This window comes from Balaenoptera ricei, chromosome 18 (genome assembly GCF_028023285.1).
Source record: "Balaenoptera ricei isolate mBalRic1 chromosome 18, mBalRic1.hap2, whole genome shotgun sequence".
Taxonomy (NCBI): Eukaryota; Metazoa; Chordata; class Mammalia; order Artiodactyla; family Balaenopteridae; genus Balaenoptera; species Balaenoptera ricei.
Genome location: NC_082656.1, coordinates 21,655,849 through 21,716,796, shown reverse-complemented (window position 1 = coordinate 21,716,796; position 60,948 = coordinate 21,655,849). Strand labels below are relative to the sequence as shown.

The following is a 60,948-nucleotide window of genomic DNA, read 5'->3' as shown; positions in this document are numbered from 1 at the left end:
TTTCTAGACCCATTTTACAGATGAGGAAACTGAGGCAGAGGGCTACTTGCCCAAGGTCACACAGCCAACAGTGGGCAGAGCTAGGCTTTGAGATAGTCTGTGTCCTGAGTCAACCCAAGCATGGGAAAGTCACAAAAGAACATCTGCATTCAAGTGATCAGTAGAAGCAAGTGGGACAGGTGTTGACATGTATTGTCTACTGAAACAATTTGCTTCTAATGCTGGCAGGGTGCATGATTAAGTCTTTTCTGTGCCCAGCCACAGGGTCTGTCAGCCGCTCTCTGCCCCTGAACAACTTTTTTTTTTTTTTTTTTCCTCCAAATCAAGGAGCTGTGATAGGTCCCAAATTACAAACCAGCTCTCACAAGATATGAACTAGGGCTTTGGGGGTTTCCTTGGGGCTTCGGACACCTTCACATCCCCGAAACATTCAGCACGTGCCGAAGCAGCACAATTTGGTGACTGCCCCAGCTTGGAAGATGAGAGTTCCTCCTCCAACTCATATTGTCTTGTTGGAAAGATCTTGATGCCCTGTATGAAGCATTCCAAGTCAGAGATGGTCAGTATATTCAGGATCTTACTCATTTTTCCCAGAAGGATCTGGATCTTCCGAGCCGTTGAACTGAATTCCATCTCCAGGACTGCTTTCTTCTTCATTTTGCTCAGCACCGCCGGGGTAATGTACTGTGGGAATTCACAGGCGGCTCGTGAGGATTAATGCTACCTGGGCACCAAGCTCCCCCCGCGTCAGGATTAGGACCCTGTGGCCATGACCGAGTCTTCCCTGGAAACGTCACTCTCCAGGGCAAATCTGTGAACCCAGCCCTACCACCAGCAGCCTTTCTGCTGCTTCCCCAAGACACTCACTTGGCCTGTGCCCGTGGCCACATCCCAACCTGACCCCAAACCAAAGGGTGGCCAGCTTCTGGGCCCTGGTGTGACCTGCCTTCCAAAGGCTGTGGCCTCCTGGGGGCGTCCAGCTTCTCCCCTTGGATTCCCTAGCACAGCAGGAGAGTGAGGCCCTCACGGTGTCTGCCTATGAGCCCCACATCCATCTGGGGCTCCCTTGGAGCGTGTCTGGGTCTTGCTTGGATGAGAATGTTAGTTTCCTCAGCTCCGAATCTTATGTTAAATGATAAGTGTTCGGAAGTTAAATGATTGCTTTGTATATGGTCAAGCATCGGGTCAGGGAAGGGGGCCTCGTTTCCCTAGGGGTTGGAGTGTTGAAGAACATGGCCTGGAGGCCTGGGCATGGACCAGTTCAAGCCAGCAGTGGCCTGCGTGCACGTAGTTCCCCACCTGGCAGAAGATGTGGGGAGTTGAGACCTTACCTTGTACTTGGTGCCTAGGTTTAAGCAAATGTGCTTCTTTTTGTGGTTGAAGCGGAAGATGATCTTATCCTGGCTCCTTATTTGTACCTTGATGTACTGGTTGATTTTCAAGGAGATGGGCTGGACGGGGGGCGCATGGATGTGCAGGTTCAGATCCCACCAGTTCCAGGCCTTCTGGTACTTGTCTCTGGCGAAGTAGTATCCCAGGTTTTGGCTCAGGTTCAACCTACACCAAGAAGGCATCAGGCAGCCACAGCACTGGGCCCTGGGGGCTAGGGCACAGCCTCTCCCAGGGATGGAAGCCCACCCCTCCTTCCTCCCCTCCCACCCCTGCTCTTTCCCCCCAACATGGGGCCTTGGCAGGTGGGAGAAATGCCAACAAGGAGGTGAACCCATCTAGGCGCAGCCCTTCGGCCCTGGCCTGTCCACGTTCAGTCTCCTCTGGTGCCACTGGCCCCTCACGCCCAATTGCTCCTTTCAGTTCCCGGGTCACGCATGCTTCTGAACTCCTTATGGCTTTGCCGTGCTGTTCCCTCTGCCTGGAGACGTCTCCCCACCCTGCTTGGCGTGGTTGACTCCTGCTTATGCTTTAAGTCCCAGCTTAAATGTCACCTCCTCAGAGAAGCCCTTCCTGAAGCCCCCCGAGTCCCTATATGACTATCTCCATCTCTTTGTTAATTTCCTTCCTATAATTTACTAATGCACGTTGATTCTCATTATTTGGTGTAGTTGGGTTCTATAAAGTTGCCTCAAACACAGAGTTAGCGAATACTGAACCATTGCTCCCTGGGGAAATAGGTGTGTGTATATATCACACATAGATAACCGTACACACTAGAAACAACCCATCCTGGTAGATTCCAACCGGCGGCCCCAGAACTGAAGCTCCTGTCACCACGTGCCCTGCTCCTCCTGGCTCCATCCTCTGGTTCCTTCGTCAAGAGCTGAATTAAGAAGGCATAGCAGCTGGGAATGTGTACATCAGGCAACTGAAATCCTTCAGTGCTCTGTGCGTGTTTGTGACTCTATGTGAAATGTGTGCATTTGCATCTTTCCCCTGGGAGCAATGGTTCGGGGTTTGCTAGTTCATGTGCTGCAGACCTTATAGAACAGAACTATCTTGAACAATGAGAATCGACTGGGCTTGCTTATCATCTGTCCGTCCCACTAAAATGGAAATGTAACTTGTGGTCGGGAGGGAAGGGTCCACCTCTGTCTGGCTCCTGGGTGGACCCTGCCCCGCACTGTGCCCGGCGCCCGTGTAAACAGCTGTGGGTGAGTGAGGGGTGGCGGGTTCCTCCCTCTTCCAGCCCAGGCCCTGCTCTCCTTCGAGCCGTCCTTTCCTGGCATTTCAAGCCCACCGTACCCCTCTGCCCTGGCTTCTGCTTTTTGAGTCCCGCCAGGGCTGTCTTGAGAATTGGTGCTGATGGGCAGCAACTTCTCTCGGGAACCAAACGCAGAAGGGAAGAGAATCTGGGACCTGGGTTAGTCAGGAGAAGGTAGGGTTTGGGGGAGCCCGGATTACTCAGACCACCTGCCAGGCCTCGTCTGGGGTGTTCAGGGGCCTTGTCGGACGCTGGGAGGGAGAGGCCGGCTCAGGCCTACTAACGGCTGCCTTGTTCACTTCCAATAAGGAGAACTTCTTCTGGTCACTCCCCAACACTGGGTCCTCCTGTTGCTTCCCACTGCCCATTGAGCCAAGTGCAAACTATTAAGTCCCTTCACCATGGGGCCCCCCAGCCTGTCCAACCACATCCCTCTTTACCTAGACAAGCGGCTGTGATGCACGTAATGAATTAAAAACCTGGGCTCTGGAGCCAGACTTTCTAGGTTCATAGCCTGGCTCTGCCACTTGCAAGCTGTGTGACCTTGGGCCAGTTACTTAACCTCTCTGTGCCTCAGTAAAATGCAGATAATAACAGTGCTTTACTCATAGGGTATTTGTGAGGATTAAGTGCCTGTACAAAGCAATAAGTCGGTGAACATTAGGATCTCCTTATTATCACTGATGGAGAGGAGGGCAAAGAGGAATCTTCTCTCACTCTGCAGGGGAAAGGATCCCTGCTAGCTTCTAACCCTTTAAATGGCTCCCATCAGAATTTTTGCATGAGGCTCTCCCCATTTTCTAGGGTTAGGATCTGTCTCAGCCTGGAGGTATCCAGTTCTGGGCTAAGGCTCCCTCAAGAAATTGGGGTCTAGAACACCCAGAAATGGTGTGAAATTGAAGGCTTCTTCTCAGAGGGTGTAAAGACCCAAACTGCGGAGCTGGCGGGACCCACCACCAGGGACCCCGAGTTTAGGCAGGTCTGGGGCCCTTGCTGTGTGGGACCCTGAGCTCTGGAGGGAGGCCTGGTCTGCGGTCCTCAAGCGTGGGCCTGGAGGGTGGAGGTGATGCTTAGTTTCCGCACAGCCGGCAAACTTCAGCCGTGCCTTCTGCCTCCGCTGAGGAGATGGAATCAAAAAACGACCCAAGAAATAGTCGGTCCTCCAATCAGCTTGGTGCTCCATCCTTCCCAGGGCCTGTGATGCGAAGGAGGAGGGAGGCGGGGCTGGACCAGGGGAGCCGCGGGCTTCCCGGCAGTGACGAGGGTCGGCGGGGCCCTGGTGCAGCAGCCCAATGTTCCCAAATGGCTTGGAGGGCCTTTGCCACAGGATGTCTCTCCCAGTGACGAGGGGCCTGCAGTTCTGACCGTGAGGTCGGTCAGGGGCCGAGTCCTTCTGCGGTGGGAGCAGTTTTCTCGGGTGCCGCCACCCCCGAGGACGGAAGCAGCTTGGGGCTGGGGAGCCCGCCGTGCCCCGTGGTGTGAACTTTCAGGTGTGATGGGTGTGAGGCTTTACACAGGGACAGTCCCTCTCCCATCCAGGTCTCTGATGCCTGAAATGCCATCCGTGGCGCCGCTTTGGTTGAAGTCAAATGAGATGAGAGCTTGACCCAGAGAGAGAAGATGCAGCTGCCCTTGGGAGAGGCAGTAAGAAAGCCTTGGCAATGAACTGCTTACAGCTGAGCGCGGAGGGGCCGCCTGGGGCCTCCCGGCCTGTGTGCAGAGCGCCCGGGCCCTGCCGGGGAAGCCGGGGTGGGATTGCTTCTCTTCTCCCGCTCAGTCTGCCCGGCCAGCAGCAGGAAGGAAGGGCAAGAGAAAGCAGCAGTGACACGTCTGTGGAGGCCCTCCTGCCGTGGGGGCCCCCTGACGGGTGGCAGGTGAGAGCGGAGGCCCTCGGGGGCCCGGGCCCTGGCCTGTGGCCCTGGGGGCAGGATGCTTCCCCGGGCCCCTTGCTAAGACTTTCGGGGCCCACGCTGAGCAGAACCGATTCTCTTTCAACATCCCACAGCCTCTTGGTTGTAAGCTGCCCGGTTTCCCCGTGAAGGAGGAGCCCAGGGTTAGAAAGGGAGGTGTGTCTCCCACTCTGGAGAATCAGGAGCTGTGAAGGGGTCAACACAGTCTCCGAAAAACTTCCAAGGCAAGAGGTCTGCAGGTCCCGAGGAAAGAGACGGGAGATGAGAAGTTAGGGGCTCCCGGGCCAGGAGGGGACCACGAGGCGAGTGCCTGGGCCTGGAAGCTGGGCAGCCCAGAGGAAGAGAGGTTGAACCACTGGTCACTGCTCTCCCCCAGGACAGGACCTCTGGGCCCATTTGCTCATGGAGTTGAGGCTTTCCTGGAGTCCCAGGAACGGTCTGTGGTGTCACACGACAGCCGCCCCTGGAGGGGACGGGATGTGCTCCCTCGGAGTCCCCTGTCTTTATCTTACAGCCCCGAGTGGGTGCCACAGCCCTGGGAGACGGGTGGGCACGCCGGCCTGGGCTCCAGCACCAGCCAACCCCTACAATCCCCTGGGAAGCTTTTAAAGAATGCAGATCTCCAGGCCCCGCCCCAGACCTACAGAATCAGAATCTCGAGGCGGGGGACAGCCATTCCCCAGCTCTGAGCACCATCCTTCCCCTTGGGTTTTGATGCGCTGGGATAAGATGTTGCTTGTCTCGCAAACTTTATTTGATAATTTAAAAGAATGCTTTACTTCAGGCTGAGGCAAAATTCCATAAAACTGCTCGCCTGTGATTTTACATATGGCTTGGGGCGAATGACTCATCATTTTCTCTGCACCTAAGTTTCCTCCACAAGAATATGAAAGTAGATTTTCCCGTAGGTCTCTTGTGGCCATAAAATTTAAGTGTCATTAGGGAGAAGAGGCCCTACTGTATGTAGCAGATGCTATTGGAGATAATTGACTGAGTTTCTGGTCCCCGCTTCCAGATGCTTCTTGTATCCAGTACTTTCTTCCCCCTTTTAGACATCAATTTCCTTCTTTAAAAAAATTTTTTTTTATTGACGTAGAGTTGATTTACAATATTGTGTTAGTTTCAGTTGTATAGCAAAGTGATTCTGTTTTATATATATATTTTCAGATTCTTTTCCATTATAGGTTATTACAAGATACTGAATATATTTCCTTGAGCTATACAGTAAATCCTTGTTGTTTATCTATTTTATATATAGTAGTGTGTATCTGTTAATACAGTACTCCTAATTTGTCCCTCCCCCCACCCTTTCCCCTTTGGTAACCATAAGTTTGTTTTTTTTGTCTGTTTCTGTCTTGTAAATAAATTCATTTGTATTATTTTTTAGATTCCATATATAAGTGATATCATATAATATTTGTCTTTCTCTGACTTACTTCACTTGGTATGATAATCTCTAGGTCCATCCATGTTGCTGCAGATGGAATTATTTCATTCTTTTCTATGTCTGAGTAATATTCTATTGTATAAATATGCCACATCTTCTTTATCCATTCATCTGTTGATGGGCACTTGGTTTGCTTCCATGTCTTGGCTATTGTAAACAGTGTTGCTATGAACATTGGGGTACATATTTCTTTTCGGATTAGAGTTTTCGTCTTTTCCGGATATATGCCCAGGAGCGGGATTGCTGAGTCATACGGTAGCTCTATTTTTAGTTTTTTAAGGAACCTCCGTACTGTTCTCCATAGTGGCTGCACCAGTGTACATTCCCACCAACAGTGCAGGCGGGTTCCCTTTTCTCCACACCCTCTCCAGCATTTACTGTTTGTAGGTTTTTTAATGATGGCCATTCTGATTGGTGTGAGGTGATACCTCATTGTAGTTTTGATTTGCATTTCTCTAATAATTAGTGATGTCGAGCATTTTTCATGTGCCTCTTGGCCATCTGCATGTCTTCTTTAGAGAAATGTCTATTTAAGTCTTCTTCTTTTGATTGGGTTGTTTATTTTTTTGATATTGAGTTGTATGAGCTGTTTGTATATTTTAGATATTAAGCCCTTGTCGGTTGCATCATTTGCAAGTATTTTCTCCCAGTCTGTAGGCTGTCATTTCATTTTGTTTATGGTTTCCTTTGCTGTGCAAAGGCTTATAAGTTTGATTAGGTCCCATTTGTTTATTTTGGCTTTTATTTCTTTTGCCTTGGGAGACTGATCTAAGAAAATATTGCTATGATTTATGTCAGAGAATGTTTTGCCTATGTTCTCTTCTAGGAGTTTTGTGGTGTCATGTCTTATATATAGGTCTTTAGGCCATTTTGAGTTTATTTTTGTGTATGGTGTGAAGGTGTGTTCTAACTTCATTGATTTACATGAGGCTGTCCAGCTTTCCCAGCACCACTTGCTGAAGAGACTGTCTTTTCTCCATTGTATATTCTTGCCTCCTTTGTTGAAGGTTAATTGACCATAGGTGTGTGGGTTTATTTCTGGGCTCTCTATTCTGTTCCATTGATCCATATGTCTGTTTTTGTGCCAGTACCACACTGTTTTGATTACTGTAGCTTTGTAGTATTTCAGACATCAATTTCTATACAAAGTGCCCTCCAGGAAGGGCAGATACCCTTGAGAACAAAGTAGTCAACTAGGAAATGGTGTTGAAAAACCTCATAGCAGAGAAAATATTCTTAAAAACCAAGGTCTGGAGAATGAAAACCTTTTTTTGGAATTAAAATAAAATTTGGCTTTGACTATCAAGAAGTATAAAGTTGGTTCAAGACAATATGCATTTCCCACCCCATGACCATTTAGAACAGAAGGCAAGGGAGAAATCCTGAAAAGTCAGAGTTCTTACACCAAGGAGGTGGAGAAAAATTCTGAAGTGACTGAATTACCTCGAATTGGTAAGATGAGGTTTCCCACCATTACCAGAAATGGGAACATAACATCTAAGTTAGTTACAATGAAATATTTAGAAGTTATGTTTTTAAAATACTATACACACCCCTCCAATGCACTCACCATACCCTCCTCTTCGAGGCACCTGGAACAGAGGGTCACTGGGTCTTTCTAAGGTAATTGTCATGAAGTTTGATTCTTAAATGATATAGAGAGCTGAAACCAAAAGGGTCCCACCTTACTCCAGCTTTGAGTCTGTGATTGCTATTTCCTGGCAGGGAAGCAATGGTGCAAAAAGGAGAGGTCAGGGTCTTACTGGCCCATCATGATACCCATCTCCCCAGGTGTGAGTCGGATGAATGAATTCATAAGTGAATGAGAGAGAGAAAGAGAGGCTTACCCAGAGAGAGGACAGCTGTGCAGACTGGGAATCAAAACCTTAATTACACCGCTTCTCCTCGGGGAGGGGTGTTTGAGACTCATGACCCAAGCTTACCAGATGTTTCCATTTTCATCATAGAAGGTGGCATGGCCAGAGTTGTTGATAAGGGCCCGGACACACACATTTTCACTGTCTTCCAGAATGATGTATGTGAACTTTCCCTCTTTTATACTGAGGATGAGCATAGCCAGGTGTCCTGATGGATAACTGGGAGATGGTTAAGGCACAAGTAGTCCCTTGGGATCCCCTGGAGAGGGCAGAGCCCTGCGGAGGACGCAGGCCCCAGTAAAACCCATGCCCCGGCCCTGAATCACAGACTTTTCAGGCATCATATGTGTCCCTGTGCTCCAGTGGATACTATATCTGGCCTGATCCATCGGGAAAGAGAATTTGGAAGACAGTATCACTGGGGTAGAGAATGATTTTTCCGTCACCTTGATGTACCTAGGAAGAAGAGACGAGCCTGTGAAAAGTTCGCAGGGGCTGATTGTCCCTAATCAGAGCATGGTGTTGTCACTAGAAGGCTTGAGATCAGTCTACGTACGCTCTGATTCCCGCATGCCACCCACCCATCACTCCCCCACCCATAACCACCACCAACTTGCTGGGGATTCCAGGTGGGAATCTTCTCAGGGCCTCGGTTTACCTGTCTGTGTGACGAGCAGGCTGAAATGGATCTCTCTGTGCATGTGTGTGCACAGATTTTATTTTATTTTTTAAAATTTATTTATTCATTATTTATTTTTGGCTGCATTGGGTCTTCGTTGCTGCACGCAGGCTTTCTCTAGTTGCGGCGAGCGGGGTCTACTCTTCATTGTGGTGCGTGGGCTTCTCATTGTGGTGGCTTCTCTTACTGCGGAGTGTGGGCTCTAGGCGCGTGGGCTTCAGTAGCTGCGGCACGTGGGCTCAGTAGTTGTGTCACACGGGCTCTAGAGCGCAGGCTCAGTAGTTGTGGTGCACGGGCTTATTTGCTCCGCAGCATGTGGGATCTTCCTGGACCAGGGCTCGAACCCGTGTCCCCTGCATTGGCAGGCGGATTCTTAACCACTGTGTCGCCAGGGGAGTCCCGATATAATGTTTTTAAAAAACCTCTACAGTCTCTTAGTCATGTCTTTGTCTTCATTCTTTATAGTATTCATACCTTTTCTTTTTTGTTTTTCTGGATCAACCTTGCCTGGAGATTTGCCTGTTTTACTAGTCTTTTTAAAGAGCCAGGTTTTTGGTTTGCTTATTCTATTTCTTTGCTTTCTAGTGTATCAATTTCTGTTCCTATCATTATTTTCTACACATGTCTTCTTTCCGTGGGTTTTCTATATGAGTCTGTTTTTCTTCTAATTCCTTGAATTGACCATTGAGCTCATCGATTTCCATCTTTCTTCTCCTTCACAATCCTCTTCCTCCTCTTCTTTAATATAAGCATTTAAAGCTCTAACATTTCTCTCAAAATACTGTTTTAGTTCTTTCTTCCAAGTGTAGATACTTACCTTTCATTTCGTTCTGACTCCTTTCAAATTTTCGATATGATTTCTTCTTTGACACACAGGTTATTTACAAGAGTGTTTTAAAATTTGCAAATGTACAAGTTGCTTTGGGCTATGTTATTAGTATTACCAATTAAAATCCACAGGGTTAAGAGAACAGAGTCTATATGGTATCAGCTCTTTAGTGTTTTCTGTGGCTTGTTTTGTGGCCGAGCGTGTCGTCACTTATTGTAGCTATTTCACTTGTGCTTGAGAAGGATGCCTGTCCTCCAACTCCCTCGTGTCCCCATCGGGCATTAAAACCCAAGCCCTTGGGTTATCAGGACAGGATAACAGGTCTTGTCCTGCTTCCCACCCCTCCCCTCCACCAGGACACACCCACCTCACCCACACTCTTCTCGCTCTCACTCTTCTCGTTTTCCAGTTTCTATTTCTTTCTTTTTTTTTTTTTTTAATTAAAGTTGTATTCCTACTATCAAGTCTGCTTCTTTAATAACAGATTTATTGGGTGTGGAGAGATAGTGGTGTTTTGTTTTTTTTTTAATTTATTTTTTTTGGCTGTGTTGGGTCTTCGTTTCTGTGCGAGGGCTTTCTCTAGTTGTATTAAGCGGGGGCCACTCTTCATCGCGGTGCGCAGGCCTCTCACTATCGCGGCCTCTCTTGTTGCGGAGCACAGGCTCCAGACGCGCAGGCTCAGTAGTTGTGGCTCACGGGCCTAGTCGCTCTGCGGCATGTGGGATCTTCCCAGACCAGGGCTCGAACCCGTGTCCCCTGCATTGGCAGGCAGATTCTCAACCACTGCGCTACCAGGGAAGCCCTCCAGTTTCTATTTCTGGTATTACCTCCCGCACTTTCTTATACACTCTGCGTTTAAAAGGATGCTTTTTACGTTTTGTCTAAATTTCCCAGGTGTTTGTAGCAGGACGCCTTTTGAAGTCATCTTGTGTCCCGTGTTACTCTAACTAGATGTCAGGTCAGTGGTTTTGGAGCTCTTGTTTTTAACAGGTGAAGAATCCTTTGTTCAAGAGAGCTCGCAGCAGGATGCCCAAATCTGAGACAATGAAAGAAAGAGGGGCAGCTGGTTGAGGAGGAGCCGCTATGGGCCCTGCAGGGTGTGGCCTTTAAATGCCCAGGAATCTCGCTGTGAGGTAGCTGCTGTGTCCCTACCCCGCACTGCGCTCAGCACTTTACTTCCATGACACAGTGACCCAGTGGAGGAGACACTGTCATTAATCCCTGTTTAAGAGAGGCTACCTGACCTACACAAGGCTCTCCAGTGAGAGGGGAGCCAGATTCCCACGGTCTGCCTCCCATCCCCCACCCCCCCCCCCCCCCCCATGGAAACACACTGCCTCTAGCCGTTAAGCTCCCAGCCACCTGGCACATTTACTCTGCAAATCACTGCTCTCTCTTTTTTTTCAAACCTAAAAAAAAGTGCTTTATAAGGACATCCGTGGTTGGTTTCTTCCTTATCGATAGCTCGTAAGAAGCTTCTAGATATTGTTCAGGGGAGAGGATTTTGTATTTTAGGTCTTATTTTCAAAAGCCACCTGAAAGCCAGAATTTCTCAAGATGCTTCCTTCTTGTCAAATTCACTTGTCATGGAATGACATTTTCCTAATGATAAGGACCCCATGGGCAAAGGAAAATCTCTGACACAGAGGTAGAGTTGTCACATTTTCTCTCACTGGGAAATATATCACAAATAGCACATCTAAAAGCCCAAATCTCATCACTGTTGGCTTGGGGACAAAGTATGAGGTTAAGAGCTAAAAGTTAAGAGAGAAGAGACTACATCTCTGGCCTTCCTTCAGTTCTACTAGAGAGAAAACAGTGCCTTATAGGCAGGACCCTAGGCTATGAGACAGCTGCCTTCTGTCTGTGAGTTCTCCCTACTGCTGTCTCTCTGTCTACCCCTGAGCTCTCCCTGGCTCCTGTCTGTCTGTGATCTCTCCCTGACTGCTGCGGAGATGCTGGCTGGGCTGGCTTTTGCCTGAACACCAGCACACACTTATAAACAGTGCTACCTGACTCAGCAAACTACTTGGAATTTATCGCCCATTTGTAAAAACAAAAAACAACCAAACGTCCCACTCCTCGTGGGCCTTTTGGGCAGCCTACGTGAATGGTGGGTTAGGCAGGATCCTTTGCTTAGAGATCTTGGGGAGAACCTTCCCCCTGGCTGCAGGAAGGACATTTAAAATTGGTTAGGAGACAGATGCTCCAGGAACAAAAGCTCCAGGGCAGGACAGGGTGGGGGATGGGGCTCTAGGCGCGTGGGCTTCAGTAGTTGTGGCACGCAGGCGCACAGGCTTAGTTGCTCCGCGGCATGTGGGATCTTCCCAGACCAGGGCTCGAACCTGTGTCCCCTGCATTGGCAGGTGGATTCTTAACCCCTGCGCCACCAGGGAAGTCCGTATGTGATTGCTTTTCGATATAGATTTTAAATTTGTTAGGGGAGGGACCTATATATTATAATATATATTTCCTCTACTCCCAACCCCACCCAGTTGCTTAACGTAGGCCCTACAAGGAGAAGAGTCTCAACGACCCCTAGTACAAGTCCTAGTCAGTCTGTGATGACCCACACACTCAGGTGTGCCTCTATACATGGGACATATTTTTCTTGTTTGTACTCATGTTGTACATATTGGTCCTGACAGCTCCCTGATGGTGTGTGTATATGTCTTACCTGCGCCAAAAAAAAAAAAAAAAAAAAAAAAGCCCTGTGCAAAGTGCAAACACCAACTGTCACACTTACCTTAATATTGCTCTTTATCCAGTCTGTGTGTATTTCTAGCGTCTTCTTACGGCGAACAAGACGATGAGATTGTTCGACTACTTCTTTCTCAGACTCCTCATCTTGTGGTGGTAGATTACATAAGTGGAATGTGGAAGTGGTCTCTGTAGCCCTTTGGTTAAATAAGTCTTTGGTAGAAAAGAGAAAGAAAACTTAGATCTATTTCTCTCAGGGCACCAAAGAGAGCCTGAGGATTTGGGATATTGGCCATATTCCGTCAAGCTCTCTCATTTTTTTTCATTTATTCATTCAACAGACATTTATTAGGGGCCTATGATGTGCCAGCTCAGTGCCAGATGCCAGACACCACGGTGAAGACCACCTGGTCCAGACGGGGATGTGAGGGGTGACACACCATCCACATGCCAGTAACAAGTGTGGCTGCTGATTCTGTTAATGGGAAAAAATAGGCTAAAGTGGGGAGTCATTAAAAAAAAGGAAACATGCCTTAAACATGCTTGTTTTAACTTAAAGCAGAAATGTGTACTAACACCATTTTTAAGTGCAGGGCTCTGTGGTCATTTTTGCTTAAACCCCATTCATAATTTATTATCTATAACTTTCAGTTTTGGCAATTTCTACATAGTCTGAGTGCAGAATTGTAGACTTAAAAAAAATTTCTGTATATGCCCCAATCTTCTGTGTATGTTTGGTCCACATCTTGTTCAAAGCAGTTTTTTTAAAAGCTATTTTCTTATTGAGTCATCTTAAAAGCATTGCACTTAGTTTTCACAGCAACAGAAAGTTTCTTTTTATCTTCATTTTGGTCCGTTTTTATAACAATTGAATTTGGGGAGTAAACCCGTAAGGACCCCCGGGGAACAGTCCCCGCTCCCAGGGATCCTTGGCAGGTGTCCGACCACCAGGGGGCGCAGCGGTAGGAGGCGCTTCCGGCGCGGTCGGTATCAGCCAGGATGCTCTTCCCCGGAAGAGGGCCCGGTTCCCTCGGCAACTAGGTTTGGGGGAGGTCAGTTAAGAGAGGTTGGTTGTCCCACCACTGGGGCCAACACAGCGTTGGAGGAGGTCTCGGAGAGAACGTGACCGCTTCTTGACCAGCGAGCTGGCCGGGGCAATGGAAGGCTCCCCACCCCCTCCCCGTCCTTGGAATGTACATTCTGCCCGTGGTTCCCACAGTGCGAGCCCTTTTCAAGGACGCAGCTTTGCGAGCAGGGTGCTGTTGAGCCCATCTGGAGGGATACGTGCCTGAAGCCAGGTAAGGCCTCCATCTAAACTTTAAGATTCTCGTGGGCGGGGGTGGAAATCTGCAAGTCTTGGCGCCGCCCAAGACAAGCGTCGAATGTTAAGTTCTCTTGCTTATTAAACCTGCCACCTACCAATCTGGAGCGGGCTGCCTCTTTCTTCGGTCTCTCCTTGCCCTCTGCTTACGGGGGCTAATTTCGAATTTCACCCGGGGAACCCCGAGGTTGCGAACCAGCACAGAGGGTGCCGCGAGAGCTCACAGGGACCATATCCAGGCCTGGCGGTGGAGGACACTCCTGGTGGAAGTTTTCTCTAGTATGCCAGGCAGAATTCCTAGCGTAAGCATGACATGGTTGAAGGCTAGTCTGGGAACGGCTTAATGATGACAGGCGACTCAGGAGAGGCAGGCAGGGCTAGAGCATTCCTTTATTCACTCACTCAGTAAATATCTATTGTGTACTCGTGTGCCCGAAACTGTCCTAGGTATTGGGGATGCCACATTCCCTGCTGCCTGTTCTAGTAGGGGAGATGGTGTTAAACAAGTGAACAGACAAAAACTTCACATGCCAGTGGCTAGGAGTGCCCTGAAGAAACATTAAGCAGGTGAGAAGGATGGAAAATGACGTGAATGTGTGTGCGTGTGCACTGGTTTGTAAAGGGTAGGCAAGGAAACTGTTTCTGAGAAGGTGACATTTAAGCAGAGACCTGAATAAAGTGGGGGAGCAAATCACAAGGGTATTGGAATGAAGAGTGGTCTAGGCAGAGGACAGCACGTCCAAAGGCCCTGTGGCAGGGATGCCTGGCCCTGATGAATAACCAAAAAGCCAGTGTGTCTGGAGAGGAAAAAGTGAGGGCCTTCTAAGCCACATGGGGAATGTGGGATTTTCCTGGAGGCAATGGAGGGCCAGTGAAGAGTTTTAAAAAGATTTTGTTGGAAATAATATGAAGAAAGGACTGAGAAAGGAGAGGATGGGAGTCAGGGACAGTAGGGAGATGAAGGTGTCTGAGGTGGTGTCAGTGAGGATGGAGAGGTGGGGGTGGGGAAGGAGAACCACGCTTGTGTGCACCTGAGGAACTAAAGGGGCCGCTCATTAGAGCTCACAGGGGGAGCTTTTCCTCAGGAAAGTGAGAGAGAGGTGGGCAGGGGCAGAGTCAATAAAAGACCTTTGTGAGAAGTTTGGAAGCGGGCCTCAGTCTCCCTCTGAGGAGTCCTCCTCCAGTGCTTGCTTCCAGAGTGGAAATGGTTTGTCCAGGGGAAAGAGCTGATGTGAGCCCAGCTGCTGTTCCTGAGTATCAATTAGAAATTAGTATAAAGCATTTCTGAACTGGTAGTGATAAAAGAGGACATGGATATGCTCATGTTTTTCTCCTGTCGGAATGCTAAAATCATGGATTTTCTGGTTTGTGCTCAATATCCAGCTCTGTCTTTATTAGCGGGAAGGCTTTAGGCTGCCTTTCTGAGCCTCAGTTTTCTTAAAGTGGGATCATGCTGCCTGCAGAGACCCATCAGGTTACTCTGCAATGACGCTGCACGGAGCCCGCTGCCCCATAGGAGGGCAACAGACCTGTGTCCTCCACACGGGGAGCTTTGGGTTCTGATGGCTCATGACACGAGCTGTGTAGTGATCGCCCACTTCTTTTCACCAGGCGAGATGTCTCTGAATAGGAGAGGCCACATCATCTGAGGGTCTCCGTGCAAAATGAAAATGCAGGGATCCTTGTTCTAAAATTGTTAAGGATTTCAAGGCAGTGACAGCAGAGCATTAAAAGCAAGCACAGGGCCCTAAGTGTGAGGGCCTGTGTGCCTGCAGGTCATGTGCCTGCGACGCCAGCCTTGGCTTGGAAATCGGAGAGTTCAGAGACGTGGGGCTGTGTGCCTGGGGTGTCAGATAGTGGATCCTGGAAGTAAATGAGTTCGTATCTCAGAGGAGGCTGGGAGATTTCTTTGGGACTGGTTACAACCTGAACACGGAGGGGATGCCTCTTACCAATTAGAAATGTGTTGCTTTTCTGCCTAAAAAGCTCAAACCTTGTAGGCCTCAGGTGTTCAGAGGAGCAGGGAGTGGGCAGGGGTGGTGGTGAGGCACAAATGGGGAATCCGGTCATGTCAAATTTCACTCTCCCGTTAGAAGTCCTACCCGGGGCATGTGACGTAGAGTATCCTGAAAGGCCTTCATTTCCCAAAAGGAGCAAAAACTCACACATACCTGTATCCATTTAAAAAATACTTATTGAGTGCCTACTGTGTGCCTTGCCAAGGAATGAAAGACACAGGTGTCTTTGGCCCAAAGGGAACAGAAATAACATAATAACAGGCATTTGTTGTGTTTCTGGCTGTTGAACATCTGAAACGCCCTCCTTGTTTGGGGGGTACCCCATAGTGTGAGTCTTGGTGGGAGGTAGGCCTGCCCTCTCTAGAAACTGAAGGTGGTAATTCCTTCTTCTTCCTGCCTTCTAACTCCAATGGGGACATGAGACTCAGGCTTAGAAGACCCTTTACTTCCCCAGACATGCTTGCCTTTTGTTGCTCATTGAACATGTCATGGGGATGAGCCCTGGGTCTGACCTGAGGGGTCTCGGGCCTGAGTGTGGTTCACGCCCACACAATGGCTGGGTGATCTCAGGGAAGTCACTTATTCTCTTGGCCTAAGTTTCTTTACCCAACTTCACGTGGTTTTGAAGATTAATTTGAATCCGATAGCTGGCCCACAGCAGTTATTCCATAGGAGTTAGGTCAGGGGCCTACACTGGTATGGGGACAGGAGCTTTTCCTTGAGCGGGAATCTGGGGCTGTGTCCTGGCTCAGCAAGAAAAAGCACCATGATTGATTAGGTGTGTCTGCCATGGGTATTGCCGCCATTTCTACGTTAGTTGGATCTGGTCGTCTGAAAGATGTTCCATATGGTGGTTTTGAGTTTCTGAATTAAGTAGCCTGATAGCTTAGGCTCTTGGCTCAAACTTTTTTTGATTAGACCCAAAAAACTGGCAACCTCCATGATTGGCACATCTTAACGGCTGGACCTCAAATGCCTTCAGTATCTGGTAAAGGGGCTCTTTCTTAAACTTTGTGTCAATGACTTCTTGGACCCCTCCCCCCCCGCCCCCGCGCCGAGGCAAATCTAGGTTAGATCCCTTCTTGTGTGGTCTCATAGTATCCCCTTCCCACCATATCATTAACCATTTTATGTGCAGATTCCCTGATTTCTTGGCTGTCTTCACCTCCTGTCCTCCCTCTCACCCCCAGCACAATCAAAGGATGAACCCCTCGAGGTTTATCCTTTGTCTGGCTTGCTCTGTATTTTATCCCCAGCAGCTGAGACCGTACTAGCCCAGTAGATGCTCAGGTGAGGAAACAAGCATTTCTCCCTCCCTTACGGACACGGCAGAAGGTGGGAGACAGCGAGACGCACCCAGGAGAGCCGGGCAATGGGGCGGAAAGTGGGAGAGGGTTCTTACTTTCACGTTTCTTCATAATCCAGAGGATTGTTTCCTTATATTTTCCAAAATTTTTCTTCAGCCTAAAAGGAATGTGACTCATCTTTAGAAGCTGAGACTAAGTTCATGTTTCCATGTCATGCTACACAGTAGACAGTGCTAGGGTCTGCTCAGCCTTTTCATAGGTGGAGGGTTGGCCGGATGGCTCTGCTTTTGGACCCAGCTTTCTTCCAGTCTGTACTCAGGGATAAAGGGCCAGCACATGGTGCTGTGCGTCCCTCCTGGCCTCTAACTGGCCTTCAACTTGGGCACCTGGGCTGACCCCCAGACCTTTCAAAATGAATTCAATGGGGGTCCTTCTGGGAGCGAGGCCAGGGCTGGCTCTGTGAGTTAAGCTCGTGCAGCTTGCTTTTTCTGTGGCTTGTGCATATTTCAGCGAAGGCTATTTGGCAATAGCTTAGAGAAACAGCATTGTCTGCGAACCGGACAGAGCCACCTGAAACGCCTTTGCATTTAGTAGGAAAATTTCAAACAAACTCACTCAAAAATGACTTATCATGAAAGCCACATTAAGGCACAGCTCTTCAAAATGATCAAGCCCTCAACCCCCCTCTCATGTCAGTATACAAAGGGAGTCATCCTGGCATTAAAGTGGCTTGGACTGTTTTACTTCCAAATAAGGGTGGTCTCCTGAGGCAGCGGCCTTTCCTGGTTCTCAGATCAGAGCCCTTTTGGAAGGGAATCTGCTGGAAGGAGTGAGCTTCCCAGGCTTAACTGGATCAGAGAAGAAGGCCTTTGACAAGACAGATTTTAAGTTCTCAGTTCAGAGTCCTTGAAGAGAACATAATAATTTAACCCCATGCAACCTTAGGAAGCAAATACCCTTTGCTGGAAAGGGCTGGACTGTCTTGCTTGTTAGAAAATAGAGATTTGCTCTGGTACTTGAGGAGCAATTGCGGAACTGGAGAATGAGCTCTTCATAGCCCATTTGTACCAAGTGTTATTTATTTGCAAGCACTTTGAATGGACTTGAAGCAGTTACCTTGCCTACCATCACCTGTGAAAGAGTAAGGACCGAGGAGGGGGTGGGGTGAAGCCTGTCCCGGCTGAGAGCAGAATGCCACGTGTATACAAGAGTTAAATTCCAGTGAGGGGATCCAGCCAGAGGTATCCACAGCCCTTTGGGGAAGTTTCCTCCCTTGGCTCTTTGCCCACCTTTGCAAGCTAGTGGAATCCTTACTAGCTAGCTCCTCAATGGTAGAGACTGGGTTACACACTACTGTACAGACTGGCACACAGGAGGTGCTCATGAAATATTCATTGAGTGCAATTAGGTTAGAATGAGCCTCGGTTATAGGCTTAAATGGGAAAGAAGGGGAGGAAATGTAACACATGAGAGAGGGTAACTTACAGGGATGTTATTTGGGATTTGTTTTTTGCTGCTGTATAAGGATCTGAAAGCTTGGATGTTCTTTGTGTTTTGCATTGTGTATTTTGCCTTCCCTTTTCCTAGAGAAGCCTTAGGGGTCTCTGGCCCTAGGACTCTACTGAGCCCAGAGCAGAAGTTGCTGGCAGTCAATCTCTCCCTGATTTTTGTGAGAGTCTGCATTCACCAAGGAGGTTATGCAGGGCACCCCATCCCCACAGCCTCTTCCTTGGTGCCACTGCTGGAGAGTCTGCCATAGACCCACTGGATGTTTGACCAGGTACCTTGTTCACCAAGGTTTCTGACAGCTGGATAAGTGCAAGTCCAGGCTTCCATGTACCCCAGTCTGGATGTACAAATGGGGTTCTGGAACATTTTGAGACCTGGAGTCATGCCAACTAGAAAGACTTGGTGCCAGCAGCAGTCTGCAATAAACTTATCATTCCCCATTCCCAATAGGGGCTCTTGCCATGAATCCCAGGGCAGGGAAGCTCAGGGCTTTTCCCCCTCAGGGAGCAGGATCTTGATCCTCCATTGTCCCCTCACTTCAAAGGCCCAGGGGTCTGAGCCTTGCTTCCCAGACTTTCATCCAAGTTCACGGTCCCTTCAAGACTTTTCCTGCCCTGGATTTCCAACCTCTGTCACTGCCCACCTTTGATCCTATCCTGCACATCCCCTGCTCATCGATTTCTTTGCTCTTGAGTTTTGGCAGGCAGCTGGATCATCCTGACCCCGTGACCCCTAATCTTACCCTTGTCCTTGTGCCTGGCTTGTCCCTGCTGTTTGACTCAGGGGACCTGTCCGACCCTGGCCTTACTCTGTTCTCTGATGACCCAATTTACACTTTCCCTGCTGCTACCACTGGCCTACCTGCACCCACTGACCAATAGCTCCATCTCTCCAGTCACTTACAGAATTCCCAGTTTCCTTCTGGTCTCACTCTCCAGATGACCAGTCAGGGGAATGTTCATATCCTCCTCCAGTTCATTGCGAGCTGCCATTTCTTTGAGCATGGTCCTGAACACTGACTGATAGGAACTGGTCACAACCTGCAAAAGGACCACAGAATGAAATAGCCAGAAAATGGGAATGAACAGTTAGTTAATTATCACTTTTCTGACTCCCTAAGCTGCCAGAGGAGACTGCAACATGTTATGCGAAAAAGACAAGCAGTGGCAACAGTAGGGTGGCTAGGAAGATTTGTTCTAAAGACTATTTCCATTACAATCACACCCTTTTCTCATTCTCCAATTCCCTCAAGAATTTTTTTTAAATAGTAGCATACCAAGAAATCATTTGAGAGCATAAAATTACCCTCTTCTTCCAAATGTAGAGGTGGCGCTAGAATGTAAAAGGGCTTCCATGCCTTAAGAGCATAACAGCCTTTTTGAGTTCCAGGAATGGCCAAGCTCTCAATGGTTGGTTATTTATTCATTGTGAAGGATAACAGTCTTCAGGAAAGCAGGGTAGCGCCTAGCACGTTCTTGCAGAGGATGATTCTGCCTTTAAAGATTCTTCCAAAGTAATGACATTGCAAGCTCCTTTTTTATTTTGTGAATTTGATCATTCTATCCCAAGTCCATGATGCTGACCAGGACTGACCCATAGGTGGGTCCTCACAAGAGTTTCTTTTCTTGGATCCCTTTTGGTAGAAGGTGAAGTTTGACTTGCTGTGCAGGAGAACCACGGGTCTGTCATGTTGCCCTGCTCACCTACAGGTCGAGGTTGTTATGGTGGTTGTTCTGCATCTGATAACGTACAGTCTGCCATTCACTTACAAGCCTCCTATCGTAAGTGGAAGACCCACAGATCCGAAGTTGCATGTGACCTGGGGCAGATACAAGAATGGAGCTCGTGATTGGCTGGTTTTTCTAGGTTGGGGAAAAGCTGGGGTGTCTCAGGTCTGCCTTGTCTGATTCCCAGCCTCTGCATGCTCCTTTCCGCACTGCTGGCGTTCAGTTAATTAAACACGGAGGCCATCAGACTGAGGAGGCTCTAAGGCCGTGGTGCCCTAGGTAAGCAAACCAAAACCCAAGGCCATAAATGCCTCAAGGTTAGGAAATCAAAACCCGAGGACAACCAATCACAAGCAGCCAACTAGGCTTTAAGCTACAGCCAATCAGTAATTTCCTTGCTTTGCTTCTGCATTTTCCCTGTAAGTCTCTCCCCAGCTCCTGTTGGTGGAGGGCTCTTAACCACTTCCGGTTTGGTGCTGCCCGATTTGAATCCACACCGGCTCAGATAAACTCTTCAAATTTTTAATAGGCTTCAGTTTATCTTTTCATAGGGAATGAGTCAGTGCTTCAGGGCAGGCTGATTTTAAGGCTCTGGTGCGGCTACCCCTTGCCTCTAAGGTCTTCCTTGTTGACCATCCCTCCCTTGAGGTGGAGTGATGGCCTGCTTGCCCAGGCCAGTGGTCTCTCACCAGCCCCTTTGGATTCCGTGATATGTTCACCAGAAGATATGGTTCCCGCTGTGGTCCACCAGCCAGCACACCCGCTGGCGGGGCCTGGTCGAAGGTCTCGTCCCAGCCAGGCTGTGCTACCCCGCTCCAGCACATGTGCCCTCCTAGGAGGTTCATCCCGTTTGCTTCCCCAGCCTCTGGACCGCTATCCTCATGGTCCTGGTAGGGGTACTGGGCCCCCAAGTGATGAGTTCTCCCATGCCCTGTGACTGCTCCTGGTCTCTGGTTTTTGCAACCAAGAGAGTTTGCACAGCAGGTGTGTGATGCACGAGTGTATCCTACAAATAATTCAGACATGTATAGGGAACTCAAAACAGCCAAGAGGTTGAATTGTCAGAGTAACCAAAGTCTAGGGTGATAGCCCCATCCCAATCCAAGGACCTCAGCTGCCTCTCCCAGTGGCTTGTGGTGTTCCCCCTCCCAGCTGCAGGTAGCACATGGCATCGACTCCATTCCTTCTGTCCTGCTCTCTGGCCCCACTCGTCCACACCTGCCGCCTATGGCATTGCTTCGAGAAGCAGTGCTTCCCGAGCTGGACAGCTGCCTGTCCGCAGATTGCCACTAGCTGGGCCGCGGGTGCTGCCTCATTATCCTCCTAAACATCCGATCCTTGGAAGCAGAGTGGTATAGACAGCCAGGGGGAAAGTATCCCCCAACTCTTTGCCTTTACTTTGTCACCTGGGCAAAGCCCCGAGATGGCAAAGCCCCTGAGATGCCAAGGAATGGTGCTTGTGACCAGGGCTCACTGCACGGGCTGTCTGTCACACGGAACCCTCCCAGCGTCTGGTCTCATCCAGAACCTTGCACAGCTCCGTGGGAGATGCTCCCTCTGCCTGTGGCTGCAGCTTCGCCAGACACAGCAGAACCTCAATTGACAGGCGCACCGAAGGTTTCCGAATAATTTAAGTTTCTAATTAAAACAATTCCTTTCAATTTCAACTCTTGCTGAAAAATCTTTCTAAAATGCCTGAGCTTACTTTCCTGTCTTAGTAAATCCAGTGCGGTGAATCAAAGTTCAAGTAATCTTTTTCCCTCCCTTTGACATGGTATTTCAATATTTGAAAAGCAGTTCTTATTAATGTAATGTGTATAGGAGCATGTCTGGAAAGTAAGGAATTTAGGGCTAAATAGGAACTGAGACCAGAGAATTTTTTCCAATTAAAATAAAAGCAAAAACTGTATAAATGCCTAGGGGTTTTTTTCCCCCCTTTTCTTTTGTAAGTTTAGAAAAATGTATCTGCTTCATCTTGAGTTCCAGAGACACAAGATTTCACTCTTGTGATTGTAGTTAATACCTACAGTCCTGAGAAAGTTTGTTAGTTGTAGGAGAAACGTTGTATAACCTGGATCAACATGCGTTGGAAGTCTTAGAGGTAAGTTGACACAGGACATTAGAGCCACAAGCCTGTACAGGCAGGCAAAAAAAATTGTGCAGTAAAGACAATGCAACATTCTGTAGATGTAAGGCTCATTCAAACAGTTGGGACTTCCCACGGTGCCTCTGGTTATTGGATACAGCTGGGAAAGGACGGCCACTAAACCTCCAGGGCTGGTCTGTGCCGCTCTGAAGAGTGTGGGAGCAGGACTCAGATCTGGGGGAGAGGCTCCGCCACCCTTTGTGGTGGTGTTTGCACTGCAGACGCTGTTGTCCAAAGTTTCTGTCCTGCTGGGCTGCCCCATGCCTGGTCCTTTAGTTGGAGACAGCAGGCTTTTCCTGGGGTTTTTGTTTGTGCTTGTTGGGGTTTCTGGTCGCTGTCTTTTCCAGCACCCAGTCAGGGGTAAATGAAGCAAAAAGAAAACTCAGGAAACTCACCGCCATGTTGTTCCTTGGGTCCCAAGGTCCCTAGCCAGTCTGCCTTCTTCTCTCCGTCTTTTAGAAGCTTCTTGTGTTTGTTTTATATATAATGTATAGGGTTTTAAGCTGTACTTAGTGGGAAAATTACATTTAGTCTACCTTTCCAGAATCCAACTTCATTTTTGTTTTTTGTTTTTTTGTTTTTTGGCTGTGTTGGGTCTTCACTGCTGCGTGTGGGCTTTCTCTAGTTGCGGTGCGTGGGCTTCTCATTGTGGTGGCTTCTCTTGTTGCGGAGCACGGGCTCTAGGCATGCGGGCTCAGTAGTTGTGGCTTGTGGGCTCAGTAGTTGTGGCTCACGGGCTTAGTTGCTCCATGGCACGTGGGAGCTTCCCGGACCAGGGCTCGAATCTGTGTGCCCTGCATGGGCAGGCAGATTCTTAACCACTGCGCCACCAGGGAAGTCCCACCTTCATTTTTACATAGGGTTTCTGCAAAGGATGATTTGCCTTGATATCTAGGTATCTAGGTAGCTTACATGATTTGTTTTTAGCTTTGCTGCCTTCAAAATCAATCTTGAGGTTTTTTTACTCATATTACTGAAAGCAGGGCCTTGTGGTGCCATACTTGGCTTTCTTCTGACCCTCTTTGGTTTAATGTGTGTCATTTACGCTTAGGCCTGTTTTAAGAAAAGCTCACTTCGGCTGTGCTATCAGTGTAGTGAAGCGGTGAATCCCAGGGCTCAAGAGGCAGTGTCCGGCTGGCCCTGGGCCACTCTGCTCTGACATTCAGAGCCAGGTGTTCTCCAGTTTTTATCCAACTTACATTGGCTTCAAAGTCGTTGGCTTCCAGTGTGCCAATGGGATCACTTAACATACGATCCCAAAAGCTCTCTTTAGAGACAAACTCCTCGGCTTTCAATTTTGGAAGGCACAGCAAAAGGAGAGGCATTTGGAAATGGAACCAAAACAAGAAACAAACAAAAACAAAAAGAGAAATAGATTTATGGCATTTACACTTGCACTTTTACATAACAATGCATATGTCATCAATAAGACTTTAAATAAATTCATCAAATCACTTAAAATTTGACTTGGGGATATTAATAAAATCGGAATAAAAGGGTCAGTTTCAGTGGCGGACTTAAGAAAGTGAGTGTGTGTTTCTGGTGGCCAGTGAAGGTTCATCTGACAAAGTGGCATTTGAGTGAGTCCTGCATGAAGCAAGGGAGCGAGCAGGCAGATGGCTGGGGAAGAGAATCCCTGCCAGGGGGCAAAGGAGGTGCAAAGGCCCTGAGGCGAGAGAGAGTGGGAGCATGTTGACATATCTGACAAACTGGAAGAGGCACGGTATGCCTGGAGAGGAGGGAGATGGGGAGGGGTAGGGCCACCTTACCGAGGACCTTGTAGGCCGTGGAGAGGAATTTAGATTTTATTCCGAGAGAGATCTATTCTGAGTGTGATTTTTCTCTTGGAAATCCTGAGAAATGTCCCTAGCGCCCGTCAGTTTTGTCAAAAATTGCCCATTTCTAGAATTGCACATGGTTCGTAATTGCTAATCAAGGCCTAAGAGATGAATCGCCAAGCCAGTGAGCTAAAAAAAAAAAAAAATCTCTCGGAGATAACAGATGCCTTTGTTCTCAAGGTGAGCCACAGCCTGGTGACCCTGGGCCAGGAGAGGGCTGGATACCTCCAGTGTCGACGGGGTGCAGACCGAATGGAGGAGTTGATAATTACAAGTTGGGCCTGGAGTCCCTGCTCCCGGGAAGGTGTGGCTCCTGAGGCAGAGCTGGGGGGAAGGGCTCCCACACAGTAATTGGGCCCCCGGGGAAATTACAGTGGCCTTTGTCTCAGCTTCAGGATGACACCGGCCCCTCCACGCTGGGCCATCCCGAGAGCCCTGAAAATCCACCGGGTTGGCACTGGGCCGACCGATTCTGTCTGATGTGTGTCCCTGTTGGGCCTCGGAGGGCAGAGAAGGGGCTTTCTTTGTGATCTCCATACACGCACGTTATTTTTGCACTTCTTCCCAACTTTGGTTCAATAATGAAAATGCTGACTCCTTTGGGCCCCTGGAGGGATGGAGAACCCCACTCAGCTGCATCTGCCTGTACTGACACCAGGCCCAGGGGCCTCTCTGCCTGCAGACCTACTACCCCAGCCTTGGCTTGTTCCTGGTGGAAACCTGCCTCCTTTCGGTGGCCCCTGTGTGGTGGGAGTCCCCCCACAGTTCTTTCCCGCCAGTTCCACCCGCTAGGCCCTCACCACCCCGCTGGGGTGCTCACAACTGGCAAAGGCACCGGGCCCTTTCCGCTCATTCCGAAACACTGTGTGTCCCCAGACTGTCTGCCAGGGATGCGGCCTAGAGAAGTTTTAAAACTTCTTGTTGGGATAACCCAACAAGAATCCTTGGGACTTCAGGCAAGAACCTCAGGAAGCTCCGTTTGGTTGTCACTGGAGAGAAATGGAGGAACTGGTAGAACAGGGATCTGGGGAGACCGGCTGGCAGAGCCTCCCTGTAAGGGGCTCTGAGGATGTGCCGGCCCAACATGGGGGAGTCTGGCTCTGGTCCTGATAGCTTAGCAAATCCCCATGATTTGTGAGTGCTGTATTTTAGTAAGCTTTATTGAATAATAGATAGTTAATTCGAGGGAAAAAAAGAAGTAGGTGTTTGTCAGAGGAAGAAGGGGAGTTGGCAGGACTGAATGAATACAGAGCAGCAGTGTTCAGAGGCATTCGGTTCCACATAATCATTAAGCTTATTAACATCAACAGGCACTGTCTGCGTGTGAAGAGGAGCCCAGTAAATCCGCAGTTACACAGCCATAACTGGGGCGGAAGGAGAAGGATGAGCTTTATTCCTAATTAACTTTCCCTTTGGGGATTCCTGTCAACCTCTACCTTTGTTCTAGTGAGATCATTATCGTCCCCTGAAGTTGCTTTATGGGGGGACTGGGGGAGGGGGCAGGTGTCAGGCCAGGTTCCTAAGTGGCGGCCCTGTTACCCAGGACCCGGGCCCCTCCCAGCTTGTCACTCAGTCCCCTCGCACCCTGGTCCCCTCATCTGTGTCATGGGGACCGTAAGGCTTATCTTCAGGGTGGCTCAGGGGACCGGCACTAATGCAGTGAACACTGGGCACACAGCATTCCCTGAAGTGGAGTGTGCCTGTCCCGGGCTGATGAAGAACAAATCTAAATTCTCCCCCATCCAATCAGTGGCTCTCCTGCAACGTTTGTTCTTGCCAGAAGCGTACTTCCTGAATTGGGGTAGATGTTTGAGTCCTGTGTATTTGCCCTGCAGGGCAGATGCCCACGTTATAGATGAGGAAAGGGAGGGGACAAGCAGTGGGCGACTGGCCCCGGGCGGGCTCTGAGAAAAGAGCACACAGGTGAAACTGGGTCCTGTTTTCACCTCCTCCGCCCTGCACGTAGTGAATCCCTTGTTGTCCTTGAATCAAGGATAAATGATGGGCTGGGCTGGCAGCTGCTATGGGCACAAATCTGTAATCTGTTCTAAAGCCACTCAGTGTGCTTCAGGATCAGCGGCCCAAGCTGCTGCCAGGAGCTTGTGAGAAATGCAGAATCTCAGAGCCACCGAATCAGAATCTGCATTTTAACAAGATGCCCGGGTGATCGCTCTGCACATTAAAGTCCGACCAGCACCGCTCTACCCCTACCCACCCCCCCACCCCGGAAATGAAATAAGATGAAGAAGATTTCATAGTCTAGCGTTGGAAGGAGTTTGATAAGCCGCCTGTGTAGGTAACCCTGATCCTCCCCTCTTCCCCCACCCCCATGCTGACAGGCAGCAAGCAGGTCACCATCCCTACGTTGTTTCTAATAGGATGGGTCTGGTTAATCGCAGGGCTTTTGTGGAGTGATGTGTGCAAGTTGGGATTCTGCCTCCAAAAGGCTTCTCCCCTGTCCTTCCCCCTCATAGAATTCAACTATCCCCTCCTTAATCAGGCTTTAAGGGTACCATCTGAGGGGCTCTAATTCGTTCCCTATCAAGTTACCATCGAATGAGTCTGTCTGGAGGGGCCCACGCACCCCAGTCCAGCCCTCCTGCCCAGACTCCAGGGAACCTAGCAACTGACCGACGGGCCCCTCTTTAAATGTGGGCGTCCCTGTACAGAGCTTGAGTAGAGGGAGGGACTTCTGGGCCGTTCCCAGGTCATTCTGTCTCGCTCCCGAGACCCTCTCTCTGTTTCTTGTTCTAGCTCCCTTCTTCAGTTAAGGACAGAGAAACATATCCAGCTTCAGGGACTGTGTGCCCAGCATGTCCCTCAGTCCTCTCCAGGGCTCGGCACCGGCTGGACCAGCAAGGCGCCCACCCGCCCGGGGCGCCATCCCCGGCCCCGGCTGCCCTGCGGGGAGCAGGGATCTTTGGATAGGTTATGTGGGACTCTCACCATTTCCTGCCTTTTGCGGTTCTTCAGTGGGAACAAAGGCTGAAAACAAATAGGAAAAATGATGAATAGGATGTGGTGTGGTGAACTGTTAACCCCTAAATGTCTGGGGGGACCAGGGTGGAGACTGCGTATTGTAGGGTAAGAGGCTCCCATGATGGTCAGAGTTGGAGGCCTGGAAGCTTATGCTCAGCACACATCGATTACCCTCCGTTTGTTCATAGTTCATCTTTCCCACTAGAGTTTTAAGTTCTGAGAGGGTAGGATGGCTTTGTCCATATAAAGATGGACAAACCACTGCCCAGTACACAGTAGGTATACAATAAATATCAGTAGATGCACAGTAAATGTCACGGAATGAACTGAGTATGGATAATCCATTGTCTTCCCTCCTAACTCCAGCGGTAAATATTATTTCCTCCCCTTTCAAAACTCAATTTTAATTCAAAATTAAAAGCATTTTACCCTTTGGCCAAGTTTCTTCCCTGAGTCTTGACCCCTGACACCAAGTTCTAGAAACAATGCCTTGGCCACTGGCCTTAATGAAGGCTACCGTAATCTAAAATGGTCAAAAGAGGACTCTGTTTGGCTCAGGGCGTGCTAATTCTGTGCTTCTTACCGTCTCATAGATGGATTCGTAGCTTCCGCGAGTCATTTAAAATCATCGTAAAACTATAAAATTAAAATGATACCTTGTGAATCAGACTTGAAGGTGGTTAGTATCGTTGTTGATTCTTCCTCTGTTTGAGATTTTGATTTTAAAGGTACTGTTAAAAGACAGAAGAGGGTAGCCATTAACAATTTTAACCTTATACTTTCCAGTGGGTTCATGTTGGACGTTTAGGGTCTGAGGTTCTTTCTTGGCACCCAAGGCTGATCCACAGAGGAGAAAACGGGTTGGAGGGCACTGCTGGCGTCTATTAGATGCTCCCTCTGCCAGCCTCCTCCTCTTAGCTTTGCTGACTTACTCTGGGCTGCAGTGAACAGTGGTTGGGAAATGTGGGCCCTCTGTGGCCTTCTTCTCTGGTCCCAGGACAGAGAGGATGGCTGGGGTTGAGCGGAGACCTTAGGGATATTCCTCCTTCGGTAGGAGGAAGAGCTGCAGGAACCATAGAGCCAAGTGGCTTCAAGGCCGTGTAGACTCATAATGGCGTATGCCTGTCGCTGTAGGAAGTGGGCATCTCTGGTGTTCTGTTGTCAAGAGCTCACGGAGAGGTGCATAACGGGGGCTGGTGGGGAAGCACGGGGGCTGGCGAGTACAGATGCACTGGGTTATGCCACGAGAGGCTACTGTGGTTTTTGAGAACTTTTGTAAAGTTCTTGGTTACCCATGTTGTATATTTTCTAGAATTTTGTGATCCCTGCTCCTTTTTTTAAAAAATTAATTAATTAATTAATTATTTTGAGGCTGTGTTGGGTCTTCGTTTCTGTGCGAGGGCTTTCTCTAGTTGTGGCAAGCGGGGGCCACTCTTCATCGCGGTGCGCGGGCCTCTCACTGTCGCGGCCTCTCTTGTTGCAGAGCACAGGCTCCAGACGCGCAGGCTCAGTAGTTGTGGCTCACGGGCCCAGTTGCTCCGAGGCATGTGGGATCTTCCCAGACCAGGGCTCAAACCCGTGTCCCCTGCATTGGCAGGTAGATTCTCAACCACTGCGCCACCAGGGAAGCCCTACCCTCCAATCTTAATCTACACACACACACACACACACACACTCCATTCCTAACGGCCAGGAAGCAGAGGCGAGCTGCCCCCTCCCCTCCCCTCTCATGGGGGCGGCAGGATTTGAGCTCGGTCTGCGATGAGAAGCCCCCCCGCCTGGGCAGGATCAGTGCTGCCAGCCCATCAGCTGAGCCCGAGCCCTCCACAGCCAGGGAGCTCTCCAACTTCTAAGGACACGCATCCTACCATAAGTGGCTCCGACTGTCGGGAATCATGTCTATTTCTCAACTAATTTTCCTCAAGCTGGCCCTGTTCTAGCCCTTCCGTGCAGATGGAGAGGTCAGGTCTTGGTTTTGTGTGTCAGATCATCAGATACTTGAAGGCACTTATCCTGTCTCAGAGTCACGTGTCTTCCAGACTTAACGCCCTCATTTGCTTCAGCAGTTCTTTGTACGATGTGGTCTCCAGGTTGGCCTAACACCACCCTCTCCTCGAGCCCCGGCCAGTCTGCCTCTAACCCTCATGGAGTGTGAGATCCCCCAAAGTGAACAGCAGCCCCAGGGTTGCTTCTGCCGTGCAGGCTAGAGCAGAACCCGTCTCCCTCTACATAACCTTTTTTTTTTTTGGTGTGTTAGTTTCTGCTTTATAACAAAGTGAATCAGCTACACATATACACACGTTCCCATATCTCCTCCCTCCTGCATCTCCCTCCCTCCCACCCTCCCCATCCCACCCCCCAAGGCGGTCACAAAGCACTGAGCTGTTCTCCCTGTGCTATGCGGCTGCTTCCTACTAGCTATCTATTTTACGTTTAGTAGTGTATATGTGTCCATGCCACTCTCTCACCCTGTCACATCTCACCCCTCCCCCTCCCCATATCCTCAAGTCCATTCTCTAGTAGGTCTGTGTCTTTATTCCCATCTTGCCACTAGGTTCTTCATGACCTTTTTTTTTTTTCCTTAGATTCCATATATATGTGTTAGCATACTGTATTTGTTTTTCTCTTTCTGACTTACTTCACTCTGTATGACAGACTAACTCCATCCACCTCATTACAAATAACTCAATTTCATTTCTTTTTATGGCTGAGTAATATTCCATTGTATATATGTGCCACATCTTTATCCATTCATCCGATGATGGACACTTAGGTTGCTTCCATGTCCTGGCTATTGTAAATAGAGCTGCAATGAACATTTTGGTACATGACTCTTTTTTTTTTTTTTTTAAAACATCTTTATTGAAGTATAATTGCCTTACAATGGTGTGTTAGCTTCTGCTTTATAACAAAGTTAATCAGTTATACATATACAATATGTTCCCATATCTCTTCCCTCTTGCATCTCCCTCCCTCCCACCCTCCCCATCCCACCCCTCTAGGTGGTCACAAAGCACCGAGCTGATCTCCCTGTGCTATGCGGCTGCTTCCCACTAGCTATCTATTTTACATTTGGTAGTGTATATATGTCCATGACGCTCTCTCACCCTGTCACATCTCACCCCACCCCCTCCCCATATCCTCAAGTCCATTCTCTAGTAGGTCTGTGTCTTTATTCCCGTCTTGCCACTAGGTTCTTCATGGCCTTTTTTTTTTTTTTTTCCCTTAGATTCCGTATATATGTGTTAGCATACTGTATTTGTTTTTCTCTTTCTGACTTACTTCACTCTGTATGACAGACTCTAACTCCATCCACCTCACTACAAATACCTCCATTTCATTTCTTTTTATGGCTGAGTAATATTCCATTGTATATATGTGCCACATCTTCTTTATCCATTCATCTGTCGATGGACATTTAGGTTACTTCCATGTCCTGGCTATTGTAAATAGAGCTGCAGTGAACATTTTGGTACATGACTCTTTTTGACCTATGGTTTTCTCAGGGTATATGCCCAGTAGTGGGATTGCTGGGTCGTATGGTAGTTCTATTTGTAGTTTTTTAAGGAACCTCCATACTGTTCTCCATAGTGGCTGTATCAATTTACATTCCCACCAACAGTGCAACAGGGTTCCCTTTTCTCCACACCCTCTCCAGCATTTATTGTTTGTAGATTTTTTGATGATGGCCATTCTGACTGGTGTGAGATGATACCTCATTGTAGTTTTGATTTGCATTTCTCTAATGATTAATGATGTTGAGCATTCTTTCATGTGTCTGTTGGCCATCTGTATATCTTCTTTGGAGAAATGTCTATTTAGGTCTTCTGCCCATTTTTGGATTGGGTTGTTTGTTTTTTTGTTATTGAGCTGCATGAGCTGCTTGTAAATCTTGGAGATTAATCCTTTGTCAGTTGCTTCATTTGCAAATATTTTCTCCCATTCTGAGGGTTGTCTTTTGGTCTTGTTTATGGTTTCCTTTGCTGTGCAAAAGCTTTTAAGTTTCATTAGCTCCCATTTGTTTATTTGTGTTTTTATTTCCATTTCTCTAGGAGGTGGGTCAAAAAGGATCTTGCTGTGATTTATGTCATAGAGTGTTCTGCCTATGTTTTCCTCTAAGAGTTTGATAGTGTCTGGTCTTACACTTAGGTCTTTAATCCATTTTGAGTTTATTTTTGTGTATGGTGTCAGGGAGTGTTCTAATTTCATACTTTTACATGTACCTGTCCAATTTTCCCAGCACCACTTATTGAAGAGGCTGTCTTTTCTCCACTGTACATGCTTGCCTCCTTTATCAAAGATAAGGTGACCATATGTGCGTGGGTTTATCTCTGGGCTTTCTATCCTGTTCCATTGATCTATATTTCTGTTTTTGTGCCAGTACCAAACTGTCTTGATTACTGTAGCTTTGTAATATAGTCTGAAGTCAGGGAGCCTGATTCCTCCAGCTCCATTTTTCGTTCTCAAGATTGCTTTGGCTATTTGGGGTCTTTTGTGTCTCCATACAAATTGTGAAATTTTTTGTTCTAGTTCTGTGAAAAATGCCAGTGTTAGTTTGATAGGGATTGCATTGAATCTGTAGATTGCTTTGGGTAGTAGAGTCATTTTCACAATGTTGATTCTTCCAATCCAAGAACATGGTATATCTCTCCATCTATTTGTATCATCTTTAATTTCTTTCATCAGTGTCCTATAATTTTCTGCATACAGGTCTTTTGTCTCCTTAGGTAGGTTTATTCCTAGATATTTTATTCTTTTTGTTGCAATGGTAAACGGGAGTGTTTTCTTAATTTCACTTTCAGATTTTTCATCATTAGTATATAGGAATGCAAGAGATTTCTGTGCATTAATTTTGTATCCTGCTACTTTACCAAATTCATTGATTAGCTCTAGTAGTTTTCTGGTGGCAGTTTTAGGATTCTCTATGTATAGTATCATGTCATCTGCAAACAGTGACAGCTTTACTTCTTCTTTTCCAATTTGGATTCCTTTTATTTCTTTGTCTTCTCTGATTGCTGTGGCTAACACTTCCAAAACTATGTTGAATAATAGTGGTGAGAGTGGGCAACCTTGTCTTGTTCCTGATCTTAGTGGAAATGGTTTCAGTTTTTCACCCTTGAGGACAATGTTGGCTGTGGGTTTGTCATATATGGCCTTTATTATGTTGAGGAAAGTTCCCTCTCTGCCTACTTTCTGCAGGGCTTTTATCATAAATGGGTGTTGAATTTTGTCGAAAGCTTTCTCTGCATCTATTGAGATGATCATATAGTTTTTCTCCTTCAATTTGTTAATATGATGTATCACGTTGATTGATTTGCGTATATTGAAGAATCCTTGCATTCCTGGAATAAACCCCACTTGATCATGGTGTATAATCCTTTTAATGTGCTGTTGGATTCTGTTTGCTAGTATTTTGTTGAGGATTTTTGCATCTATGTTCATCAGTGATATTGGCCTGTAGTTTTCTTTCTTTGTGACATCTTTGTCTGGTTTTGGTATCAGGGTGATGGTGGCCTCGTAGAATGAGTTTGGGAGTGTTCCTCCCTCTGCAATATTTTGGAAGAGTTTGAGAAGGATAGGTGTTAGCTCTTCTCTAAATGTTTGATAGAATTCGCCAGTGAAGCCATCTGGTCCTGGGCTTTTGTTTGTTGGAAGATTTTAAATCACAGTTTCAATTTCAGTGCTTGTGATTGGTCTGTTCATATTTTCTATTTCTTCCTGGTTCAGTCTCGGTAGGTTGTGCATGTCTAAGAATCTGTCCATTTCTTCCAGGTTGTCCATTTTATTGGCATAGAGTTGCTTGTAGTAATCTCTCATGATCGTTTGTATTTCTGCAGTGTCAGTGGTTACTTCTCCTTTTTCATTTCTAATTCTATTGATTTGAGTCTTCTCCCTTTTTCTCTTGATGAGTCTGGCTAATGGTTTATCAATTTTGTTTATCTTCTCGAAGAACCAGCTTTTAGTTTCATTGATTTTTGCTATTGTTTCCTTCATTTCTTTTTCATTTATTTCTGATCTGATCTTTATGATTTCTTTCCTTCTGCTAGCTTTGGGGGTTTTTTGCTCTTCTTTCTCTAATTGTTTTAGGTGCAAGGTTAGGTTGTTTATTCGAGATGTTTCCTGTTTCTTGAGGTAGGCTTGTATTGCTATAAACTTCCCTCTTAGCACTGCTTTTGCTGCGTCCCATAGGTTTTGGGTCGTCGTGTCTCCATTGTCATTTGTTTCTAGGTATTTTTTGATTTCCCCTTTGATTTCTTCAGTGATCACTTCGTTATTAAGTAGTGTATTGTGTAGCCTCCATGTGTTTGTATTTTTTACAGATCTTTTCCTGTAATTGATATCTAGTCTCATAGCATTGTGGTCGGAAAAGATACCTGATACGATTTCAATTTTCTTAAATTTACCGAGGCTTGATTTGTGACCCAAGATATGATACATAACCTTTTGATTGTTCTTGGTTATATTAACTGTTCTGGCAGTCACACCAGTCATACCATTGACTTCTTGAGCCTGTGGTTGAGTAAATCATCTACAGCAGACAGGGCATTCCCCCCTTGTCCTTCTCCATCCTGTTTTTGTGGGCCTAAGAGCAGGGTCTAATCTAAATTACCATTCTGTTTTATCTAGCCAGTCCCGATCCAGTGTTTCTGCCTGTCAAGATCTTTTAGAGTCTGATCACATTACTGTCATCACCCAACAGCTGCCAGTCATGTACAGATATAAATATTCCTCCTACATCTGTATCCGAGTCTGTGGATACAGACTGGACAGAGCCCTGTGGCTCCTGACCGGAAGTTGGGTTGACTCTGATCCTTAAACAGTATCTCTGGATGGTTATTCAGTAGCGCTCATGCCATTGTCTTGCACTACCATCTACCTGGTATTTGTCTGTGTTGTCCATAGGAACTTGAGGAAGGCTTTGAAAAAGAAATGTGTTTTGGAATTCGGGCCTCCAAATTCCACAGTTCCCTGATCTAATAACCTTGTCAAAAAGTGACCTCAAAGCCAGTATTACTTGATCTGTTCTTATTGATCCTATGCTGGTTCCCTGTGGTCATTTTGCTCTCAGTATTTGCCCCAGAGTGGTCACAGACTCATTTCCCCAATTCTTCAAAAACCATAAACATGATTAAGCTATTCTCTCTCTGTACATATTCTGGGGTATACTTGATCTCGGTCAGGACACAGCAGTTACCATTCTTTTCTGATCGTCTCACCAGTCTTTGGTGTCTGCTATTTCTTGCCTAATTTTGCTGTACCCTTTTCAATCTGAAGATCATCTTCTTTCACAGAGAAGTCAAAATTCAATAGCAATGGAAGAACATGATTTTCTTTGAATCGTTCCTCAACAGGCACTAAACAGTGGCTCTGTGTGCCTTGATCTACTTTTTGCCCCAATCATATTTTAAAAGGGCCCCCCTTCTTTTGTTGCTGCCTGCAGTATTATTATCATTACTTTTTGGTAAGAATACATTTACCCTGGACTTCAGCTCTCCTGACACTTTTCTCAAAGTTCGAGACATTTTCCTACTTTTATCATAGGTAACAATCGTATCTTTTTAAACCTCTGCCTGTGATCTTTCAGAATCTGAGTCCACTGAAGGGAACTCTATGCAAACACTACTTTCCACTTTGGGGAGCTTTCCAACCCTCTTCCTCATCTGGCCAGGTGACCTGAAGTAACTACTCCACTGATAGCACTTGCCCCTCTCTGTTTATCCTCACCCACGTTTCTATACATGGCGTCTCCATGTGTACATATTTCTATACACAGCTCCTTTCCCACCAAGACTGTCTCTTGGGAGAAGGATATACCTTCTCATCACCATAGTTGATCTTGAGTCTGATGAAGATTCAGCAGCAGTTTCGCAAGGATGTAACAAATATTTATAGGCGCTTACTGTGTGCGGGACACCAAGTCTGGAGGATTTCTACAAGCAGGGTTATAATGCTCTGTGTTAGAATTTCTGGTATACCTTGTTTATGACCCTGCTCTGTGCCTGGCTGGGTAGACACCTGAGGCCATAAATAGTCTTTCTGGTCTTCCACCTGCGTCCTCACACGAGCCACGAGGCATTCCCGGTGCCTTTAGCCTTCCTTCCATGTCAGACCTGCCACTCTGTGTAGTAATAGGTTTCAAGGATTTATTTATCTGGGTGTTATACCCCCATATTTGGTTCAAAGTGCTGTTTGTAGAGTCCATGTAAAATGCTGTTTCTGGCGCACTGGAGTTGAATAGTCCCGTAATAAAAAACGCTTTAGAAATAGGAACCTAGCACCCATGAAATCTGTTCTACCCTAGAGGTTCTCTGCTTCTCCACCATTCCTGTGCCTGGAATCCTCTGGGATCTTGTTACGGATGAGGCAGGGATCGTGGTAAGAAAGCCTGGGAATCTGCATCTCTACGGGCCCCAGGTGCCGGGGATGCTCAGTCCTGGACCCCGAGGAGCAGCAGGCCAACACTCTCCCTCCGCTCACTCCTGGGGGCTCTCAGCCCCACACAGTCAGCGCTTTGAATCGCTTTTGCCTTGATTCACTGTGTTTCTCCAACAAGCGGAGGGGTGGCTTCTGCCCTGGGCTAAAAGCAGATTCTCCTTTGCATCCACCATGCTCAGGAACCCTTAGTGTTCTGTCCTCCAGCTGCAGGAGGACTGGCTTTTCTTCGTGGCAGGGGCCCTCTGCCCTCTCTTACCTCGATTTTGAGCTCCTTCCTGGGGCTCCATGCTTCCTGGATTCCCCTTGCACCCCTGCCCCCGCCCCGGTTACCTCCTCTTACAACTGTTCACTCTTCCAGAGGAAGAGCCTCTTGATGAGCCTCTCTGCCCCATTCCAGTGTCCAGACACAATCAGTTACCTGTTGCCAGCCAATGCTGTCCAATTATTATGAACACTCTCCAAAAGATTGATTGTAAACCATAGGCAGAAGGGAAAAGAAAAACCTTCACGAATTGTAGGGAGTTGCTTACTTTTCCTTGTGTTCCAATCTCTGCTGTAGCCACTATCCCCTCATGTCTCTGCAGGAGCCTGGGGTTATGACATTGACCCTGGCTTTAGTTGCTCCAACACTGTCCACACCTTTGGTCCAGGCCACCAACATCACAGGATCTGATCAGTAGGTATTGCTGCGGGTGGCTAGACTTTTGCTAAACACTAAATACATGTTGGCTTTAAGGAACTCAGTACTGGAAAAGACTCAGCTACAAAACATGCCCCTACAGACCAAATAGGCAGAGCGCTTAAAACCTAAATTAGATCCAGACATGACTGGCTCTGTAAATTAAGCTTGGGGACCAAAAGGATCGTGAATGAACACGGCAAATGAAGCAGTGATTTCCGGAGGGTCTGTCTCTGGAGGTGGGCACACAGTGGTGTGAACAGGCCCTTCCCACACCCCAGGCTTCTCCTATCTCTTTCTCCTCTCCCACATCCTTTCAAGCTTAGCATTGGCACTTTACAGGCGATTACCCGGTAAATGACTTCCAGAATCCTGCTTATGAATATTTAGATAAATGCTCAGATTTTTTCCAGCTGTCATGCTTACTGACTCTGAAATGGTTCCTGTTTTCAGGGCTCCATTGGAGCACACACACTAATAAAAATCCCACATGAACAGATTTAGCCTGTAAAAGACTGCTCATCACGTGCTGGCAGCCGGCACTGTGGAACGCCTGGCTTGTGTGGGCCTGCCTCTTGCCGCTCCATTCTCCCTCATAGGGTTTCTGACTCCTAATTTCATTTAACCACATTTGAGCCACAAAATTTAGCAGGCACGGATGGGGCCAGGGGAGTGAGGTGCTGGTCGGGAATCTAATTTACCGCTGCCATGACTACAGATGTGAAACGCATGTGTGGATCTGTGATGGATCAGTCTCACTAAGGCTGGGTTTAAATTATTAATAACGGCGAGAAATGCCATTCAGTGTTGCATCCCCAGGATCCTAGGGCGAGGAACCTTTGGGCTTAATTGGGCAGAGGTTTAAGATCCTCAGTGCAATCTTGCCCAGCTGTCTCTTGAGTGTCTCCTAGTTGTGGCCACAGAAGTTCCCCCTGTGGATGGTCTTGGCTCGTTCTGAACCAGGGCTGGCTTTGACTGCACGCTGAGATGGAGAGTCTGGGGTGGGTCCCAGTCCCTTCACCCTGTGATTGTTCGGAGATGGCCTCTCTCCGCAGGGAACCAGCCTGTAATCTGGGAAGGAAATGGCCTGTGTCCCCGAGGGAAATAGGGCCTGTGTTCCTGTAGAACAAGAACAGCAAAACTAATGAAGGGACAAGGGGAAGATCGAAGAAGGTGTTTGTCTTAGCACTTCGCTGATGCTCTTTCTCTGAGGGGGGTCTGGGATGAGGAAGGGGGTCCCAGGGTTCGGATGGCACAGGAAGCAGTGTGCATCATCAGCCTGATGGAGAGCACTCCAGCCTCCGTATTCCACATCCATGGGATGCCCGCAAGGCCACATCTCCCCAAGCCCCCAGGAGCCCGGCCGCGAGGTGGATGCCGGACGTGGGGTCCCTTACCCTGCCGGCTTTCACAGATCCACTCCGTCTGCGTGCTCTGGTCCTGCAAGCCCAGGAACTCTCCATCGCGCTTCACCAAGGATGTAGACGGCATCGTGTCACCGAGGAGAAGGCTGCTGCTGGCAGGTTCAGGGGGTGGGAGGAGGCACAGCAAAGAACGTGGTCACCCGAGGGACGCCAGCAGCAGAGGGGGGCAAGGGGTCGGTCCACCTCCAGACAGGGGCCGGGTTAGGAGCCCAGAGCTGTGGCCTGCGGGGAGGTTGGGGTGGCGGCGGCTGCTTCCCGGTCCCCGCGGACGTCGGCCTGTCCCTGGTGGTGGCTGTCCCCGGTCGGAAGGGACCAGCTTGTGGACCGTGGAAAATAGGCCTGTGTGCCATCCTGGGTGCCAACTGCAGCTTCACTTAGAGTGACAGGCTCTGGGGGTGCCTTCAAAGGCCAATCAAGAGACCAGGCCTCCGTGCCCGACAGCCTAACCTTCCAGAACATTCTGTGTCCCTGCTGGCTCACCACCCTGCTCATTCCAGTCATCCTTCCTGCCTCAGAGCTGCCTCAGGCAGAGCGGGAAAAATCAGCAGCCGCTTAAAACCAAGCACCGAGGTCTGTCCCCACTAGTCTGCCCACTGCACACACCACCATCTTCGAGAAAGGTTTCCGCGGGGCCTGATGACAGGGCATTGGGTGTGAGGCGCAGGCCCTGCTACCCGGGAGCTCAGGATCAAGAGGGGTGACCCAGCACCCCGACCTACATCGTGTCCTTCCTCAGGGGTCTCTGCCTTTTAACTGGGGCAAGAACCTGTGATTCAGAGGGATGAGAGGGGCTTCTGGCCCTGAACCCAGCTCGTGGAACCTGGCCCAGTTGGCAGAGACAGGCCTGAGGGGAAATGCCCGGCCCATCAGTGGGCAGAGACTGTGGCGGCAGAAAGAACCTAGACTTCGGCGTCAGGTGGTCCGAGCTGAAGTCTTGGCTCTTGCGCTAGAGTGGAGTCACCTTGGGTGAGCCACCTAACTTCTCTGTGCCTCGCTTTCCGCACCTTTTCACTAATTGTACCTCCGCCCCCAGGTCCGCACAGGTGAGGACAAAACGAGAGTGGGCAGTGTTGGCTGTCGTCGTTCTTAGAGGGAAAATGAGAAGTTCAGTGGCCCTTCATGAGACGGGCCTGTACCCTGTCGGGGTCAGCGTTCCCTGATGCAGGGATCGAGGGCAGAGGGGCCGCAGTCTGAGGCTGGGGGCGAAGAGTTGAGGAAAAGAGGAGGAGGCGGCTTGTTCCAGCCAGAAGGCACCGCCGGGAAGCTGTTCTCCCTTCAGCGTTGGTGGGAGTTCCAGGCAGATTTGTGCCACTTCTGGGGGACCCTGGGGGAGGGTCAGTGCCAGCCTGCGGGCTGGGGCAGAGCAGCTGTGTTCTCAGGATGCACCACTAGAAAGGGGCCCTGGGGGCAAGTGGCAAGATGCTCTGGTCTTAGGTCAAGTGACCGCAGGGCTCAAGAACTAGTGGAGAAGGGTGAGCTTTTTAGGCAAGTGTCAATCCTTGCCCTGCTCCAGGCCTCAAGGCCACATCAGGAGACCCCCCCCCGGGGCTCATTTTCCTTATCCTTCTGGTGGGATAATGCCTGTCCTACCTCACTCACCAGGTGCCCACGGGGACCCAAGGAGGTAATGCAGGTCCCCATGGATGGACTTTGACAAATCAAAGCTGTCGACAAACACAGGGATTATACTTAAGGTCATGGAGGGCCGCTCTGGTCATTTCCATGCTCATGTACACTTGCCCGGCACCCTCCCTGCCATGCCTGCCCCAGGCTGGGACGTGGCAGGGCTTCTGGGGTGCCTGCCAGAGCTCTGCTGTGGCCTCAGCACCCGGGAAGCAGGACTGGGGCTCCGGCCCGCGTGGCCAAACACCACCTCCCTGCCCCGTCGGCAATGCGGAGGTGTTGCAAGGAGGAGCCCCTGTCCCGAGATCCCAGGCCTGCTCCTGCAGCCGCTTCAGAGCGGGGAAGGGGCCTGGCGTGTGCCTGGGGACCTTGGGCACGCATGCGGAAGAGGGGGCCTTCCCGTTTACAAGGGACCCATGAAACACTTGACCTGAATCTGCTCCCCTCCCATCCCCCCTGCCTTAGCAAAGAAACACGAGTGGGACACTTCTTGCCCAAAGGGGTTTGTGGAGGGTTTGGTCTCTCAGCAGCCTTGTGTGAGGAAAATCCAGGGCCTCTCTGAGCACCCCCAGGCCCAGACCTGGACTTGGGGGAGCCAAGCCGAATTGCTCAGGGACAGACCCAGGTAAGGCCCCAGGCTCCCCGCAGGGCCCCGGGAAAGAACAGGAGACAAACTCAGCTGCAATACGAATAAAAGATTGGACAGGTGCTTGTGTTTGGACCAGGAATCATGCTCCTTGTTCTGCACGTGCTAAGTTTTCCACGTGGTGGCTCGTGGGGGCAGAACGAAGGGTAACAGTGATCCACAGCCCTTACTGCACGTGCCCCGTGTGCTAACCTCTGCTCCACGTGCGCCCTGTCAGTTAGTACGTTTAATCCTCACCACGGCCCCGGGAGTCGGAAACTCTTCCTGTCCCCATTTTACAGATGGGAAAACTGAGGCAGAAGATTAAGTGGCTGCCCTGTGGCACACAGCTGGCTGGGTAGGGCAGCTGCGATTCCACCCAGGCAGGTGTGGATCCCTGGCTCCAGGGTCCCTGTTCTCAGTCACAGTCTTCCAGAGGGTCACTTCACCATCAGGCCCCTTCAGTGCCACGTTGCTTGCTCCTCTGTGAGTATCAGTAGCTGAGGTGGAGGAGCCTTGGGAAAGCACTCCCTCTTAGGGATTGCCTTAGTAGGGGTGGACCTGGCACATACATGGTGCTGAGCCTCTGGAAGCATGAAGCGTGGAACGGAGGGGCCGGTAGAGGGCGGGAGTGGGGAGCTGGCCTCAGCAGGTGGAGGGGGAGCCCCGTGCAGAGTACTGTGCCCTCAAATTGTAACCTGTTTCTTTCCTGCGCAGAAGAGCTGGGGTCTCGTTCCTGCTTCTCAACGTAACCCAGCTGGCCTTGGGCTTTCTTTGTAGCTAGTGTCAACCCACTTCACCAGTGGAGGTCAATGACCGCCTTCCCCCAGTCATCCTTTGGAGCAGATGTAGGGGACGAGGACTGTGAATCAGAGGTCTTGTGTCCCCTGCCCCACATGGGTTTCCACAGAGCTGAGCACACGGAGGCTTCTGTCCACGGCTGTGTCAGTGACCGTCTAGCGTGGGCCAAGCCCTGTGGCGGGAGTTTCATGAATACTCACTGCGTGATTATTTAGAGCTTGGAATATGCGTGAGCGAGGAAGACGGCAACTTCCTTGTGGGTGTTCACTCATCTCTGCACCACGAGCGCTGCCCAGGGCCCTTGGCCACTTCTCCCCAGCTCAACCTTCTCTCCAGACTCAGCTGTCCCCTGCCCTTTCCTCTCCGTAGTTCTGGGCGCCCAGGACCCTGATCCTGGGACCCGTCCCTCAGCTTGTGAGTGGCTGAACAGCAGAGGGGAGCAGTATCGGGAGGTCCTTTGTGTGTGACTTCTAGTAGACCCCCGCCTGCACTGCACCTTCCTCGGGGGTCCTGCTCCCTGCAGCCCACCCCACTCTCACCCCCACTTCCCACCTTTGGGACTGCAGAGGCTCCGGAAGCATCATCCCTAAGCATGAATCTCCACCTGACTTATCAGAAAAAAAAAAAATCAAAAACTTTTACCTTGCTTTAAGACTAGGCAGGGTTTGCGATGAACGAGCCTTGAATTCTGTTGGAAAAAAGAACAGAAAGATAATGTTGGAAAAAAAAAAAGAATCTTTTTCTTTCTATTAAAAAATCTGTTGTTAAGTATGTGATGCTGGGATTGGGGTGGAGAGGCCGTGATTTACAGAATTTTTCTATTTTTGCTTTTCGTTAGTGTTGTCTCTCTTAATGGTTTCCTTTAGAAATTATGAGGTGGAAATTTGATAAAATGAGAGAGAACTCAAGAAGGTAATTTTCATGAAATTATGGATTTGGGACATTTAGGTTTGCTTTGTTAATCTTTTGAGTTATTACAGAGGCCTCCCTCTGTCACAGGATGACGGACATCTATCTATACAGGAGACGTGGCTGAGGTTCAGAGGATATAAATATTTTAATATATATATATATATATATATATATTTAAAATTATTTATTTATTTATTTATGGCTGTGCTGGGTCTTCGTTTCCGTGCGAGGGCTTTCTCTAGTTGCGGCAAGTGGGGGCCACTCTTCATCGTGGTGCGCGGGCCTCTCACTATCGCGGCCTCTCTTGTTGCGGAGCACAGGCTCCAGACGCGCAGGCTCAGTAATTGTGGCTCACGGGCCCAGTCGCTCCGCGGCATGTGGGATCCTCCCAGACCAGGGCTCGAACCCGTGTCCCCTGCATTGGCAGGCAGACTCTCAACCACTGCACCACCAGGGAAGCCCCTGGAGGATATAAATATTTTAAAAATTATTTTTCATGTGTTTGTTGGCAGTCTGTATATCTTCTTTGGAGAAATGTCTATTTAGGTCTTCTGCCCATTTTTGGATTGGGTTGTTTGTTTTTTTGATATTGAGCTGCATGAGAGTTGCTTGTAAAGACTCTATTTGTGTCATTTAATCACCTGACCGTTGGCTTTGAATGATATGACATCAAGAATTTCAGGTACAATTGGGATAAAATAGAGTATCGATTCTAGAGAATGGCACAGTGGAAGTAGTAAAGAAATGACAATCAGAAAATTTGAACTTGAAACTTGAATGTTCAACACTTATCCATAGTTTACCCATGAGATAGACTATTATCGAGGACTATTACTTGGCTATTAAAATGATGTCTACAAAAATTAAGCAATATGGGCAAATATGGAAGTCACAATACTAAGTTACAAAAGTAAAATACAAACTTATTTTATACACAGCATATTTAAAGTGGTAAAAACAGGACAAAACAAGGACCACAACCGCCAAACATGCAAAAAACGAGGGCAGGAGGAACAGAATAAAAATGATAAAATGTGAATCAGCTTTACTTATATTTGGATGTTGGTAGGTTGGGTGTTATTTTTCTACTTTTCAAATTTTCCACTAAAAAAATGAACAAAAGTAGATTTTGCTTCTTTTTATGTTACTCTTCTCAAATTAAAATATGCATGTAATTTATTAAAAAGCAGAAACAAAGGATGAAAGGAGGGAAGAAAGGAGAAAAGAAAGAGAAGTGACTAGAAGAGAAAGAAGAGAAGGCTTGGGAGCCTGTCTTGGCTCCTCTGATTATTTTCCATGACCTTGGAGAAGTCACATAACCTCTCTCAAACTCCAGGATCCTCATTTGTGAAGGGGGCAGGGGGTAAAGAGTGGCTGGAAAATTGAAGGAAACAGATTGCGAAATATACACTATACACCCTATGCCACTGGACTGTGCTCCCGACCTTCAGGGCAAGACACACACAGAAAATGATACCGTTTGTACAGGAGCAGAGTGGAGGCTGGGGCGACTGGTCTCGGGGCTCAGCCTCTCCCCCCAATAGTGGCCGACTTATGGCACCCTGATGCGGAAGCTCTGCCAGTATCTGTGAACTTTCCTGCTTGACAGGTTGTCTGGCTCTCCCATCTCCGCCTTATCAGTGTATCTCAAACCTTTCTTATTAAGTACACAGAATTGCTAGGTTCTCCATTTGGAAATGGTTGTCGGGGCACCACCTCTCAACTGGAAATGGCGACCAAATTATAGCATTTAGGCCAAAGAGCATTCAGAGCCGCCAAAGAGGAGCTAGCAAGGGGAAAGAAAATCAAATCCAGCGGATTATATGTATCAAAATACCCTTAGGTAAAAACATTACGAATCAAAATGAATATACTGTGACACCTCTACGGCATGATTTGCCACAGAGCAGAATTCATCTTTAGGAAGGTCTTGGGTTCTAAATAAACAAAAGGGGCCTCATTGTGGGGTGGTTTCCTGTTCTACGACAGCATGACAGAAATGTAGATCGTACTTCTTCCTTCTAGAGCCTTCCTGCACCTTGTGAGATCAGAGAAGCATTTTTACACCTGACAGTTGTATGGGGTGGGAGAGCTTTTAAAGCATTTTCAGAATGTTCTTTCATTTAATTGCCACAATCACAAGGAATTTTTTCACGTGGGGAAAGGGAAACTTGGAGCAGGTAATTGACATGCCCAAGGTCAAAGGCCCACCCTTGTGCTGGATCTTCTGACTCTGACACCACAGGGTTTACACCCATGTTTCACAGAAATGATTTGGAACCTCCCAGTTCAAATCCGGGGAGATCAGTCACATGTGGCTATTGATTATTCAGTGACAATTGATGCTGCATTTACATTCAAGTTGCTCATCTAATTTTATTGGGTTTTCTCACAAACCATGGAGAAGATCATCTCTTCTTTTAAAGAAGAGAGGGGGTGAGGTTGTTAGTCTGACATACCCTGATTGGTCCAGGGCAATGGGAGACTCTGACCTTCCTGCAGAGTAGCTGGGTGGGGGCCGTAGATTCCTCCCACACCCTAGTTCATTGCATCTTCTCTTGTGTTTTTGTTCTGTCCATTTCACAGAAGAGGAAAATGTGGCCAGGGGATGTAATTTACCCTTCACAAGTCAATGGTAAGGAAATAATAAAATATAATATAATAATAATAATAACAACAATAATAGCTAACACTTACATAGTCTTAAAATGCTATATGCCTGGCATAGCTCAAAATGCTTTACATAATTTAACCCCTTTCATCCTCACAAACATCCTATAAGGTAGGCCTACTGTTATTCCTAATTTACAGCTAAGAAAACTAAGACACAGAGAGGTTAAGTGACTTGCCCAAGCTCATGCAGCTAATAAGTGGGAGAGAGCTGGTGTGCAAACCTATGCAGTCAAGGTCTTGAGAGAGGAAGAAAAAAGTGTTCTTTGTGACAGGTTCATATCTGCCACCAAATAGACAAGTAAGTAGTGTGCATGCTCCTTTCTCCTCTCCTGATCCTGTGACAGACATCACTGGTGTATCGTGGCACACTTTCCTGCTGAGCCCAAACGAGGTCTCAGAACCCTTCTCATTACAGTGCTTCACCACTAACCTCTGATAATTAATCCATCAGCATGCGAGATGGAGGCCCATTTGTCATTTCTTGGGCTCATTTTATAGGCGCCAATTAACTCATAATGCTGTTTTTAAAAATAAGTATGGGTAATTGGGAATGACATATGCACACTACTATATATAAAATAGATAACTAATAAGGACCTACTGTATAGCACAGGGAACTCTACTCAGTACTCTGTAATGGCCTATATGGGAAAAGAATCTAAAAAAGAGTGGACGTATGTGCATGTATAACTGATTCACTTTGTGGTACACCTGAAACTAACACAACGTTGTAAATCAACTATACTCCAATAAAAATTAAAAAAAAAAAAACAACAGAAAACAAAAACAAAAAACAAGAAGAAAGGTGTGTGTGTGTGCATGTGTGTGTCTATATATATGCCTGGCTTTGTGAAATGAATGAAATTGAATTTGATTCAGTTTGCATTTACTGAGGATCTGAGTCAGGAAAGCACTCTTGTCAGGCTCTGAGGTTCAAAACAAGAGATAAACAAAGTTACATCATAAAGGTATTGGGGAGAAATTATACATAAAGAAATCGTGATGTAAATTCTTTTGAAGATTTAAGATCCTCTTGTAAACCCCTTCTTAACTTAATCTGTTTTGTGCAGTCTGGTTTGGTACCCTGGGTTTTCGTAGACTAAGACATGCTTCCATGTGCCTTCAAAGGCGTTTTAGTATTCCCCTACAGGTTTTTCAGTGCCTCTCCAATTTTTGCTAGCAGGGCATTTATTTTCAAAGCTTTTGTTTTATACACAGTTCCATTCACTTGACAGCACTGTATTTGTCCTATTCTAGTGGGTAGTATATTTACAAAGGTCCGACACATAGCAGGGACCTGTTAAGGATGCTTGATTCATACTGTGCAAAAGAAATGGCTTGAATGCTGTTTTTCAGTATTAGAATTACACTTGGTACTTGAACAGCAGGGTTATTAGGAACCTGAGAGGGAGCTCGTGGTAGAGGCACACAGAAAAGAGAATTTCCCAGCAACAGAGGAATGAGCTCTCCAACGTACTAACTTTTGTGAGGGCAGTAGGAACGTAGGATGATACATCTGATTTGGTGGAGAGGAGGTAAAGGTAAAACACCTGTGTAGCTGCCAAACCCAACCAGCTTTTAGGATGTAGGTAGTGTGCCATCAGACTGGGATTTAAAAATTCAAGCTCCCTGAGATGCTTGCGGTTGGTAACAGAACGGGATCCAGAAAAAATAGTTTAGTTCTGTTTCTAGGTCAACATTAAGATGATGCAGATGACCTGGATTTTTAACTTTCCGTTCCTGGTTGGATATGTCCATTCAGTCATAACATCGAGGGAAGACACTGTGTGGGCCTGTGAATAAATGCATATTAGCCACTTGCAGCAACAGCGTAAGGAGACCACTGCCAAATCATAAAACCCAACTTAAGGAAAAGTCGCCAATTGCAGAAACAGTATTGGAAAAATGTCAGCTCTAGGATGAGAGAAATCACTCCAAAGTTAAATACCCTCCAGCAGGGTAAGATGATGCCTTCCAGGGGCTGAACGGGCACCCTGGGAAGCATACTAGTCTCTGCTGACTTAGTAACAGATTGTGGAAATGTATTCTAGGAAATAATTAGAGCTCATTAATAAAATTTAGCTCTAAGGGTGTTTATCAAAGTGCTGTTTTAAAAAGTAACAAAAAAAATCAGAAGCAATAAATGATCAATAATAGGAAATCAATTAAAATATTATGGTTTGAAAATATAATACAATGTGATGCAGCCATTAAAATGATTTGTAGAAAATTGAAAGCATGAAATGATATTCCTATAAGTATGTAATATTTATATGTAATTATAATACAGAAATATAGAAATAAATATACCTGAAAGGGCAGGTTGCAAGCACTATATAGTGTCTGGGGAGGACATAACCAAAGTGTAAAAGCGATTATCATCTCTGGATGGGAGTGATTTTTGCTTTCTTCTTTTTACGAATATACAGTTTCTCACACATCCACCATGCACATGTATTACTTGTGCAACAAGGAAAAAGAAAAGATACAAGTTAGGGGGTGTTTTCTGTTTGTCTTATTTTGTTTTTTATGAACAGGTGCTTCCCGTTCATCAGGTCTCCCTGTCTGCTCCGTAAGCTAAGTGCTTGGGGGCACAGCTCTTTTTTTTTTTTTTTTTTTACTCATTTTTACTTTTAATTTTGCAAGTCAAAAAACCTTTTTAGGAAGTACAGTATTCATATAGAAAAGGACAAAAGGACTTTAAGTGGTAAGTGTACAATTTGTTGAATTTTAACAAAGCAGACACATCTATGTAACCAAGGGGCACAGCTCTTGAAGTTGTGAGTAGAACTTGGTCAGAAATGATTCATGAGTCTGCCAGCGCGGTGCGTAGGGTCGATCATTTGCAGTTTGGCTGTATCTCAAGCCGGTTCTTTTTTCCCAGACATGTGATGAACTAGAACTACCATCTATGGGGACGTTCTCCCCAGATACTCACCCTCTTCCAGAAACTTTTCATACAGAAACATTTTTCCTTCCAGCAGCTCTTTCTTCTGTAGATACTTTTCCTCCTTCAGATACTCCTTTTCATACAGATACTCCTTTCCTTTCAGATAATTTTCCTCCTCCTCCAGGTACTGGTCTTCCTCTGGGCTCTCTTCCTCTTGAGGAAATAAAAATTCTTCCATTGAACTCTCCTCATCTCCCTCAGTACCTTCTTCCTCTGAAGATAAGGTCTGCGTGGAGTGGTGGAAAGTTGCGGAAGGGTGAGGAGGCGATGTCCCCGATGGCTGAAGCTTTCTAGCAGACATGCTGGGAGGCATTCAGCAGAGGAGAGCTTTCTGCAGCTGGCAGCGTCACCACTTCATCACCCTGGTAACCGAGAAAGGAATAAGACCCCATTAGTAGAAATTGCCTACTGCATGTTGTTCACTCATTGCATTCGTGGTCTCGGGATGGCCCTTTGAGTATGCATATCAGTACACGGTGGCCTGTGAAAAGGGACAAAAAGAGAAGGCAGAGGTTTTACCCTCCAGGAGCTGGTTGGAGAGACCACATCTGAAGGCAGCGCCTTTGAAATGACTGCACAATATGAAGTCAGCGAGGAGAGCTGGAAAGTGAAGGAGCCATCGGTGTTTAGTGGTGCAATCCTTAGAGAAGACTTTTACTTACTCATCAAGAAATATTTATCGCTATAGTAATCAGGACATAGACTGTCTTCCAGGAGCTTCAAAGTGGGGAGAGAAACAGACGTTCGAACAGATTTCTGTACACAGAGTGGCAAGCACAATGGAAGAGGTCCAGGCAGGGTGGTACAGACACAGCGTGTGGGGCCTTGGTCAGTGAAGGTCCCTGTGGTTGGACGTCTGCCAGGCACGTGCTCCTGGCCACGCCCCCTGCTGGAAGCACCACCCACTCGGCAAAGTGTTAGTTCACTCAGCAAACACCTATTTTTACTCCCCAGAGTTAGCACAGCTGTGAGCACCTACATCCCCCCCCGGGGCGTCTTCCACGTTCCACCCTATGCTCCATCTGTACCTTCTATATTTTCGTTAAAGTAACGATTTTGCTATATTACATAGTTTGTTTGCACATCTGCCTTTCCAACAGAGTGTGAACGTCTCGAGGGCGGGAAGGATTGCTTCTCGTTTGCAAATCTGTTTCAAATCCTTCCTCTCTTCTCTGCTCTACTGTGACTGCCCGCAGTGAACTGTACCATCTCTAGTCTGGATTATTGCCACATGCTCTAACTGGCCTTCCTGTCACCACTGCTGCTGTCCTGTAGTCGTTCTCCACGAGGAGCGTTCTTGGGAAAATAGAAATCACATCAGGATATGCATTGCTTAACAATCCCCCGATGGCTTTCTCTGGCACGGAAAATAAAATGTGAACCCCACTCCAGGGCTCCCAGGGCCCTGGAGATCTGGCACCTGCCAGTCTCTCTGACTTCCTCTCTTATTGTTCCTTCTCTATTCTCCCACTCTGTTATTCTCTCCTAGAGCACTTACCCTGTTTCTATTTATGGTTCTATTTCCATGTTTACTTGTTCAATATTTCTTTTCCACTATATCTACGTGTCTCAATGACAGTGACCTTATGTGGCCTGTTCCCCGCTCACTCTCCCATGGTTGGCACAGTGCCTGATGCATCATAAAGACACCCAAAGTAAACGATCAGCGAGTGAATGAAGGACCAAGAATAGATGGCTCTAGAGCAGGGCATCCCAAAGTTTTAAAAATGATAATAGTTATTCTGCACAATGGGATAAACTGCAGATAACTGGCCCAGAGTCCTCCTGTTTGCTCTGAGGGCTTAAGAGGTAAATCTCTTGGCCTGCCTCTTCCCAGATCTCTGATTGGGAAGCTCTGTTCTAGGGAACCAGCCAGATGAGACCATGAGGATCACTCTCTACCATATGTGCAACCTGATGCCTGAGATGACGGGTGTGAGGTCAAAGACATTTGTAATGAGACAGGCTGAGACCTGGGACCCTTTACTGCAGTGCTTACACCTGGACAAACGTCTCCTCAAGCAACAGAATACAAAGAAACTATAAGGGACTAAAATAATTGCATGCATGTGCAGTTGGGGCAAATTATGAACAGTAAAGCTACAAAAGGGTCAAAACCCAGCTGCCACTGCTGAGGTGCCGGGAATAAAAGGAGGGAACAACACATGATCCCTACACCCACCACCACCAAGGGAGTGGACAGACGATGTAAGCCACCCCTCCCACCCGACCCTCACTCCATTCAAGGGACGAGCTCACCCCTGCCTCGGGGGGCGAGCGGGGGCCCCTCTTACTTGTTTTGGCTCCTCACGCTGCAGCACGAGTCCCAGTAAGGTCTTGCCTGAATTTCTCGTCTGGCCTCGTCTCAATTTCTACTGATTAAAGAGTCCAAGAACACGGATCGGTATTAATAATGGGCCATATTTGTGCACCTGCAGGGTTGCTAGGGCCCTTGGATTCCCGGATTCCCGGAGGATTAGCCTGGGTCGATGTGGTGAACACAGAGGTGCGCTGCCCAGAGCTCTTTTCCGAGAACGGCTAGCTGCCCAGCGGCGGGGCGTCCCGGGCCCGGGCCCCAGCACCCTCAGGGTCTGCCTCATCTGCCGCGAGCCGCCTTCTGGAAGCCACGCCCTCCTTGGGGCACCCACATCTGGTGGCAAAGCAAGATGGGGGTGTAAAAGTCCAGCCGAGCCCAGGCGGGACCCCTCTGAGAGGTCGTAGTCGCCCACGAGCCTCCTCCAGGCGGGCCGGGCTCACCAAGCCTGCCCCGCTGCACCGTCTCCCTCGGCCTGTCCTGCATCCTCGCCCTTCCTTTCTCAGGGGTTTGTCCCTAATACACATTTTACGTCTCAACAGGTTGCCTCTCAACAGTTTGCATCTTAGAGTCTGTTTGCAGAGAACCCAGCTCCTGACAGGCAGCTTCACAAAATGTAAATCTGGAAAAGAATTGAGGGCTTCCCTGGTGGCGCAGTGGTTAAGAACCCGCCTGTCAGTGCAGGGGACACGGGTTCGAGCCCTGGTCCGGGAAGATCCCACGTGCCGCGGAGCAACTAAGCCCGTGCGCCACAACTACTGAGCTTGCGTTCTAGAACCCGCAAGCCACAACTACTGAGCCCATGCACCGCAACTACTGAAGCCTGCGTGCCTAGAGCCCGTGCTCCACAACAAGAGAAGCCACTGCAGTGAGAAGCCCCCGCCCGACACAACTAGAGAAAGCCCACATGCAGCAATGAAGACCCAACGCAGCCAAAAATAAATTAAAAATAAAAAAAGATTGCGAGATCCGGGAAAGAGAAGGGGAAGGACCTGGTGGGCAGCTTGATGGTTTAGAGGGTGGGAGGGTGAGGAGTAACTAGACCTGCCGGGGCAGGGAAAACGGACCTGGCAGAGGGATGACAAGGCAGTAGAAGTAAAGACAGAGCTAGGGGCCCGATATGGAGCATCTTGTGTTGGGTGGTGACCAGGAAGGCGGTATGATTGAAGTCACTCCGGAGTGGGAGGATTCTTGTGGCCGCTCACGAACAGTTAGGAAGTAGAGCCTGGGAGCTCGGCCTGCAGTTGACTTGCTCTGTCTCCATCACTCTACAGCTCTGTGGTTTACACAAGTCCTTTCATATAGGCTACCTCGAGTGCTTTTTGGAGGAGGTGAAGTGTAGATCATGCATGAGATGAGCGTGGAGGACGTTGCCTTTCCGGCAAAGCGTGAGCCGTGGGAAAGCTTTGGGGCTTATATATATGTCTTTGGGAGCCTCGTCTGTTTTAAAGGAACCTCTCCAACCTTATTTTGATTTAAAACCTAAACACACTACCTACTATAGCTGTCCGTGTCGAGCCCCCGCTTGCTCCTGATGCTTGAGGCAGAGGAAGAGGTCGGGGATGGGGAGAGCCCGAGGAGAGGGCTGTGTCCAGCCGTGCCCTGGGAGCGGTGAAGGCACACACCCAGACACCAGCCACTCCGTCCAAGGTCTGCTTGCACTTCAGAGACCCCCTGCCTTCCATAGTTTTTAGCTGCTCAAGATAAAAGATCAAAATCATCTGGTCCCCTGGACAGCCCAGAATGCGTTTATCAATGGCATGCTGTCACTCAGGGTTAAGAGTCTTTCTGTCTGTTTTCTCATCGGGCCTTGTAAAAAGGCTCCAGGCAGTTTGCATTCTCATTCTAAAGGTCAGAAAAGAAACTACATTCTAGACGCTGTCCCTTTAATTCTCCTAGAAATTTATAAGAAAAGCTGTCAGGCAGAAATAAACGGTAATGGCAACCTGATACCCAGTGTCTGAGGCAAACGTCTCCGTTTTGACTTGTGATTCCGATCTTGACTCATTTTGACCCTGGTTTCTGAGAGATTGCAGGTTAATTTCTGTGGTCACACAGGAAACATCAACTTTATAAGAGCTGATTATAATCAGCCGATTATAGCTCATTCATCCCTAGACTAGCTTCACGAAATGGCTGCCTCAATCAAAGCAGGCTGCCAGATGTATTTTATTCAAATTGAATAATTAAAAAGAAAAATTAGCGTGGGGACTTCCCTGGCGGTCCAGTGGTTAAGACTCCACACTTCCACCGCAGGGGGCACGGGTTCAATCCCACATGCTGAGCGTGCGGCCGTCTTCCCGGCACCGTGTGTCGGGTCCGAGAACACTCAACCCTGTGGGCTCTGTTAAGGCTTTCTGAGCACCCACTCCAAAGGGCCAGGTCGTTCCTTTCCCCGCTAACTGGGACTTCACATTTCTCCAGCTCCTCCCAGTAAGTTTTGATCGGACAGCCAGACATTTCCGATTAACTGGGTCCTCATCCAAATCATAGATATAAATGTCAAGCCAGAGAGCCCTGAGGACGTGGCCCTGAGACCCCTCCCCTCTGCTCTGCGAGACCCTCCCTCTCAGCTCCCTGAGGCTCCTCCTACTTGGCTCTCAGAGCCCCGCCCCCTTGACACATGAGGCCCCTCCCCCTCTGCTCTGTGAGACCCTCCCTCTCAGATCCCTGAGGCTCCTCCTACTTGGCTCTCAGAGCCCCGCCCCCTTGACGCATGAGGCCCCTCCCCCTCTGCTCGCTGAGGCCCCTCCCCCCTCACTTTTCTGCGGCCCCTCCTGTTTGGCTGCCTGAGACTTACGCCCCCCTCAAGGTTTACCCCCTTCTCTAAGGCAGGGGTTCCCCCACCCCACACCGGTTTGCTGCCTGTTAGGAACCGGGCCGCACAGCAGGAGGTGGGCAGCGGGCTAGCCAGCGAAGCTCCATCTGCGGCTCTGCATCTCCCCGCATGGCTCGCATTACCGCCTGGACCATTCCCCGCCCCCCCACCAAAAAAATCGTCTTCCACCAAAGCCGTCCCTGGTGCCGAAAAGGTTCGGGACCGCAGCTCTAAGGGGTGGATGGAGAAGTCCCACCCTATATGACCTGCCCTTCCAGGAATCCACGCAGCCTGTCACCTCTCGCAAGTACTCCCAAACCATCACAGGAAATGTCCTGGAATTCTGCCCGGCACCAATATCAAACTCACTGGGTTATAAGTTTCCACATCTGCCTTCTCTTCTCCTTTTATTTAAATCAGGAAATTGTTCTCCTGTTTCCAGATTTGGGGTCCAACTCTCAGTCTTCTCTAGGCTTCAGCGATTTGTATAAGACTTCGAGCTGTAAAGCAATTAAACGTGCCCTATTGAATGTATGCGTCACAGCCGTCTTGTGCAGCAAACACTGTTCACTTCAGTTTACAGATGGCAGCACTGAGGTTCAGAGAAATCCAACGTCTTGGTTAAAGTCAGACAGTTACTAAGTGGCCAAGCTAGGACTTGGACCCAGGTCTGCTGTCCTCAAGGACAGTGTTCTTTCCCAACACCGGCTACTGAGAGGGTGGGCTGAGAGGCTGGCATTGTTTGGAGGGGAGCTCTTAGGGCACTAGCCTCTTCCTTGCACTCTAGTTAAACACGCTTTCTCCATGATGAAGGAAGGAGGGTGAGGAGAGGGAGGGAGGGGAAAGTTGGGCTTCTGTCATTTACTGAGCATTTACTATGTACCTAGAACAAAGCATGTTACTTTTATTTTTTTAAACTTTAAAGATTCACAAAAGTCTGGTAAAGTATTATTATCCTCTTTTTCAATGAAGAAAACCAGGGCTCATAGAAATTGGATAACTGGCCTTAGGCAATGGCTACTAAGCACCATATTTGGAATTCAGACCAGGACTGTTCCAGTTCCAAGTCTAGACCACCCTGTAACAGAAAGGACGAGCAAGAGATGTCATCCTTCCAGCCTTTACAGCTCAGGTTCTTAGTGATTCCTTCAAATATTCCGCGAACAAAGAAACTATTTAAAAGAACAAAGAAATAATATTTAGCGTTTCTAATTGCTAAAAGGAAATTCATTCAGATGAAAAGACATCACTAGTTAAAAGTTTACTGCACTAATTTTCAAGAGTCATATAGAATGGCTTGGAATTAACCTCCTTCAAACCTTCAATATTGTCTGCAACAAAGCAGGTAACTGTTATAATCGATGACATATTCATTTTCAGATGGCTCAGGTGAGCATTTCAGTAGAAGCATGTATCTTGGGTGTGCCTGTCGACACTAACGGTGCGCTGAGGCACCTGTGTTCTCAACACGTACGAGCACATGCACAGGCTGCCTTCCGGGGCAGCAGGTGGCAGGAGAAATAGCACGGTCTTGGCTGAGCTCCAAACTGAATATGTGATTTGGAACACGTTCCCAGCTCCTCCCACACATGTGTCTAGGCTTCTTTTCTCACTTCTAATATTAATGGATTGACCTAGAAGAGATCCGGATTCCTTCCTGAACTATGTTTCTAAAGATGAACTTATCACTTATTCAAAACGCCTGGGGCCAGTGTTGCGGATTTCAGATTTTTTCCTGATTTAGACTGGCAGCACCCTGTAGTGAATCTTATTAGTATTTCTGCAGCAAAACACGTAACTGTTTGCAATAAGTGGGATAAAGAGAAACTTTAAATAGCTTCCATCCGCTTAGGCCGGATTTTGCTTCCAGCTGAGTTCTAGCAGGTCAGGTTTTGTGTCCAAATGAGTTTGCCACAAACTTCTCATGAAGACTTTCAGTTTTTAGGACTTTGTGGATTACAGATTTTGTGCATCAGGGATTGTAATCCTATGTCTGTGTTTCTCTGGATGCCCTTTTGGTGGTCACATCTAGTATTTATCTAATGTTATGCTCTTGATGGGCAGCAATGCATTTAAAATAAAGTTCATTTCATGGAGATCCATTTTGCCATTGCTGTTTCTGGGATCGCAGTGTGGCTCACAGGGAGGGCAGTAAGGATTATTTGCAGTCATGACTGCAGCCTTCAAGACCTGGAAGGTGCAGCAGCAGTTACGCCCAGTTACGCTCATGGGCAATACTTACAATGTCAGGGACTGAACGGAGTCCAAGCCAAGAGATTCTTCAACAGTAACAGCTGAAAAAAAAAAGTTTCCTGGTTAGCTCTTAGTGACCCAGGAAATTAGCCAGAGAACTCATTTCCTGAGAATACTGGATAATGGATATTTTTTCTAGGCTAAGATTAAATGGAATTTGTTTTTGTAGTACATGTTTCTTCCTTAACCTTCCTCGGTCAATAGGTCTCCCTGAACATCCACCATGGCAATCCAACCCAAGCAGCCCTTGCTTATATACCTCTCCTGCCATTCCCCACCCCTGTCCTGTCACTAAATGGTCTGACCAATCTGAGCACTGTGGCTCTCCGGGTACTGCAGAGAACCCACAGGGATGCCGCAGCGGACTTAAAATTTTTGAGGAAAACAGCCATACTCAACATCTGTTGGATATTGTATGAACTACTAATTTAGATTACACTGCATTCCTTTCAACAGATGGCATATTTTGCAAAGTTGGATTTTTGGCAATTGTTGAGATAAAAAGCAAGTCCCATGCAGAAATCAGTGTGGAACAGGAAACAAAGGTGGCTGTGTGCAATCTGATTCGAAGACTGAAGTTGTGCAATGCCCAATGGACACACACATTCCATTAGTAACTAATTGTGGCTATTTAAGAATGAAGTAAAAGCATTATTTTTTTTCTTTCAATTTTTATGTATTAAGTTGTGACATAAATATATGACATAAGGATGCAACACAAGTGTTTATTAAGTTATTTGGATATAACTAATAAATGAAAACCATTGCGGATTTCTTTTCGCTTAGGGGGCACCATGAAAAATTCACTGACATACTGAGAGTGCCGTGAACTCTAGAAAGTTTGGGACTCTCTAGTATAATTCATGAAGTTGCTCAGACGTAGAAACTTGGAGCCATCCTTGATTCCTCTCTCTTTCATCCTCCCAGGCCTGCTAATCAGTAAGTCCTCTCCACGCCATCTTCCAAAAATTGTCCTGAATCCATTCTTCTTTCTATCACCACTGTGATCACTCTTGTCTAATCTACCATCTTCTACAATAGCCTCCCTGCTTTGGCTCTTGCTTTCTAATCATTCTTCAGAGGTGATCTTTTTTAACACATAAATTAGATCGTGTCTTAATGACCTTGCATGAAACCCTCCAGTCGTTTCCACTTCACTTTGAAAGGCCTCCAAGGCCTGCCATGTTGGCTCCTGTTTCCTTTCTGGCCCTCCTGGAATCCCACTCCTCCCCTTGAGTGCCAAACTACAGGCTGTTCCCGCCTCAGGGCTCTTCCGTTAGTCCTTCCCGTTGTCTGCAAAGTTCTTCATCTGGATCTTCAGATGCCTGGCTCCTCTTCCTCAAGTGTTAGTTCAAATGTCACCTCCTCTGTGAGGCCCTAATTGATCTAAAATAGCCCCTCACCCCCCAGGAACAATATATTTCATTATGTTATTTTATTTTCTTCATAACATTTGTATCACATTCATTGAGCTGTATATCTGAGAATAGGAACTTTGCTCTCTTGTTTGCCATTGTATTCCTGCCACCTAGAATAATGCCTGGCACATAGTAGGAGGTCATAAATATGTGTTGAAATTAATAAATGCATAATTATTTCATGTGGTTACATGTTTGGATCACTCACTGATGGCTCCTAATGGAGAAGATCCAGAAGTCTGTTGGGAGGGAGAAAGTTGTAATTTCATTTGACTGATACATATGTGTGTGTGTGTATGTGTGTATATATATACATATATATATATACATACTGATATATAGGTATATAAAATATACATTTATATGGAAATATACATTGTACAAACTAGGTAGTCTAATCACCGGTGTCCTGTATTCTTTGGGAAGAGGCAACAGATAGTAACCTTATATGAACTCCATTTTTCTTAGCAATATTAGCAGCACTGGTTTATCATATGTAATTATATTGAGTTGGTCAATGAGGCATCTCATTATTCCATTTGTTATTCTTCACAACAGGCAAGTCCTCTGACCCCTTCCTTTTCTTTCATTAAGAAATTGAGATAAATTTGTATAAAGGAACATTTCTACAACTATAGCACTAAACTCAAAGTGGGAATGCCATTGTCCAGCCTAAACTCGCAGATGCAACACTAAATCCTGGAAGGGGGCGTGGCAAAGCAGCAATAGGTGTGGAATTATTCAGCATCTCCGGCAAACAGCAATGGGGATTAAACAGAGCTTTCTTTAATAAGATTAATTCTGAAACACTACGAGTGATTTGGCATATCCCCAAAGATACAAGCCATTTGTATCTATATAAGATTAAAGGAGCTTTCACACAAAGCAATTTTATTTTTCAACATCAAAGAGCTGCTTCGAGGGCTTGCTGGAAGGAGGCACACTGCAACAAATGCAGGCACTGCAAAAGCTTCTTTGTATAAAAGACAGTTTGCTCAGCCAGGAATTGTATCTACCCAGGACATACTGTTCTTCGAATCACAGGATTACGGAGAAGGCGAGGCCAGGGGTTAGGAATCAGGTCGACAAGCTCCCCGGACAGGTGGCTACCCCGTGATAACCTTGGATTTCCATGGAAGAGAGATCAGTGCTTCTTGAGGCAGACTGTTGGACAGCTCTTATAAATAATAAATAATGACGATGATGCTGGTAATAATAATGATAAGAAAGATCACCACAATAAGTGTGGAATTATTCAGCCACCATTTCTACATGCCAGGCACTGTATTTAGCACGTAACAAATTACACAGACTTCTGCTGCTAAATCTTCCTCCTTCGGGCTTTTAACCAGCTCCCCCAGGTCTGCTGTCTGGAGCTACACACAACAGATTTGCTCCACAGCGGCTGCAAATATTTGAAGGTAGCTTTTATGTTCTTCACATTTTTTTTTTTTTTTTTTTAGTGCTAAACTTAGGTTTAGTTTTGGAACCCGATGCAGGAATGTATATGGGTCAGTATTACATTTCAGCTTGCTGCCTTTGCCTCCCCCTTCCAGGCTGCTCAAATATTTGTGAATCTGATTCTGTCATTCCGTGCATTAACCAGACCTTATAAAATTTGCTGCTGAAAAGGATAAGCTTCCAAGGCTCCCTCCTATCCTTTTCCCTTTCTTCTTTTCCTCTTTCTTTCTGCAGACATTTGTTGAGGACTTTCTATGTGCCAGACATTGTCGGGCACGGGGGCTGCAACTTTGCAGAAGGCACACCTATAGACCTCAAGAAAGCTGCTTGCTTAAGCAGGCAGACAGAAAAATAAATTACGGTACAGTATAGTGTGCTTATGTCATGAATGAAAGAGGGGGAGGGAATTTTAGCAGGAGTCAGAAGAGTAATCATCGGTAAGGGGGGAAAGTAGGGAGCTAGGAAGATGCCAGCACCACCTCTGGCCTCTGGGGTGTGGGACCCATCAGGGACAGGGACTGTCCCCATGTAATTCAAAGCTAGCCAGAGGATGTCCCAGGGCTCGGGGAAGGGGGGGAGGCTTTAGCCACCAGGAGGAGCTGGAAAGAGAATTGAAATGGAAAGGAATGGAAAGAGGATGGAGGTGAGGGGCGCCTACTTACAGAGGGGGCTGGGCTATTACTGCCTGGTGTTACAGCCTTTGCTCCTCTCTGCTACCTGCCTGTCCAGTGGGGCTCCTCCCCCCCACCCCCGCGGGCCTCCCTAAAGAATCAAGTTCAGCTGCCTTGGCTAGCGGGGCTAAGTTTTCACATGGCAGACTAGAGAATCGGGGCATTTTATTTATTTATTTTTACCTTTTTATTTATTTATTTTATTTTTGGCCGTGTTGGGTCTTTGTTGCTGCTCACGGGCTTTCTCTAGTTGTGGCGAGCTGGGGCTACTCTTCATTGTGGTGCGTGGGCTTCTCATTGCAGTGGCTTCTTGTTGTGGAGCGTGGGCTCTAGGCATGTGGGCTTCAGTAGTTGCAGCATGTGGGCTCAGTAGTTGTGGCTCGTGGGTTCTAGAGCGTAGGCTCAGTAGCTGTGGCGCATGGTCTTTAGTTGCTCCATGGCATGTGGGATCTTCCTGGACTGGGGCTCGAACCCATGTCCCCTGCATTGGCAGGCGGATTCTTAACCACTGCACCACCAGGTAAGCCCCTTAACTTTTTATTTTATATCGGAGTATGTAGTTGATTAACAATGTTGTGATAGTTTCAGGTGTACAGCAAAGTGATTCAGTTATACATATACATGTATCTATTCTTTTGCAAATTCTTTTCCCATTAAGGTTGTTACATAATATTGAGCAGAGTTCTCAGGGGGCATTTTGGATTTCAATGAGAGACCAGGCGGGGACAAAATGAGAGAGGAAGGAGGTCACTTGTGATCTGAAAATGCCCAGTTACTCACTGGGAAGGCTCATAAGACCAAGAGCAAAGGGAATTTTTGTTACAACCACTCGTGGGGTTCTTCCAAGAGGAATTCTCCTGTCGTTTAGAGGCCGACCTCCATGTGAAGACTGTAATCCTCAGGAGTCCAGGCAGAAGGGCTCATCTGCCCATGTTGCAGACCCCAGATGGTGCTGGGAGCGTGCAGGTTCCCAGGTGTTAGGAATTTTGTAGGACAGAGAATAGGTGACCTTGGTAGACCCGTCATCCCATGTTGGCCCCGCGTCCTTGTTCAAAGAGGGATACCTCGAGGCAATGAGCCCCTCCTAAGGGAAGAAACCTCTGTAGCCAAGAGGCGACAGAGTCCTGGGAATGAGTGGGTTCTGGGCCCGTGCTACCCGCCGCCTGGGAACTGGCCCTGCACCTCTCCTCGGGCTTCCTAGAATCCCTGCAAGGCGGTAGAAAGCCTCTGGCACACACTGATTTGATTAGGGCTGCTGGGCTCCACCTGTTGCCGGGAGTTCAGAAAATCATGATCTGGGTGAGGAGTGCTGATCGTGTTTATTTCCTTACAGAGCGTGACCATGAACATGGTCAGGGGTAGCCCCCAGGGCACTGAGTGCGTGGCCATGAGTGGGTGCAAACCACACACATACAGCTGAGCTCCAAAAGCACGGCTCATAGCTGAGAACCGACATAAAGCTGAAGTTGATCACAGCCACTGGTGGAAGCAGGACTGGTCTTCAATAATTTGGAGCTGAGAGGCAGGCTCAGGACTTGGGGCGTGCTGCCTAAACCCCCCTTTCTTCTAAAAGGCTAAGACATCAGTCTAAAATGGCACAGGTGCCTGGCCCCACATTTGGAGTTTGGAGGGATTAAATATGAAAAGCGCATAAACTGTGTTATTAAACTAGCACCTCCTATTATGGGCGGGACAGGAAGAGCATAGGCAAATATTTCTAGACCAAGAGATTGTGAGCTACGTGAGCCCAAAGTGAAGAGGCCAGGTAAAGCCCTAAGATCCAGGAGGAGACCAGCAGGTGCTGGGTGGAGGACCAGTGGATGCAGTCGTTGGCTGAGGGCTGGGAAGGGTGAGCAATTTGCTGCTGAAGCCCCACCTAACAGTATCCCTTAGCCCCAAAGCACATCAGCAAAGATGAGACGGCAGGGCTCCACTGTCTCACGGTTCAAGAGAAGCCTGGAGATTTGGTAGACAGCAGATAGATAGTTTCCTTCCAATAAGAGACTGGAGAGAAGTTTGATTCTAGAACAGGCCAGTGTATTCAAAACTCCACCTGTCGGACTCATGTCTTTCCTGTCAATCCTTCACGTGCCCAGGAGGAGGCCCTGTTTACAGTTACATTGCTTAACATTAGGAGTCAGTTTACAAAGAGGCCAGGCCTTTGGGCTAGTCATGGAGTAGCTGGTCAGCTCAGGTGCTGCAAGCCTGTCTCAGAGCTAAGGCCAAGGATGTGTCTACTGAGCAGCCCTCCTGCCTGGGCTTCCTCCTGGCCCATGTTTCGAGCCCCTTCTTGATTTGCTAGTCACAACCCTGCTTTATTTTCTGGAGAATGTTGTATACATTTTCACCAGCCCTTCCAGAGGGAGATTTCTTTTTGGGATGCCGGCCTTGCTTTTGAATTTTCTTATCACTTGAAAGCGAGTCTATTCATCCTTTAAAACCTAACTCCAAGTCACCTCCTCCGTGAGGACGTGCAGGCTTTTCTGGAAAGAGTCTGTTCTCTTTCTCCCACAGCTCTTTCAACTCTTCTTTTCCCGCACCGTGCGTGTGTGCTTGCATGTCTAGCACAGTGCCTGGCATGTAGCAGGAGTTCAGCTGGAGCCTGTGGACCGAATGGATGGATGATAGGAAGAAAGGCGCACAGGAGACTGCACATCATGTTTCTGATTTGGACTTTTCAGGCTGCCATCCACTTATCTTTCTTTCGTGTTATGGAGGAAAAACCCAAGACGTGGGTTGTGGGAGGGCTCAGACAGCAAAGATGTAGCTGATGAAGAGGACAGGACCCTTGGGTGTAGCTCGGGTGCTGCCAGCGCAGGCTTGGAAATCCTGGCTGGGGCTCTGGGAGAAGTGTCATTTCTGTAAAGGATCCGGGGTGTTCCCTGGTGCTCTGCAAACTCAAGGCCTTCTGGCTGCTGCTGTTATCGTCCTCAGTGGCTGTTTATAA

At 47.8% G+C, this 60,948-nt stretch overlaps 1 protein-coding gene across 1 annotated transcript; it reads right to left on the bottom strand.

Annotated features, from left to right (window-relative positions):
* Positions 1–375: 375 nt before the first annotated feature.
* On the bottom strand, positions 376–52,582 carry ERICH6B (glutamate rich 6B). Its single transcript, XM_059903425.1, has 12 exons — positions 52,568–52,582; positions 47,055–47,428; positions 41,174–41,219; positions 37,456–37,571; positions 20,670–20,812; positions 19,157–19,293; positions 16,840–16,901; positions 14,899–15,041; positions 8,261–8,346; positions 7,957–8,109; positions 1,332–1,557; positions 376–684 (listed from the first exon to the last, which is right to left on the bottom strand). Exons 2-12 carry the CDS (start codon positions 47,377–47,379, stop codon positions 376–378), a joined length of 1,746 nt encoding a protein of 581 aa, XP_059759408.1. The 5' UTR covers positions 47,380–47,428; positions 52,568–52,582.
* Between the last annotated feature and the right edge of the window lie 8,366 nt (positions 52,583–60,948).

What these genes read in the sequence shown, in the direction of transcription:
- ERICH6B (XM_059903425.1), bottom strand. Translation starts at nt 47,379, where the DNA reads ATGCCTCCCAGCATGTCTGCTAGAAAGCTTCAGCCATCGGGGACATCG. An exon ending in TGAAAAGTTTCTGGAAGAGG is followed by an intron (nt 41,220 to 47,054) that starts GTGAGTATCTGG and finishes TTTTTCCAACAG; the next exon opens with AATTCAAGGCTCGTTCATCG. An exon ending in CTGCCTAGTCTTAAAGCAAG is followed by an intron (nt 37,572 to 41,173) that starts GTAAAAGTTTTT and finishes ACCTGCCAGCAG; the next exon opens with CAGCCTTCTCCTCGGTGACA.